The sequence below is a fragment of the Siphateles boraxobius genome, unplaced genomic scaffold, assembly GCF_051911475.1.
Source record: "Siphateles boraxobius isolate OS27281-9 unplaced genomic scaffold, OSU_SipBor_1 17, whole genome shotgun sequence".
Lineage (NCBI taxonomy): Eukaryota > Metazoa > Chordata > Actinopteri > Cypriniformes > Leuciscidae > Siphateles > Siphateles boraxobius.
This window is the reverse complement of record NW_027508777.1, coordinates 1,862,221-1,934,309: the sequence shown is the minus strand read 5'-3', so window position 1 is coordinate 1,934,309 and position 72,089 is coordinate 1,862,221. Positions and strand designations below refer to the sequence as shown.

The window sequence follows — 72,089 nt, the reverse complement described above, 5'->3', positions numbered from 1 at the left end:
AGTCGCTGTGCATCGATACGGGGAAAATATCTTCAGCTAAACAGCATGGATTCTTCAACAACTTTCTTTTTTTCATTGGAGAGGAATATTAGAGAAAAGAAATATATAAATTATCTTAAATTGCCAAATGGAAAAGAAATAATGGAAAAGAAAGAAATAATTTCACAAACTTTACTTTTTTATGAAGATTTATATACAGCACAACCTTGTGACCTTGAAGCAACAAATCAGCTTTTAGATGGACTTCCACATCTTACAAAAGAAGATAAAGCTGAATTAGACAAAGCCTTGTCATTTCACGAGCTAACTGAGGCTGTTCAGCAGCAATCCTCAGGGAAATCTCCAGGGTTAGATGGTTTGACTTCTGATTTCTACAAAGCCTTCTGGTCCCTCATCGGACAGGATCTGTATGCGGTATTTTGTGAAAGTTTTGAATCAAAAATCTTACCCCTGAGTTGCAGAAGAGCTGTAATCACTCTTTTACCCAAGAAAGGAGATCTTGGCCTATTAAAGAACTGGCGACCAGTTTCTCTTTTGGGAACTGATTATAAAATATTATCTAAAGCTCTGACAAATCGTCTCAAGGAATTTTTAGCATCCATTATTCACGAAGATCAGTCCTATTGTGTACCAAAGCGGTCTATATTTGACAATCTTTTTCTTGTGCGGGACATGTTGTATTTAACCGAACTGCATAAGTTTGATCTTGGTCTTGTTTGTTTGGACCAGGAGAAAGCCTTCGATAATGTCGATCATGAATATCTGTTCAAAATACTTGAAGGCTTTGGCTTTGGAAAGCAGTTTACTTCATGGATTAGACTTCTGTATGAAGATGTTTATAGCATGTTGAAAATTAATGGAATTCTGATAAGACCTTTTTCTGTCCATAGAGGAGTGAGACAAGGTTGTAGTTTATCTGGCCTCTTGTACACAATTTCCATTGAACCAATGTTGAGAATGTTGAGGGAGAAGCTGCAAGGATTGACGGTTCCATCATCTTACCTCTCGAATACTCCATCAGTTAAACTAACAGCTTATGCCGACGACATCACAGTGATCATTAGATCTGAAGATGATGTTAAACATCTAATCTCATGCCTCAACACCTATGAGAGTGCTTCTTCGGCACGTGTCAATTGGGAAAAAACAGACACTTTATTATTAGGTCATTGGTTGAATCAGAATCTACCGCAACTTCCACATCAGTGCCTTTGGAATAAAGAAGGAGTAAAGATACTTGGACTGTTCTTTGGGACTGAACAGTTTATGGAAAAGAATTGGGAAGGACTTCTAGAAAAAGTGACAGGCAAGCTCCAGAGATGGAAATGGATTCAAGCCCAGCTTTCTTACAGAGGCAGAGTGTTAGTAGTGAACAATCTAGCCGCCTCTATGCTGTGGCATCGTCTAACAGTGTTGGACCCTCCGAAAGAGCTTTTATTGCAACTTCAAAAAGCCTTTGTTGACTTTTTTTGGGGAGGCCATTATTGGCTCCCTCCAGGAGTTCTGTGTCTTCCAGTTATTGAGGGCGGTCAAGGACTAATTCATCTAGCCTCTAAGGTGAAAGCCATGAGGTTACAGACTGCCCAAAAACTGCTTTATTCTTCTGACTCTATACCATGGATCAGTTTTGGTCTTGCCATTCTACGAGAGAAAAACAACATCGGTTTTGATAAACAAATATTTCTGAGCTCAGTAAATATTGTAAAGGACATGTTTAAGATCAAGTTTTATGGATCTGTGTTTGAAGTTTGGAGTTATTTTAAGTTGGAGCGAAAAGGACATTTCGGCTTTAATGAACCACTTTTTCACAATCCCTGGTTTTCCCATACTTTTATGCCTAACATTGATTTTCTAGCTTTGGTTTAGCTGGTGTAACTAAAGTTGGAGATTTGATTGATTTGACTGATAGAGAGTGGGTTTCAGTACAACATTTAACTACAAAGATTGGAGGTAGATCAGAGAGAATTGTTGGGAATATATTGAAGAATTTGAAAACATCTTTTCCTACGTCTTTGTGGGAATATATAACCAATTTTATGTCTGGTAATAATTATTCAGAAGTTCTTTTTCCTGAAGTGTATATAACACCACAGGTAGACCAACATGAGAATGATAATGACGATAATGTGAACTTGTTGCTCTCTTTTAAAGGTTTACAAAGCCTTCCTTTTTTTGTTGTGAACAAGCAACATTTATATAATGTTTGTGTAAAGTCTTTCTTTGCTGGACAATTAAGAGAGAGGAGAGATACAAAATGGAGATCTCATCTCTCATTGACAGAGAATAAATCACCTTCATGGCGGTTACTGTATAAAAACCCCCTACCAAAAAGGTCTGGTGATTTACAGTGGCGGATTTTGCATTGTGCATTACCAACAAAAGTTTTTTTGTTTAAATGTGAATATTCAGATTCTTCTTTCTGTACTTTGTGTAATGAACTTGACACAGTTTTTCATGTTTTCTGTGACTGTTGTAAATTATCTCCACTTTTTAATGTTTTGGATAGAATTCTGAGCAGTTTAGGGATAATTTTTTCAAAAACCGTGTTTATATTTGGTTGTAAGTATTCTCGCGATAAGTGGGAAATCTGTACTTTTTCTAATTTTTTGGTTGGTCAAGCAAAATTAGCCATTTGGAAAGCGTATAGAATTGAAATGGAAGGACAAAAAGTTAATATGGTTAATTTATTCAAGGCCTTGGTTGAATCCAGGATAAGATTAGAATATGAATTTAATAAAATGAATTGTAATCTCCTAATGTTTGAGAAGAAATGGTGTGTAAACAAAAGTTTAATTTTTATAGTAGGTCAAGATCTTTTTTTTAAATGGTAATGTTTTGATAAAAAAATTATGTTTTTTAGATTTTAAAGTTTTTTAATGATGGAATAAATTGCTTTAAAAGTCTCTTTTTTTGGTCTCCATGAGGAAAACTGCTTGTAAATCATTCTTTGTGTTGTTTTTTTGAAAATGCAGACAATTTAGGCTTAGATATAGAATATACAGTTTGTACAGTATAAAAATCATTATTTATATGGAGTATCCCCATGAAACATGGAAACCTGTGTGTGTGTCTGTGTGTGTGTGTGTGTGTGTGTGTGTGTGTGTGTGTGTGTGTGTGTGTGTGTGTGTGTGTGTGTGTGTGTTTCCCACGGGAGGTGCCAGACGGCCAGTAATTTGGTTGTCTTGGCTCGTCTGGGGTAACACCTGCCCCCTCTCTGGGGAAACGGCCTTTCAGCCAAGAGGGAGAACAAGGAGCAAACACACGTAATGCAAAACCCACACTCCAATGCTTAACGTGACTGACCACTCTTCATCCATTTTCCACTGAATTTACATATCTTGGCAAATTAATCACATATTAAATTATTAAATTTAACAAATATACACTATTTTATATAGATATTTGTCATTTGTGATTAAAAAATCAACATGTTTTGATTGTTATTTTATTTAAAAAAGATAAACATGATAAAACAGGCTGCCTTAAAAAAACACTGTCACAGCAAATTTACAACAAAATATGTGCATAAAGCAATAAAGGGCACGGCCCTAAAAAGTCAAGAAAGATCTTTGGATAGCAGATATGTTTTCACAAAAAAAGAACTTACTATAACGTGATGTAACTTATTGTATATATTTTAGTGTGGTTATGAATATAAACATCTCAGACATCAGCACGTGAACACACGTGAAAGAAAATGTATGACTTATTATGTATTTTTTGGTCATACAACGAATTGCCAGTCTATTGTCTCATAAACCATAGGCCTACAATTCAATCGAGATTAGTGGACCATTGATTTAAATACTTGTTATACAGAAAAGATTTTGTTGTAATAAATCCGTTGTTCTAATTCATGACAAACTCATGAGGAAAAACAGCAGATGTATCTAACTAATTGCATCACAAAATATATAGATTTCTCAAAATAAATAAACAAAGGTACAAGATGGAAATTTAAATTTTTCTCATCATTACTGAATGACAGTCTAACACACAGTAACTTTTCTTTTAGCTACATTGCCTACAACCAATGTACATTATTCTAAACAACAATCTTTCAAAAGAAAATTTAAATGACATGAATCATATCAAAACATATTCAAAAAGTATAATAAATAACAAATAAATATTTAAATACGAGTGGTTATACTCTCGATGTCATAATTCAAGTGGCACTTATAAGTAATTTCCTCTGGATTGAACAACTACTAACAAGATCTACAGAGCAGCTAGAGGAGAGGGGCTGTTTTTCTCTCACTGTTATACAAAGTGATGCAACGGGTTATCTCAGTACTTTTTTCGTTTGAAAAAAAAATCCATATACACATATAATAATATAAGTTATTCAATTTGTTTTAAGTCCCTCTCGACCAAATTGCATAATTTATTCTGTGTAGCTTAAAGCAGGGACCACAGTCTTAAATGGTTCACAACTCCTTGAACAATCACCATTTTGGTAAAAGGGGGTATTATTTCCGCTCTAAGCTATAATAAGCTAATTCATTAATACCTGTCTAATGAACACTTGGGTGGTAGTCATCTTATGTGGTTTCAATCCATTCCAATTGCACTGACAATGTAGGTAGCGCAAAAAGCCAAAATGTCAGACCACAAACTGCAAAATTAGAATACTGTGTTGTTTACCGAAAATAGGCCCTCGCGTGTCCTTGACGTTTGTTCATAAATAGGGAAGCTTATGCTAAATATCCAACACATGATTTAGATATGAAATATAACAAATAGCTAGTCTCAGAATTTCAATCTTGGACAGCTTTTTGTCAGGGGGCAGGGTAGGTAGCAGCTTCCTCAGTTCGGCAAAGGCAACATTGAAGGCTTCAACCCGGATTCTCTCACGGGTGGCATGGGCTGAACGGTATTTGGCTGTGGCGCGTCTGCGCCTCCTCTTTTCTTCCCTGCTGAGGGTTTGCGGGGCCAGAGACTTCATCTTGCCCTCTCCCTCCATGGGCTCATCCGTGATGCAACCAACCTTGATATCGTTCAGCATAGTTTCAGCATCTGACTGGCTCCAAGGCAGATCTGAATCAGTCTGTTCTGGACTCGGCATCATTTTCAGTTTCAACCAGTTTCTTCTTATTTATCAGTTTCCTGAAGTCCTAAAACACAAACACATACTTAATTACAATTAGGTCAATAAAACAACAAACAAATTTTATTTTTAGAGTTTTGTGTTTTCAAGATTCTTTATTGTCCTTCCCCAATGTTTTTCTCTTCTTTGCACACTCAATGGTAGCTTCTTTAATAAGATATTTGCTGGAAAAACAATAATATTTCCAAAAAGGCTCTCACAAAAATTCAATGCCCGTGACACTGTAGCCTATTTGCAGAAGGTAAATAGAAAATATGCTATGCATTTTAATGCAAAAAAAAAAGTGGTACATTTTAAAACATTCTGTACCACTACTATAGCTATTGGAAGAAATGCACATTTCAATTTTAAGCATCTGAAATTTGATTAGTTTTTTTTAAAAGAGGCCAACATAATTATTTCATTGTTTAAATATAACAGTTTTTGCATTTCTAATAACACACACATCTGTTTAAAATAGACCTCGCAAATGCACAACCTCTTTTGTTGTCAATTTAAATATGTTTTCAGAACCTTCCAAAATGGGCTCCAACATTAAGTACAAATATGATAATTCTGGAGTCATGTTCTAGCCTACAATTAACGTCATCCATCTGTCACACTATAACGCTTGCCGCGTGCTGCCTGACAGGACAAAACGGAACCAGACTAATAAATGGTTCAAAAGGTTAACATCTGTTGTGGGAACTCTGCTTTTAGATCAACATAAATTCTCACTCACACAATTGATAATGGACTGCCACGATAGTTGTAATCCTACATCCTAAGTTATATCCTAAATATTTACAACAATACATGTTTCATTTAGTGAAATAAGTTGTTTTAGGTGTTTGCTAGTTTTAAAAAAATATGCCCAATGTGAAAAGGCAATGGAAAACTTTAATTACTGGTGTGTACGTGACCAATGTTTATACAGTGCAGGCTAACTCTAAAACGTATCATTTAAATATAAGAAAAAGTGTAAAGCAACAGTTGTAACAATTGATAGTGCTTTTGCGCGGAACAGTTTTCACAATAATTGTAGCTTATTCAAAATAATTGTTGTTCTGAACATTTCACTAACAAATAAAAATATTGAAATTACTGATTAACATCTTTATAAGCTATAATAAATGTTACCTATAGCTTTGAGATAATAAAAATATAAATATAACACGTCAGTTAATTATAATTTACACGAAGAAATGAACAAACCGTGTTATGCACTTGACAGCTCCAGAAAGAAGAACCTTGTCCTTTACAAGCTGTCCAACTCTTTACTCTATCCTCGCGTCTTTATGTAATTTCGTTCACTTAGCATCTTCCAGCTGAGTTATATTATATTTCTTCATTTACTCTGAGATCCTCAAATAACAAAGTGATATCTGTTCCAGTTAAAATTGTGATGCTGAGCAATTCTGCCTCTCACTGTGTTTCGTTTGTAAAAAAATGGATGATGCCTTCGATCTTGAGATAAAAATCTGGGAGTGATGCATCGTGACCATAGACTCTAGACAATAGAGATTGCTCTGTCGATAAAATTTTAGAAAAAGTAGTGAAATGTTGTCAGTCCTCTTGTGCGAGACTGCGATTACTTGAAAATGAACAGGCGATAAAACAGCCCTTTAATCGAAAACCATCTCCTTTAAATCCTTTCTTCTCTTCTATTTCGCTAGAGCTCCGTCGCCTGATCAGGCTATATATCAGGGGATGAGAGAATAGTTCTAAGTAAAAGCTGTTCAGAATGACAGAGGGTTGGGATATATTGGTCGGGTGGTATTGTCTAACACCGCCCATTCGCATCACACCCATCTCCTCCAGGTAAAACACAAACACACAGAGATTAAAAAATAAAAGAAAATAAAAAAAACACGTTTATCCTACATATATTTACCACACACACACACACACACACACACACACACACACACACTGCAACACATTGACATGACACATTACAATATGACAAACGACTTTTTGACGCAAATGACTTTGTACACTTACGCATGTATCATTCCTATTTTGCACCCGCGCAAAACTGACTTTTCCCTCCACAGACACACGGTGGTTAACTAGGAAATACGCTTGCGCTCCCCGGGGCGGTTCAGCGCAAAGAGGAGGCGTGTTCCGGCGCAAACTTTCCCTCATGCTATTTTGCTGTTCTATAAAACAATTGCGCCACTGACCAGAAAAAAAGTAGTCTAAAGTGACTACTTGTGCGTTGCGCGTACATTCAGATGCTATTTTAAGCGCGCATGCTTGGCCATAATACAGAGTGTGAACAACACGCATACACTGTAGATGATTCTCTCATCTACACAGATGCATTTAACTTTTTGCAAATTATACATTATTATAAGGAAAAATATTAAAACACGAGGGAAATCATTGTTGTGTCCATGATGATGGGGAAAATAGGCATAAAGCCTACACATTTACCCAAATTATTATATGCATGTTTAACCGAAGCTAATTTGGGTGGGTTTGTCCCATCCCCAATGTCACTTCTCTCTCTTTTACAGCCCTGACGAGAACATCGATCTCCTCGGCTGAGAACCGATTCTGAAGCGCGCCTGGTAAATGCGCCGTTATAATAGTATTGCGCCGTTATAATAGTATTGCGCCATGGAACAAGGCACCTAGTTCATCATGCTCTTAAAGGGAATGTGATATAAAGCTCTTATTGGTTTGTTTCCCGTTACGCCCAAACCACACCTATGAATAATGAAGCTACTTCAGACCAACCCCTTTTAGATTTGCGACAGGCGCAAGAGGCATTTATGCCGCCGGGAAAATAGCAACAGCGCCGGGATCCGCCCACAAAGTTACTTGCGCTTTGCGCTTTGACACTTGCGTTTCAGATCGTTAAAATCAACCCAGGCTCATTGGAAATGCGTTACTCTGCCTACGTTTTTGAAAAACCTGAAATACGTACCTCCAGGTACGTTTCCCTGCACTTTTCGAGTGAAAAGTCCACTAGAGGCGCTAAGTGGTATCATTTTTTCTCCGTTCCAGATGGTTAAATAAAGGTTATAAAAATGACAATACCAGTAATGTTCAGACTTCTCAGTAGCCCTATACACTCATTTTAATATAAATTAGCAATTTTTTCCACGCTTTTGAGGTGCCACACAGCCAAGTCTCATGGCAGTTCGTGATATGGTCACGTCATTTAATCTACTGGTTCGTGATACTGACACGTTTATTTCGTTATTTTCGTGATATCAGCATTTTTATTTATTAATTTTTTTACTAATGTAATGCACGATTCTTTCTGCAAGTCGGGCTGGAGCAGAGAAAGCTGTTTAATCGACATTTATTCACGATATCTTATCATGTTTATATATGTATTTCTTTTAATGTTATTATTTCTGTCTTATTGCCAGGGAATAAGCTGGACTGAGCTGGACTGATTTGCTGTTTATTGATTTAAAAAAAAAAAGTATAAACGACTACGCGAATTTTATCAGTAGGAAATCGCGTTGAAGAAGTCTCCTTCCGAACACATCGCGATATTTGGCATCAGTGCATGTGTGCCAAATGCACGCGACACTGCGGTCTTCCAGCCAGTGGGCTGTGGCGACCCCTCTTCCCAGCACTCTCATGGCTCGGACTTTGATTTCCCGGTTGAGCTCCAGGACCACCACGCCAGTGATCATCTCTCCACTGCTGTACACGGTATTATCCGGACCGTCCAGCTCAAGAGCAAATAGTTTGAAGCTTTGGAAAGCCATTCCTATCATGAACAAAATATATAGGCTAGTTTAAGCAAAAATAATAATCGAAGTGTGCATCTCTTGTGATTAGAGACGTTTTTAAATCATCCCTAATTTGTAGATCCCAAGATGCAAGTAGCCTACTTAATTCAAACGCCTTGGCCAAATGTTGGTAAGTAGCAAAATACACTGTCCTAATAATGTTTGATATAATGTCTTTTCTGATGGTCGAAATGAATCAGATTAACTCATGTTCAGTCTCTGCATTATCTGTCATCTCCACGGAGGCTTTGCGTTTCATTGCTTTTTAATTCAAAACAAGGTGATTAAACACTATCTGTCACGTGACGTGCTACAGGCCTAGAACTTCTATTAGTTAATAATATTCAAATTAGGTTTAAAGTAAGTTAGTACAATTAGTTCCAAAGTGGTATTTGTAGTAGAAACACAGTAAAAACAACACTTACCTTGCTTTTACCACAGTAACCATAGTTTTACTGTGATAGGCGTGGTACAAGGACAGTAACCACAGAACTTACCATGCTTTTACCACATTATTTGTAGTTTTAATGTGATATTTGTTGTAAATGCATATTAACCACAACACTTACCATACTTTTACCACATTATTTGTGGTTTTAATGTGATTTTTGTTGTAAATGCATATTAACCACAACACTTACCATGCTTTTACCACATTATTTGTAGTTTTAATGTGATATTTGTTGTAAATGCATATTAACCACAACACTTACCATGCTTTTACCACATTATTTGTAGTTTTAATGTGATATTTGTTGTAAATGCATATTAACCACAACACTTACCATGCTTTTACCACATTATTTGTAGTTTTAATGTGATATTTGTTGTAAATGCATATTAACCACAACACTTACCATGCTTTTACCACATTATTTGTAGTTTTGATGTGATATTTGTTGTAAATGCACAGTAACCACAACACTTACCATGCGTTTACCACCGTAACTTTAGTTTTACTGTGATAGGTGTGGTAAAAGGACAGTAACCACAAAACTGTCCGTGCTTTTACCACAGTATTGGTAGTTTTAAAGTGATATTTGTTGTAAATGCATATTAATCACAACACTTATCATGCTTTTAATGGCAAATAATGTAACAAGAAATATTTGTAAGTTAAATAAGTAATTTTTCCATTAAATAATCCGATATATTTTACATAAAGATATTTTCTTTTCTCTTTTTTTCAGCTGAAAAGACCAAAAGGGCCTTTCGGACTCAGTCAGCTCATTATTGTTTGAGGAGAAGTAAACGGGAGACGAAAAGCTACAAAGGCAATTATTCGCAATGGAATGTATGTGTTGTTATTAACCCTAAATCAAACATTTTATCAAGCATTTGTTGTTTCTTAAACCTTTTCTTACAAAACCAAAGCCCAATCAGTACAAACATAGTCTCAAAGTCTTAATAATTCACAGGATTTAACAAGTTGTCAAATTCGTACAATACTTGTACATAATCATGCAGCTTTTACTCCTAGTGCTGTCAATGGCTAGTGCCTCAATTCCTGTACATATTTATCTCCATATTTGTAAATCAGTTCCGCGCCTTCTTGGAAAGTAGTCGGACGTCCCATACACTATCAAAAAAGTTTATATTAATTGCATTGTATTCATTAAAATTATTACAATTTGGATCCTGTCTGTTGATATTCCAATGATACATGATGTCTCTCCACAACTCATAACCTTCCTCTGTTTGCAAGAGTGGAAAAGCTAATCTGACTTGTCACATGACATCAGATACTCGATTATTTTGTTGTAATCAGATCAGTTATACTGCTGATAACTGTCCCGTTTGCATGTAAATCTTTTTTTTTTTTTTACATGTTATCATGTAACATATTATATCATGTCATCATAATCACGTTTTTAAGTTTATATGATTATTGCATGCTATTAAAGACATACTTTTATTCATAGAAATGCTCACATATCAGTGAACTTATTACATAAAAATGCTTTTAATATATAATTATGCAACACTCCTTACATAAATTAAATCCTACTGTTATATATAAACTGACTACTTGCAAGTAATGTATTAAAATGACCTTCCTTTCTGTTTTGCAGGATTGTCTTTTTTAAAGCTCTACAATATCAAACTCAACAGCTCTTTTAGGAACCAACCCTCACAAGATCTACTAGTGAGTCGCAGCAAATCTTGCCGTGATCAGCCCTTCCCAGGTAAAGTTTCTACAATATTTCAATCAGTATTTACTCATCAAATGTTCTCCCCTGAATCGTATGGTAAAATAACTTAATTATAACTGTGTTAATTGGTATGTTTCAAGAACTATAGTAATTGCACATAGAGTAAGTGGAGACTTTCTTGTTTTACAGCAGAGAAGGAAGACCAGTCCTTATATCAACGCAAGCTAATCTAATAAGTCCTTTGTTTCGGGTGAGGAAGAAACATCTGGTGCCCAAAGAAGAAAGAAAGGTACGTAAGTCCATTGGTATGTCTTGTATTTAAACAATGCTGTGTATTATATAATTTGATCTTGACAATTTTACATTTTACAGATTATCACTCGATTGTTATATGGGTTTTTCTTCAGTACTTAGCTTATATTATGTGCTGCAATATTATATATATATATATATATATATATATATATATATATATATATATAATACTTCAATGTGTATATTATATAATGTACTGACTGCTGCTTTGTAAATTTAAATAAGGAACAGGCAACTCTGGCCCTTTTGCGTTCTCCTTTTTGAGGTGGAGAGTTTACCTCCAACCCTAATTGAGCACATCTGAAAATTTTAACCAAAGTCTTCAGGTTTACTTGTAGACAATAGGCGGAGGGTTTGAGGTTGGAGCTAAATCTGCAGGACAGTGGACGCTGAGGGCCAGAGTAGCCCATCACTGCTTTAAATAAAGCTACACTGTGTCATTTTTTATGTTGATTCTTTGCAAAAAAAAACACTTTGTTCTTTCAAAATTATATGTGCTCATTCATGTGTAATTACTTCCACCAACTAATCAAGTACTCTCGTAAGTGTAGAATCTGCCATTCAGAATACATATGAGCGAGTCGCTCGAATGGTGGCAGCCATGTTGCGCCTCCATCTTGAAAATACATTAGCCAAAGAGGGACATACCTGGAAATTCAAACTTCGTCTTTCGCGCCTTTGCTTGGTGGCACCGTGACGAATGCGAGGGGGAGATTACTCATAATAATACGGCCACAGTAGGAGTTAAAACGCCCTCGGAATGGGAGGGGCTAGAAAGTAATATTCAGTTGGTAGTCTTATACAATTTCACCGCTATATGGGAGAAAATCTTACACAATGTAGCTTTAAATAACGCAGAGCATAAGCTGACCTGACTGTCCATTAAACAGTTTAATTTGAATTGTTTGTGTTTTTTGTTTTACTTTCAGACCAGGACTGGAGAACACCTGACGATGAGATGTTGAGACTTCGTCCTCTGAGAAAGATCTACACCACATCAGTGATCACATCTTCTGCTCATCAGTTGTACTGTAGTGCACAACTGAACAAACTGTTTAGATGAGGAAGAAGAACACGAACACGATAGAGACGTACAGGGAAGAACAAGAAACCAGTTTAGCTGTGATAATGATTTATTTTGTTCCAACACAATATAAAATCTGTTTTCTGTATCATAGGTGACTGAATATGATTCTCTGGCACTCATTTGTGTGGCTTCAGCAGTTGTGAATGGATTAATTTGATATTAATGTATTTTTGAAGGCTCATTGTTATTTATCTTGAATCTCATTTGTCTTTATGCTACTTTATCAACTTTATGTTTTGTCCTCAAATAAAGTGTTGTGTAATAAAGTATGGTGAAGATTGTGTATTGAAAGTGATGTTTGGGACAGAATTTATTTGAGAAATTTGAATTTCTCATTTATTTAGTTTAGTTCATAATTTAAAAACAACTAAATATAATTAATTACCATAATTAGTTTACTTAGGACATAAACATTTTGTTGTGGTTAATGATATTTGGGACAACAATGCAGCAAAAGTTGCACATACTTGCATTTATGCCAGTTTTCAGTGAAATAAAGAGAAGGTGTGTGAATAACAAGAGGCTGCAGTGGGCTACAAACATTCTTGCTACAAACACTTAAAAGTATAATAGAAGATGATCCATGTTGATCATTCTAGTACATCTACTACTGCATTTAAAATGAAAGCATAGACATTACTGATGTCAGGCAAATAATCAGCAGTCAGATGGGGTGAAAAGGATATTTTGGCACTGTTTTGTTGTTTTACTGAATGGTGCATTATCCTTGTGATATAGTAATAGTTCAATATCTAAAATCTGTGTAGACTGTACTGCCCGTCCACCCTCATAGGTCCAGCAACGGCCCCCAGAAGAGCAAAGAAAGCACATTTCAAATGGCTGTAACTCAAAGTCCGGTTAGTGTATCAAAGATACAATATGAAGGACAACTGCTTATGCTATGTTTACTAAATAATGTTGGGCACAGTTTTCAGACATATATGGCAAGCTGGCATAAAGGGATATTTTAAAAGTGCTCAAAGTAAAATATCAAATTGCAACCTATCCCTCATGTATATCATAAAGGTTTGCACAATTAACAAATTAAGATATCCAGTTGCCCATTAAAGATATTATTTATTTAACATTTACTGTTTCATTACTAAACGTTTTAAACTACATTACCCACATATCTCTGTCATTATACCAATGGAACAGGAAACATTGTGCTGTAGTTCATTGAAATGTGCAGACATGCTTAGGGTTAGGGTTGGGATCTCGGTAAAAGAGAAATTTCTCACAACATAGAGACACTTTCTAGTTACCTTAATGTATAACTAACGTGATAATAACACCAAAACATACTTTGTAACATGAAGCGCTGTTTTATATGGGTTAAAAGATAGTCCAATCACAGCGAGTTCTGCGATAAAGTCACAGCCAATAACAACCCAGTTGAACAGTTGCGTCACACTTACTTGCCCAATTATGGTAAATGATGACAGATCTCTCCTGGTTCCGGCTGCAGGGATAGATTCCTTAAATATATAATATTTGGGCTGTTAAATATGTATTGCTTCTAATTAAATTATAAAACTCACATTTAAAAACAAAAGACTCCTTTGTGTGGTTACCATCCAAAAACGTTGGATTCATATGATCATGACACAAATTTGCTTATTTGATTAGACTGATTCATACATTTCAAAGAGAAAGCAATGGCACAATGGCAGGGTAGTTTGCAGGGTTTTTTTTAAATTAAAAGATAATTGCATGTACTTAAGTGCTTCTAACATTTGCAGTGTATGTATAGCATATCAAGTATATTATATAACAAAATGTAACTAAAGCATAATGAATGCAAACAATTTTTAAAGCAAATTCCAATATTTAATGTCAAACTGTTTAAAGACAAATGTAGTGCCAAAACTACTGCACAACAGAATAAAAATCAGTTAATTGTAAACAAAACATAAAATCCAGATACAGGGGCAATCTATTATGGTGACACATACAGTTACTTTAAAAAAATCGCTGATGAAGTTATATTTTTACAAACCACGAGTTGAAATTCAACTTTGTTATGTGAAAATATATTTGTTTCTTCCCTTTAAAGAACAAATACGTGAAAACTTAAGCACAACATTTTACATTCTCAACTTTAATTCTATATCCTTGTGATTATTGGTCACTTTTATTGTAACTAAATGAAAGGAAATCTAAAATAGTTAATTATTATAAATGTCAGCAAGAAAAGGCTTCTATAAAATACATTCACAGGTAGGCCTGTATTACAATTACATTAACCAGGTAGTCATACAATGATAACATAGATGTAGTTATGGTGGATAAATAGTGACCACTGTAATTAAAGGTTTAATGAAGCTAAATGTAAGACATTAAGTCCATCTAAATGTAAAGGTAACAAACTCACAGAATAATGTCCAGTTGTCAAGTGTGTCATTTTTTGTAATACTCTTTCAGCACCAAACAGAACTCCATAAATATTGCTTGTTTCAAAAGGTTGTCCTGAACACTCTCACTATCTTCAATTGTTCAGACAAACACCGGCTATATACACTTGCAGAAATATACATTTGACTATTGCATCATGAAGTCGCTGCATGACTAGAACTAATGGATGTCAATGAATATGTCCTTTACCAAAACTCCTGAAGAGCACTGACGCTTATTTAAGGCATTAGGCAGACCTCAAGTACAGTTTATGAAGATGAAAAACAAAATTCTTTAACAATATGTAAAAAGATAAATGACTATTTTAAATAATGGTTCTGCATATATCAGAGATCATAAGAGTGGGACTCCACATGCAGACTTTCAGAAACTGTGACAGAGCAAAGGGAGCACCTCGCTGGACACATCCTACACATGCCCAAACTACACAACAGAAAAACAGTTATGAAGTGGACACCACTAGGAGGATGCAGGAGACAGGGCAGACCAAGGAAGACATGGAGACAGATGTTTCACGGACAACTGAAGAATGTCAGTGTCCCATGGGAAGATGAGGAGAACTGGTCCATGGATTGAATACGTTGGAGGACACTTGTTGCCCAATGTGCCCAGCACAGGACTTGATGATTATGTTGTGAGTTTATCCATAACTGTGGGATATTTTTCTGTAAGGAGTATTGCATAATCAAATGTTAAATGCATTTATGTAATAAGCTCACTGATATGTGGTCATTTCTATGAAAACAAGCATGTCTTTAATAGCAAGCAATAATCATATAAACTTGTTTAAAAATAACACGATTTACATGCAAACGGGACAGTTATCAGCAGTATAACTGATCTGATTACAACAAAATAATCGAGTATCTGATGTCATGTGACAAGTCAGATTAGCTTTTCCACTCTTGCAAACAGAGGAAGGTTATGAGTTGTGGAGAGACATCATGTATCATTGGAGTATCAACAGACAGGATCCAAATTGTAATAATTTTAATGAATACAATGCAATTAATATAAACTTTTTTGATAGTGTATGGGACATCCGACTACTTTCCAAGAAGGCGCGGAACTGATTTACAAATATGGAGATAAATATGTACAGGAATTGAGGCACTAGCCATTGACAGCACTAGGAGTAAAAGCTGCATGATTATGTACAAGTATTGTACGAATTTGACAACTTGTTAAATCTTGTGAATTATTAAGACTTTGAGACTATGTTTGTACTGATTGGGCTTTGGTTTTGTAAGAAAAGGTTTAAGAAACAACAAATGCTTGATAAAATGTTTGATTTAGGGTTAATACCAACACATACATACCATGGCGAATATTTGCCTTTGTAGCTTTTCGTCTCCCGTTTACTTCTCCTCAAACAATAATGAGCTGACTGAGTCCGAAAGGCCCTTTTGGTCTTTTCAGCTGAAAAAAAGAGAAAAGAAAATATCTTTATGTAAAATATATCGGATTATTTAATGGAAAAATTACTGATCTAACTTACAAATATTTCTTGTTACATTATTTGCCATTAAAAGCATGATAAGTGTTGTGATTAATATGCATTTACAACAAATATCACTTTAAAACTACCAATACTGAGGTAAAAGCACGGACAGTTTTGTTACTGTCTTTTTACCACACCTATCACAGTAAAACTAAGGTTACTGTGGTAAAAGCATGGTAAGTGTTGTGGTTACTGTGCATTTACAACAAATATCACATTAAAACTACAAATAATGTGGTAAAAGCATGGTAAGTGTTGTGGTTAATATGCATTTAGAACAAATATCACATTAAAACTACAAATAATGTGGTGAAAGCATGGTAAATGTTGTGGTTAATATGCATTTAGAACAAATATCACATTAAAACTACAAATAATGTGGTGAAAGCATGGTAAGTGTTGTGGTTAATATGCATTTAGAACAAATATCACATTATAACTACAAATAATGTGGTGAAAGCATGGTAAATGTTGTGGTTAATATGCATTTACAACAAATATCACATTAAAACTACAAATAATGTGGTAAAAGCATGGTAAGTGTTGTGGTTAATATGCATTTACAACAAATATCACATTAAAACTACAAATAATGTGGTAAAAGCATGGTAAATGTTGTGGTTAATATGCATTTACAACAAATATCACATTAAAACTACAAATAATGTGGTAAAAGCATGGTAAGTTCTGTGGTTACTGTCCTTGTACCACACCTATCACAGTAAAACTATGGTTACTGTGGTAAAAGCAAGGTAAGTGTTGTTTTTACTGTGATTCTACTACAAATACCACTTTGGAACTAATTGTACTAACTTACTTTAAACCTAATTTGAATATTATTAACTGATAGAAGGTCTAGGCCTATAGCACGTCACGTGACAGATAGTGTTTAATCACCTTGTTTTGAATTAAAAAGCAATGAAACGCAAAGCCTCCGTGGAGATAACAGATAATGCAGAGACTGAACATGAGATAATCTGATTTCATTTCGACCATCAGAAAAGACATTATATCAAACATTATTAGGACAGTGTATTTTGCTACTTACCAACATTTGGCACACATGAACTGATGCCAAATATCGCGATGTGTTCGGAAGGAGACTTCTTCAACGTGATTTCCTACTGATAAAATTCGTGTAGTCGTTTATACTTTTTTTTTTTTTAAATCAATAAACAGCAAAGCAGTCCAGCTTCCCTGGCAATAAGACCGAAATAATAACATTAAAATAAATACATATATAAGCCTAAACATGATAAGATATCGTGAATAAATGTCGATTAAACAGCTGCCCGACTGGCAGAAAGAATCGTGCATTACATTAGTAAAGAAATAAATAAAATAAATAAATAAATAAAAATGCTGATATCACGAAAATAACGAAATAAAAGTTAGATTAAATACGTTTACTCACGAACCAGTAGATTAAATGACGTGACCATATCACAAACTGCCATGAGGCTGTGTGGCACCTCAAAAGCGTGGAAAGAATTCCTAATTTATATTAAAATGAGTGTATAGGGCTACTGAGAAGTCTGTACAATACTCATGTTATTGTTTTTATAACCTTTATTTTACCATCTGGAACGGAGAAAAAATGATACCACTTAGCGCCTCTAGTGGACTTTTCACTCGAAAAGTGCAGGGAAACGTACCTGGAGGTACGTATTTCAGGTTTTGCAAAAATGTAGGCAGAGTAACGTATTTCCAATGAGCCTGGGTTGCTATTTTCAAAGGGTTTACAACCTATATATAACAATACTTACATCTAGAATCAGAAAACTAGTATAGTTAACCCAGACTCCCTATCAAATATGGACAAACCCAACCGTTGGTTTATATATTGTTTTAATTAAATATTTAGTCACACTTTAGATAGGGTGCAGTTCTTACTATTAACTATTAACTAAGATTTTTGCCCCAATAAACTCCTTATTACTTATTTATAGTTAGTAAGGTAGTTGTTATGTTTAGGTATTTGGTAGGATTAAATGATGTAGAAAATGGTCATGCAGAATAAGGCATTAATTCGTGCTTTATAATTAATAATAAACAGCCAATATTCTATTAATATGCATGCTCATAAGCAACTTAATAGTGAGAATTGGACCCTAAATTAAAATGCGCCCAAATATTTAAACCCAACAGTTGGGTTTTTCCATATTTGACCCAAACATGGGTTGAAACAACCCAGCATTTTTATGTATAGTACAGTAAAAGCAAACCAGGCAAACCACTATGAATATATGTTTGGATTATCCCTCATTCAAAACCTCAGTTCTCTCAGGCTCTGACCACCCTGTTTGTCACCCTTATATTTGTAGTACACTAAACAGTCAGTGGTTTTAAAAGCATCACTTTCCTTGATCAAATATATTGGTATAGTATCTGTTTGATTCACATTTTCTCTTAAATTGCTGAAGATAACAAAACATCTTACACAACAGCACTCACATTAATACACATGGTAGTGCTTAATGCAACTTTTTAATGTCTTGAGACCACCAGAAAGGATTTACAAGAGCATCTCTGTAATCCAAAGCTTAACATGCTTTTTCCAGACGATAATTAACTTTATGTTTATTGTTGGCTGATGTCCATAAAAATATTTGACAGTACAAGTAGTAGTGCATTGTAAAATAATTACAGCAATAATTATATTACATATAGCAAACTTAACACCAGTTTCAATATAATTATGGAAAAAGAACAGAGCAGCGTATTTCTTAAGAGGAAGCCGCAACAACCCTGCACCCATTATGCACAAGAGTTGTCAAATCAAGTCAGTGAGTATGATTTTTTGCTGGGGAAATTAAAAAAAAACACAATGAAAATATTTTATCCCCTGGCATTTTACTAATTGATATTCATAATTACCTGTTAATTTTTCAAGTAGTATCCTAGTGTTAATCTCAGCAAATAATGAAGAGAGTTGTCAAACTTACTGGTACATTATGCCAGATCAAGATCAAACTCTAGTGATTAGCTTTCTGTTTAACTTGTTGTTAATGCTATTCTGGGTGGATTGATTGGGTTTAATTTTGCCAATGATGTTTTAAATTTGACTAAAATTATTCAAATTAAATGAATGAAATGTGAAACACTCTCAATTAAAACCAAATATTGCATTGCATCACCCACTCATAATTTATTTAGATTTGTTTATGAGTTTTAACTTTTTAACTGTATTTGTGGTTATATGGCCTATCCATTCAGTTAATTTTTGCCCATGCTGCAACTCAAAACATACCCTAATCTAAAACTGCCAGCTGTAGTCCTGTTTTGAGAGAGTAACAGACTGTGAATGTAGCCGGCACATGTGTGTTTGTTTATGAAAAAAGGCCATATTGCCTCTCTATTCACCATGGATTATGTAATGGCAAAGACCTCCAAGTGACCATATGTCAGAAAGCGTACAGACGGCCAAGAATTCTATTCACTATTGTTCTGTTTGTGGGTTCTCACACCATCATAATTCAGGTACACTTTTCTAGAATTCAGAATGGGACAATATACATAGGACACACATTCACATTCCCATTTGTTCTAAGTGAAGCTTCTGACTAGAGGAACACAAGAAGAAGCAGCCATATGTCCACAGGTCTTAGCACTTAAAAAGCAGAAGGGAGTGTCTGCGTCTTTTATCCTCCTCCAATATAATTGTGTTCTATCTTCAATGCCTTAAGCCCATCTCCCATGACACCTTCAACCTTCCCCTTTTCACTCATTACATTGATATCCATCAGAGGTGTGTGTTGTAGAGTGGTGTGTTGCACTAGCAGTGAGGTACAAATGCAGATCCATGTGTTGAAATGTGGTCCCCAGAATGGCCACATTATGCTTGCCCACTTCACCAGCAGGCACCCAGGCAGGCTGGCGCTGGCTCATGGCCCTTTGTCTCAAAACAGATGGAAAACACTAGAGTAGAGAGAATGAGAGAAGAGAAGAAAGGGAATACAGAAAAAAGAAGTCAGTCTGTTCTCATTACCTTGCATATTGAGAGTGACACGCTCACAATACGTCAGTATCGGATAGGCTCTCTTTTATTCAAGTTCAGGCTCAGGCCATCTGTACACACAACATGCATGCATTAACACATAGAGCAGTAAACTCCATATATTTAAGTATAGTAACTCACAAGCTCTATATCACTAAATCAAGTGGACGTTTTAAAAGTATGCTTATATGTGTATTTCTTTTAGTATTATTTGTAGTTGTATTTATAGTAGAGGCCAACACACAGCAATATTGCGTGTGTTTGAGTATATAATGTGTGTGTGTGTGTGTGTGTGTGTGTGTGTGTGTGTGTGTGTGTGTGTGTGTGTGTGTGTGTGTGTGTGTGTGTGTGTGTGTGTGTGTGTGTGTGTGTGTGTGTGTGTGTGTGTGTGTGTGTGTGTGCGTGTGTGTGTGTTTGTGTGTGTGTGTGTGTGTGTCTGTGGCCCGTTCTTCGTACGTCGCTACCACCTTAGAGAAACATAAAGGCATGATGGGGTGAGAGGAAGGAGAAACCCAGAGAAACCATTTACAGCTAGCATGATGGGATGAGAAGATAGAGAAATGCGGAACAGAGAGATCTGGAATGAAGACCTCCTCTCATATAGCCTTATTCTAATACGCCTGTGTTTCTCTCTGTCTGACACATGATACATAATAAATTGAAATCTATTGGCAAAAGTAACTGGTGTAGTTTCCGTGATTCAACAATAATAGGGGGAAGCAGGATTTTCAAACCTACAATCACACAGCACAATGCCACAGATGTTGCAAGTTTTGAGGGAGCGTGCAATTGGCATGCTGACTGCAGGAATGTCCACCAGAGCTGTTGCCCGTGAATTGTATGTTCATTTCTCTACCATAAGCCGTCTCCAAAGACGTTTCAGAGAATTTGGCAGTATATCCAACCGGCCTCACAATCGCAGACCACGTGTAACCACACCAGCCCAGGACCTCCATCTTCACCTCCAAGATCGTCTGAGACCAGCCACCCGTACAGCTGCTGCAACAATCGGTTTGCATAACCAAAGAATTTCTGCACAAACTGTCAGAAACTGTCTCAGGGAAGCTCAGTGGGCAAATGCTCACATTCGATGGCATCTGGCACTTTGGAGAGGTGTTCTCTTCACGGAGTAATCCCGGTTTTCACTGTACAGGGCAGATGGCAGACAGCGTGTATGGCATCGTGTGGGTGAGCGGTTTGCTGATGTCAACGTTGTGGATCGAGTGGCCCATGGTGGCGGTGGGGTCATGGTATGGACATGCGTATGTTATGGACAATGAACACAGGTGCATTTTATTGATGGCATTTTGAATGCACAGAGATAACATGAAGAGATCCTGAGGCCCATTGTTGTGCCATTCATCCACGACCATCACCTCATGTTGCAGCATGATAATGCACGGCCCCATGTTGCTAGGATCTGTACAATTCAATTCAATTCAATTCAAACAACTTTATTTATCTCCGTAGGGCAATTCAGTTTTAGCCTACCAGTCATATCAACAAGACAAGAAGACAACACTTAATCAAGCATTCAGAAACACTGTCAATGACATCATATTGCATTTGGGCACCAGAACAAAGCAGCAAATACACAGGCCACAATACATGGACTAAGCAGGGACCAAATTCAAGTAGATAAGTAAATAAATAAATAGATAATAATACTAAGTAAATAATAAATACATTAATAATAAATACAGAGGTTAACGATGCCTGGCACATATCTAGTTGCCGCTGTCAACAGTATTTAAAAGCCTTATGGTAGAAGGAGTTTTCCTTAGAGGGGGCTAGTTAGCTGTATCCTGAGGACATTAGAGAGAATTCCATACTAAGAACGTGGTCAGGATGACTCATGAGCTTTCTAGCCTTCTGGAGCACCCGTTTTTCCCAGAGGGAGCTCAGGTCTGTCAGCTGAACTCCAATGATCTTGAAGCAGATTTTAACAATGCTGCTGAGGCTATTATTGTCCCTCACAGACAATCCATAAAACCAGCAGATAAAAGAAAATGTTAAAAGACTTTCAATAATAAAAGTTACATAAGATCCTCTGAGATACATTGAAAGAATTTAGCTCCCGCATCAAGTGGATTCTTTGTTGTCCCCGCTTAGTGATTGACTCGGTGTTTTTGTCAAACTTGAGGTTGGAGTCAAAAAATGGTTCCTAAGTACTTATACATCTCTACAATTTCAACATTTTCACCATGAATGATGCTGGCTCCTGGGTTAAAATGGTTCTTTCGAAAATCAATGATTAACTCCTTAGTTTTTGTCACATTAAGGTCCAGGAAGTTATCATCACACCACTTCACAAATTGTGATAAGGCACTTCCATGGCCCGATTGGGCCCCCTGAAGAAGTGACAGTAGGCCAGTGTCATCAGAAAATTTCACAAGGTAGCTACCCTGTTGGGAAGTCCTGCAGCTATCTGTGTAATAAATAATAAAGAGCAAAGGAGAAAGGACACACCCCTGCGGAGACCCTGTTTTTTAAGTGATGATACTGGACATGTGGCCATTCACAAATACCTGCTGGAGTCTGACTGTTAAAAAATTTAAGAGTAACAATATCTGAATAGGTAGATTAAAATAAGAGGCAATTCGCTCAATTAAAATATGAGGCTGCATCTTGTTAAAGGAACACTCCACCGTTTTTTGAAACAGGGCTTATTCACCGTCTCCCCTACATTAAGATAGGTGGGCAAAAGCATTTTTGTCTCAGTTCATGCATTTCCTTAGTTTGGCAGCGCCGACGCTAGCTTAGCTTAGCATAATGAATGGAATCCTATGTTGTCAGGTAGCATGTCGTGAGTAAAAGTGATTTAAAAAAATTACTTCTTGTGGCCTGTGTATTCACAACGAGTACAAATAGTAATTCAGATTAAGACTAGGTGATTTTCTAGGCAGATATTGACTTGGGACTATATTAGGGTGAATCACAGGCGAAGCACTGCTACTTGGGCGCAGTCATATCACGCAACACCTGAAATCCCCCAATTTCCGCCAACATACCGGCGTGAATATTAGCTGGCTATTTTTCCGACAGTAGACATAGTGAATGTCGATGGACATGGGGGATCTTGTGCGAAACGAAGAGGGTAACTTCTCAGAAAGACAAGATCCAGAACCATACCTCTACGAACCAGAGTTTTCAGAAGAGGAGCTATGGAAATAGTGCAATGGAAATAGACCGACAGAAGGAGGAGGTTGCGATCGCTCAACAGCCTGAGGACATGAGGACAAGAGCCAATTTTTTCACAGGTAACGATAATAGAGATTTTTTTTTTCAATCATGTTGTTCATGCTAAACAGGTTGAACTCAACATGAGGTTAAAATAGATGAGGCAATTTGAACCATACTCTATATACAGCTTCTCAGCATCTATCTTACAACTGAATAAAGACACAGAATCACGTAAGGAAGAATAATAAAAGACAACTTACATGTGCACTTTTTTATGCCTGTACTTTGAAAATGGATGGGACGGCCGTTTCCTTCAGACGTAGTACCGTCTTTCTGGTCCTATGTAGCATTTTTTTCAACATAGTCCTCCGGTGCAAAATGCTCTTCGCAAACACGATACTGGCTAATTTTGTACTGAGCTGTTGAAGTACAGATATCCAGAGCAGCTAGCCATCGATTTCTCAGTTCCACATTCGGTGGAATTCTGTGAAACATTACATTTGTGTATGTCCTTTGCTTGTTCTTCATGTTTGCTGTAACTTCTCAAACTAAACACAATCCAAAAGCGAAGATACTCTGTGCACGTCAGGTCACACCGGTATGTTGACGGAAGTTGGGGGATATCAGGTGTTGCGTGATATGACTGCGCCGAAACAGCAGTGCTTCGCCTGTGATTCACCCTAATATAGTCCCAAGTCAATATTCTGCATAGGAAATCGCCTAGTCTTAATCTGAATTACTATTTGCACTCGTTGTGAATACGCAGGCCACAAGAAGTAATTAGTTGTTTTTTTTATCACTTTTACTCATGACATGCTACCTGACAACATAGGATTCCATTCATTATGCTAAGCTAAGACAAACAAACAAAACGAGACAAAAATGCTTTTGCCCACGTATCTTAATGTAGGGGAGACTGTGAATAAGCCCTATTTCAAAAAACAGTGGAGTGTTCCTTTAAAAGCTGAAGAAAAATCAGCAAATAAAAGTCTTGCATGTGATTTGGGTCTTTCAAGGTGCTTGTATAATCTGTCTAAAATGAAAATCTTAGAGTCATCCACACCTTTCCCAGCTTGATAGGCAAATTGTAGTGGATCTAGTTTGCCATCGATTAGGGAGACAATTTCATCTTCACAAGTGATGTTAGTGCAATTGGTCTGAATTCTTTCAGTTCTCTTGGATTATTAGATTTAGGGACAGGTATTATAATTGATGTTTTCCAACTGGCAGGAATCTGACCACACTCAATACACATCTGAATAAGTGTTGTAAACACCTTACTGAGCTGGTCCCCACAGTGACATAAAACGCGTCCAGAGATGGAGTACGGGCCAGCAGCTTTACGTATGTTTACTTTCTTGAAAAGATTTGACATTACCTTGTGTTATCACTAGACCATTCTGTGGAATCAAAGATTCCCACATTTCAGAGATATCATTCACAAAGTCAGACCTTTCAAAACAAGAAAAGAAAGAATTAAAGCCATTTGCAAATTCAGCATTATCCACACCATTTACATGAATTACCTACTTGGTCTCACAGGAAGACTGATTAACTGATGCCATGGATTTTATACCTGTCCAGGCTGCTCTAAGGTCCCCTCTACAATACAGACTTTCGCAACTAAAGTGCAATTCCTCGACTGCCCTCTAGAGACAGGCTCCAAAAGAGATTCGATCCCCCATATTAAAATGCCCAACTTTACAGCAGAAAAACAACTTTACACCCCCCCCCCACAATGGTTTCATAGGGGCACTGGAACAATCATTCATAAAACGCATTCAACTTTAGTTTACAAAGACGTGAGTCTGGGGTGTTCACTGATATCCTCACACAAAAATCGCTGCAAAAGATGCTTTCCAACCTTATGAGCTATGTTCTCATATCCATATATTTTCTTCTAATGTCTCAAGTAATAGTCTTAAGGTTTACACACTTCTTTTGTAGTGTGGTTTTGGTGAAGTGTACTAAAACAAGCATCATCAGAACTTACTTCTCACCGCTGATTCCTGATGGTTCAGAGGACAATTACTCGTAGTCACTGTGGCGAGGGGGGCGTGGTTCAGCGGAGTCTGTAGCGGGAGAGCGAGGGCGGAGCCGAGCGGTGAGTAAGTGGGTCAAGTTCAAATGACGAACACCTGTTTGTGATTTCAGTAATTGGCGTGAGGAGACCGCATATAAGCGGGCTGTGCTGATAACGGTGGGGAGAGAGAGACTGGAAGCTCGTGCACGCTGACGATCGGGACGAAATGTTTATGAAGCTGTGAACAGTGGAAAGAGTGCTGCCTCGTTGGTGATCTGAGAAGCTGTAGTCAGCGGGAAGAGTATTGCCTTACATGTGAAAATTGAGTGTTTTGTTTTGAGTTAATTTTGAGAGCGCAAGAAAACGCTGTGCAAAGAGGATCTTTAATAAAGTGCACGAGCTCCACTACTTGCCGACCCCGAGTCTCCTTCCATCACCCACACACGAACCCTGAGCTACATCACACTGGTGCCGAAACCCGGGATGGAAGGAGAGGCCGCCGCCAGAACCGCTCTGTCATCGTCATTTGCGGACATCATCCACGCGCTCGCGGGACTCCACCAACAACACCAGGAGGCTCTGCTGAAGATGGAGGATCAGCAACAGCGCCGTTTCGAGGCACTCCTCCAGACCCAGCATGAGGACCGCGAGCAGTTCCGGAGCTGGCTAGACCGGGAGGCTCGGGCGTCTACTTCGTCGGCCCCGGCCACGGCCCTTCCCCTCCACAAGATGGGTCCCCAGGATGACCCGGAGGCGTTCCTGGACCTCTTTGAGAAGTCGGCCGAGGCCGGGTGCTGGCCGCCCGCGGACTGGCCCATGCGTCTGATCCCGCTGCTCTCGGGCGAAGCGCAGATCGCCGCCCAGCAGCTGCCAGTCCGCAACCTCCTGGTCTATGAAGACCTGAAACGCGCCATTCTTCAGCGGGTCGGCCGGTCCCCGGAGCAGAGTCGTCAGCAGTTCCGCTCCATGGAGTTCGGGGAATCCGGCCGGCCCTTTATCTTTGCGCAACAGCTCCGGGACGCGTGCCGCAGATGGCTGATGGCCGAGGCCCGCGACGTCGATGGAGTCATCGAGGTGGTGGTACTGGAACAGTTCATCGCCCGTCTGCCAAAGAAGACCGCACAGTGGGTCCAGTGCCACCGCCCGACGTCACTGGACCAGGCCATCCAATTGGCAGAGGACCAGCTGGTGGCGTGCCCAGGGGTCGGCGAACCCCTACCGACATCTCTCTCTCTCTCCCTTCTCCCTCTCTCTCTCGCCCTGTCCCTGCTCCCAGGTCCCGAGGTGGCTTTCCACCACGCCCGGCGCCCCGCTGGAGGACCAGCCCTGCAGCTGATCCGGCCCCTGCACCACGTGCGCCGCCCCGGGGAACCCCATCGATGGTTGGCGTTCCGCCAACCCCGGCCCCTGCGGTCTTCTCACGTCAATCACCTGACCCACTTCCCGCCACTGGGATGGCGGGGAGGCCTGGGCCGGCCTGCTGGCGTTGCGGGGACCCTGGGCACTTCGTGGATAGGTGCCCGGTGATGGAGGTCGGAACGCTGGTCAGGGTCCCCGACGCGCCACAGGTTGCCCCCGATCAAGCTGGGTTGTACCAGATACCAGTAAGTGTAAAGGGGGGTACCTATCAAGCTTTGGTGGATTCAGGTTGTAACCAGACCTCCATCCATCAAAGTTTGATTCATCCAGTGGCATTGGATAGGAGCCGCGTGGTTAAGGTGCGGTGTGTGCACGGTGAGGTGGTGGGTTACCCCTTAGTGCCAGTCACTATCCAATTTCGGGGGAAAAAGCATAGTGTAGAGGTGGCAGTTAACCAGCACCTCCAGCACCCGTTGATTTTGGGAACCAATTGGCCGGGGTTTAAACCATTATTGGCTTATTTATGTACGGGTGTTTCTGGGATTAAAAGAAGGCAGGAGAAGAGAGCGGTGATTCAGGTTGGAGAGGCTGTGCCGGGACCCTCGGGGTCTGTCTCAGAGGAACGGAGCGCTTCAGAAAGGGAAATCCTTTTTGAACGCGATGATTTTCCTCTGGAACAGTCCCGAGATGATACGCTTAAAAATGCGTTTGATCAGGTCCGCGTGATCGACGGACAGCCTGTCCACCCAGACCAACCGCTCTCGTATCCTTATTTTGCCGTGATAAAAGATAAGTTGTATCGGGTGACCCAGGATACCCAGACAAAACAAGATACAACTCAGTTGTTAGTTCCAAAGAGCCGCCGGGAAATGCTTTTTCAGACGGCTCACTGTAATCCGATGGCTGGGCATTTAGGGCAAGCAGCTACACTGAATCGTCTAATGACCCGATTTTTCTGGCCAGGCATTCACGAGAATGTGCGCAGGTGGTGCGCGTCTTGTCGTGAATGTCAGTTGGTGAATCCACCGGCCAACCGAAAAGCACCTTTGTGCCCCCTTCCATTAATAGAGGTCCCCTTTGAGAGAATTGCCATGGACCTCATCGGGCCGTTAGAACGATCCGCACGGGGGCATCGCTTTGCATTAGTTCTGGTGGATTATGCAACGCGATACCCCGAAGCAGTGCCGCTTCGCAACATTTCCGCTAAAAGTGTTGCGAGTGCACTGTTTCAATTAATCTCCCGGGTGGGAATCCCGAAAGAGATTCTCACCGATCAGGGCACGGCGTTTATGTCACGCACAATTCGCGAACTGTACGAATTATTGGGTATTAAATCGATTCGTACCAGCGTCTATCACCCACAAACGGACGGCTTGGTAGAACGATTTAATCGCACGTTGAAGTCCATGATTCGTAAGTTCGTACAGGAAGACGCCAAAAATTGGGATAAGTGGTTAGAACCCCTCTTGTTCGCTGTACGCGAGGTCCCCCAAGCCTCCACGGGGTTTTCCCCTTTCGAGCTGCTCTTTGGTCGCCAGCCCCGCGGGGTGCTGGATGTACTTAGGGAAGCTTGGGAGGACGGACCTTCGGATAGCAAAAACGAAATTCAATACATCCTGGACCTGAGAACAAAACTCCACACGTTGGGGCGGCTCTCTATGGAGAATTTGTTACAGGCCCAGGACAAACAAAGTCGGCTGTACAACAGGGGGGCTAAACTACGTAAATTTGCACCGGGAGATAAAGTGCTTGTATTGCTTCCCACATCCAGCTCTAAATTACTCGCCAAGTGGCAAGAACCGGGTGTGGTGGTACGCAGCCGGCCATATAGATTGCCTGAGCATAAAAAGAAAGTAGTTCAGGCTGAATTAGAGGCTATGCTGGATATGGGAGTAATAGAAGAATCCAACAGTGACTGGGCGAGCCCGATAGTTTTAGTGCCTAAAACTGACGGCTCAGTGCGGTTCTGTGTGGATTATCATAAGGTGAATGCTGTATCGAAGTTCGATGCATATCCAATGCCACGGGTGGACGAATTGCTTGATCGGCTCGGCACGGCTCGATTTTACTCGACACTGGATTTAACAAAGGGTTATTGGCAGATCCCCTTGACTCCAATGACTAAAGAAAAAACCGCTTTCACGACGCCGTTTGGATTACACCAATTTGTCACCCTTCCTTTCGGCTTGTTCGGGGCACCTGCCACCTTTCAGCGCCTGATGGATAGAATCCTCCAGCCGCATGCTGCATATGCCGCGGCGTACTTGGATGATATTATCATCTATAGTAATGACTGGCAGCGGCATATGCAGCACTTGCGAGCTATCCTCAGGACGCTGCGAGAAGCGGGGCTCACGGCCAACCCAAAGAAGTGTGCGATTGGGCGCGTGGAAGTCAGGTATCTGGGCTTTCACTTGGGTCATGGGCAGGTGCGTCCCCAAATTGATAAGACGGCAGCAGTTGCGACCTGTCCAAGACCTAAGACCAAAAAGGAGGTTAGACAGTTCCTGGGGCTAGCAGGATATTACAGAAGGTTTGTACCTAATTATTCGGACCTTGCTAGCCCGCTGACTGATCTAACTAAAAAGGAGGCACCAGATACCGTCCAGTGGACGGAGCAGTGTCAGCAGGCTTTCACCCAGATAAAGGCTGCCCTGTGTGGCGGGCCGCTATTACAGGCTCCTAACTTTTCTCTCCCTTTTTCCCTGCAGACTGACGCGTCGGACAGGGGAGTCTGTAGCGGGAGAGCGAGGGCGGAGCCGAGCGGTGAGTAAGTGGGTCAAGTTCAAATGACGAACACCTGTTTCTGATTTAAGTAATTGGCGTGAGGAGACCGCATATAAGCGGGCTGTGCTGATAACGGTGGGGAGAGAGAGACTGGAAGCTCGTGCACGCTGACGATCGGGATGAAATGTTTATGAAGCTGTGAACAGTGGAAAGAGTGCTGCCTCGTTGGTGATCTGAGAAGCTGTAGTCAGCGGGAAGAGTATTGCCTTACATGTGAAAATTGAGTGTTTTGTTTTGAGTTAATTTTGAGAGCGCAAGAAAACGCTGTGCAAAGAGGATCTTTAATAAAGTGCACGAGCTCCACTACTTGCCGACCCCGAGTCTCCTTCCATCACCCACACACGAACCCTGAGCTACATCACAGTCACCCTCTGTCGTTTCATAGAATAGTACAATGGCGAGCTTGTCAAGTATAAACACCTCGCCTGTTTTGGGAGGTGCGTGCGAGTATATTAAGGCTTACAGGCTTACGGCAAAGCTCTCCTCAGTGCCGCTGGCAATACTATAACGCCTCCGCTTTGTAGTGTGTCTGTAGCGAGTGTGCGTAATCAGTTTTTTGTTTTTTCAACATGCTGACAATATAATCATGTAAACTCGTGCTCGATCGGCCCAAAGTCCGGCATCCGACCAGCATGGAAGGTCTTTACGTGTTACTGTCTTTTCTCATGGCAAAGTATTTTTGATTAAATGCAATACATTTTCTCATACGTATTTTTGATATCTCGAACGGTTTGGCCGTGGCAAGGAAACGAATTTATGGTGAGAAAAGATAAACACAAAGTCTTATAACTTCTGCATACATTAACTGATCTTGATAAAACTTCAGCAGTGGTAAGATGCCGATCACATGGATGCGACTATTGTGAGTCAAAGTTATAGCGCCACCAACTGGCAGCAGGAAGTGTGTCACTTTCTAAATTCTTAAATTTAGTTTTATTTTTCTAACGACTATTCGGGCACTTTTGGGGCCCTTAACGGGCTCGAGAACTCTTGAAACTTTGCACACAGGTCAGAACCAGCGGCTATCAGGGCCGGGCTGAAGCTGGTACCCGGGGGTGGCAGGGGGGCTCAACAGCGCCCCCTGGAACGGGGTTCAAAAACTTTGTCCATAAATCAAACACGTTTGCATGTAATAATATGAAACCCGGTACACATATAGATCTCATCGGTTCATATATCCTTCATACTCTTACTTTTTACCCAGCCCAACAGGAAGTCGTCTATTTAGGGTTGTTTGGAAAACGCATGCAATGGAATTTAAAGTACTCGTCCTCCTAGAGAATTCAAACAAATGCCACGAGACTCGTTCAGCGTGAAGTCAAGACATTGAGGATGAAAAATTACCAACGGATTTTTGATATCTCGAACGGTTTGGCCATGGCGGGGAAACAAAATTATGGAGCGAAAAGAGAAACAGGAAGTGTGTTATAACTTCTGCATACATTAACTGATCTTGGTGAAACTTCAGCAGTGTGTTCGCTGTGAGAGGCCGATCACATGGATGTGACTATTGTGAGTCAAAGTTATAGCGCCACCATCTGGCAGCAGGAAGTGTGTCACTTTCAAAATGCTTTGAAATCACCCTCTTATTTTTACCCGATTTGCTTCAAACTTTATGTGTATAATGTAAACACACGGCAGATGTAGACCTGTGAAAGGATTATTGAAATCTTAGATACTTTTGCCGTGGCTTTTGCTTTTGAGACTCTTAGCATGCTTGAAATTGCATGAAACTCGACAGACACATTACATTTATTAGCCAGTAGACATGTGCAAAGTTTCAGAAACGGGCATGGTGAGGGCTCAGTAGTGCCACCTTTTGTCAAAAGTGGGGGGATTAGTTTTATCTACAGTAACAAAACTCAGTATGTGTATTGTACTCATCAAGCCGGACAACTTTCTAATTTACAGTCATTAGCTCCGACCAACAGAAAGTCCGATATTTTGGTTTGAATATGGTCATTTCTCTCTGAGCCTACGTCTCTGTGTCTGTGAGTGTGGGGAGGGGGAGGGGGGCTAGATTAACCATTTCCCTGCTGTGTGGTGTGGCCTGCATTAAAAAAGAAAATAAATGTCTTAAGCCTTGTATTTTTTAAATAAGTTTTTTTTTTAATAAAGTAAAGGCATATAACCAGTTTAATTGTAGTGCATTGACAATAGTTTTATATAATTAGTTTATTAATTAAATTAACTTGGTCCATAAACTTGGTCTGAAAATTTGGTCCATAAATCAAAACACACTTGCATGTAATAATATGAAACTCGGTACACATATAGATCTCATCGGGCCAAACAATATACTACGTGTTAGTTTGTTTGCTATACGAAACTAGCAGTAAGCTAGATCAACATTAGAATAACATACTGACCATATTCTAACATTTCATCATGTTGAGCTAACGTTATATATCATTGATTTGTTTCATGTACATTTGCTCACCTGTCTAATAAAGCAAATGTCAAGTCGTGACTCGTGAAGCTCTGTCAAGTCCAAGTTAGTCACGGACGTGGAGCTCTCGGCATCTCAAAAACACAACGCTGATATTGATCCTCATTTTAGTTCTCCTTGTTTGTCCCAAAGTCTGCTTGCCATGGATGATCTATGTTTGAACGAAACAAAAACTGCGTGCCGCCAGAGAATGACGGGCTCTGGTGCCGCTAAATGTTACGCACTACGCAGTTGTCCATGTCTGTCGCCATGGTTACATCGTGGCTATGGCAGTATGAACAGAAACCGAGGATAGCGCGGATATTGCGTTAGCACCAAACTTTTTCAACATGATAAAAATACATTAAAAATGCTAAATTGTTAACGGATATTGAATATCTCAAACGGTTTTGCTATGGCGAGGGATTATGTCAAAAAAATAATCAGGAAACGTCTCATATCTTCTAAAAATGTAATTATACAGCATTTATTTTCATATAAAATTAAACAAATATTAGAACTAAACTCATTTTATTTTTTTCAATTCAAGAAGTATGAAAAAGTTTAAAAAAGGCTATTTAGTGCTATTTGGTTAAACAAAAAAATCATACATGGGGCTATACTGCCCTCTTGTCTCCAAAATGCTGCTGGAAAAACCAGCATAAACCAGCATATAGCTGGTCACCAGCATAATGGATGCTGGTTATACCAGCAAGACCAGCATATGTTGTGGTTTGGTGCTGGTATGCTGGTGACCAGCATGGGATGCTGGTATGCTGGAGACCAGCATGGGATGCTGGAAACTGCTTGTGACCAGCATACCAGCACCAGCATGCTGGTCATAAGCAGTTTCCAGCATCCAATCATTAGCATCCCATGCTGATGACCAGCAAACAGGCAGCACCAGCATTGGATGCTGGTTACAAACATTGGAAACTACGCTGGTCAACAGTAATAGGTGTTAAGGATGGTAGCCTGTTCACCAGGGTGGAATGCTGGACAACTACAATAAATTTTTGTATGATGAAAATCATGAAAATACAAGCTTACATTAATATACGTTTATTTAATAATAACATGTAAACATTAACACAGTAATAATTATTTAACAAAAAACAACACTCTTCTGGCTCAACAAGCAAATTACAATAAAACACATTAACAACATTTTATCTTAAGTGCTCCAATATTTTTTTTTTTTTTTTGTCTGTTAATGTCCACTATTTTTCTGTGATGGACCGTCCAGCCTTTACCCATCTGGCCTACAACTCTGTCTTCTCCACATTCTTTCTGTCAAGCCACTCCTTGAAGCAGACTGAAAAGAAATGTACAGATGTATTAAAATGTATTACTCCATAACCCAGTAATTGGCATCCCACAAAGACTTTGTGGCTACTGCTACCTTTTAATGTCTGAAGTTTCTGGGGGGTTAAGGGCTGCCTGGTGGTTTTGGTTGTGGGGCATTCCTTCCCTGCAAGACTTCTTTCCCCCAGAGTCTTATGGCTCGTTTCCACTGAGCAGTACGGTACGGTACAGTACGGTTCGGGTCGGGTCGGGTCAGTAAACCATGATCCAGCTAGCGTTTCCACCGCCAACAGTACCCTACTTGATAGGCGTGGTGTTTGCCGGAAAGAAGCGATCCCGAGGACGCGAGTCCGGTAATTCTCCAAATGGAACAGCGCGTTCTTTAAAGCGTCACTCAGCTCGCTCTGCATGTACATTTTAGGTAACAATAAAACGAAATATGTTATAAAACACCACTCTGCCTCTTTTCGTTTTCATTTAAATACATTTTAAACATTATAGGCACACAAATGTGGTTCAGGCAATGTATACACCTGATTATATACATGTTTAACGTTAGCCTATTTATAACAAAACGAAATATAAAACACAACCCTGCATCTTTTCGTTTAAATTTAAAAAAAATATTAAACATATTCCAGGCAATATGTGCATTTGTACAAATGTTGCAATAAACAACATTACAGTGATAATCTTGTAATAAAAAATGACAAAACTCAACCCTATCTCTTTTTGTTCAATTTCAGTTCTATCAATAATAGCCATTTTAAAGTATAAGTAAAAGGTAACGTTACAAGAAGCTATACAATAAGAAATAAAGCAAACAATTCAGTCAAATATACAAATTCAGCGCTAGTCTAACGTTAACTTTACAACGGAAAAGTTATAGCCTAAATATATGAAACTTCACTTAGCCCTCAGCCAAAACGATTGGCCAGGGAACGAATTATCGATTCACGAGTCCAAAGATCACCCGTTAGATATACACAAGACGAATTACCACTACAGAGTAAGCGGCAAACGTCAGAACGACTAGCCGAGGAAAGGCTGTTCCAGGTGGGGAACATGAGCGCCGAGCGCAGGGTGATCGCCTGGAATGGATCAAATTATCATAAATCATTATAAATAAACCGAAGATTTAAGCTTTAAACAACTACATTCTCGCCTCAAAAACTCTTAAAACTACATTTCGTGAAAGAATAACCGTAGTATTATATTCCAACTGTATACTAAAAAATGGCGCTTCTTATGTTGCCGTTCCCCTTGTAGCTCGCGCAAGTGACGATACTCTGTCAACCAATCAGCGTTCTGCAGTGAGTCTAGCTCCTCCCTTTAGTACCGTACTGTGCTAGGTACCCCAACGGAAGGGTACCCAAAAATGGCTCGTTTCCACTGAGCGGTACGGTACGGTACAGTTCGGTACGGTACGCAATTATTTGCGTTTCCACTGTCAAAAGTTGTGAATGGTACCAAAAAGCCGAACCGTACCGTACCACTTTTTGGGTACCCTTCCGTTGGGGTACCTAGCACAGTGGTACGGTACTAAAGGGAGGAGCTAGACTGCAGAACGCTGATTGGTTGACAGAGTATAATCACTTGCGCGAGCTACAAGGGGAATGGCAACATAAGAAGCGCCATTTTTTAATATACAGTTGGAATATAATACTACGGTTATTCTTTCACAAAATGTAGTTTTAAGAGTTTTTGAGGTGAGAATGTAGTTGTTTAAAGCTCAAATCTGCGGTTTATTTATAATGATTTATGATAATTTGATCCATTCCAGGCGATCACCGGGCGCTCGGCGCTCATGTTCCCCACCTGGAACAGCCTTTCCTCGGCTAGTCGTTCTGACGTTTGCCGCTGACTCTGTAGTGGTAATTCGTCTTGTGTATATCTAATGGGTGATCTTTGGTCTCGTGAATCGATAATTCGTTCCCTGGCCAATCGTTTTGGCTGAGGGCTAAGCGAAGTTTCATATATTTAGGCTATAACTTTTCCGTTGTAAAGTTAACGTTAGACTAGCGCTGATTTTGTATATTTGACTGAATTGTTTGCTTTATTTCTTATTGTATAGCTTCTTTTAACGTTACCTTTTTGTGGTGTTTTATAACATATTTCGTTTTATTGTTGCCTAAAATGTACATGCAGAGCGAGCTGAGTGACGCTTTCAAGAACGCGCTGTTCCATTTGGAGAATTACCGGACTCGCGTCCTCGGGAGTCCTTCTGCTGAGAACTTTACATACGTGGTATTGAGAAATGCCTAATGTCGGCGCTTGTCTTCTTGTGACAAACATGCCGAGAAGCAAGGACAAGATCTGCTGTATCCCATCCATTGGTGTTTATTTTGTCGCTTTCTTCTTAAAATGACGTTGACCGCTTCTTTCCGGCAAACACCACGCCTATCAAGTAGGGTACTGTTGGCGGTGGAAACGCTAGCTGGATCATGGTTTACTGACCCGACCCGAACCGTACAGTACCGTACCGTACTGTTCAGTGGAAACGAGCCAAAAGTGGTACGGTACGGTTTGGCTTTTTGGTACCATTCACAACTTTTGACAGTGGAAACGCAAATAATTGCGTACCGTACCGAACTGTACCGTACCGTACCGCTCAGTGGAAACGAGCCATTAGTGCCCCAGATTGCCACTGCCAACTCCTTCACTATAAGGAATCCCGAGTGCTGTTTTGGATCCTTGACCAGGCCACTCTACGCACTCGAACGTCTCCCCCCAAGTGAATCTGACAAAATTAAAAACAAAAATAATCAAGGTACTAGATTGTACATATGCATACAAAATTCATTAAAAACTTTAAGTGTACTGGTTCTTATATTAATCTATGCACACAGATGACAAGGGTAATGCTGTACCTCATCTCCTTTTGAAGATAGAGAGGGGTCCACCTCATTCAAACAGCCAGACTCTGCAACTATATAGAAAATAATGTAAATATACTCAATATACATATTTACCCACTTGCATCAGGGCCTATACTTTGGTAAATATGGACCATGATAGATTTCAGATATCTGTGAGTAATATATTTTTTGCACTTACTTTGTAAGGTCTCCTTTAGGCTAGGTGGTCTAGGATCTTTGACAATTAGAAAGAGAACAAACATATCACAAATATGATAGATGATGGAAAACATGACAACAAAGAATATACTTTGTAAACCCTCAAAGATCACAGCTGAAGCACTCCAATAAGACTCATAGTCATCCCCAATCCCAAAGCAGTGTGCTGAAATTTGAATTTGCTACACGCACCACCCCCTCCCAAGAGGAGAAATCTTGGAGATCTCCTTAATAAACGGAGGTCTGAAATCTCTGCCCCTTTACCGATCAGAGGGTGTGCTGACACGGAGTAAAGCCTTGTTTATACTCGACGCGTCCGCATGAACGCGAAGGTGCGTGCGCTAAAAATTATGGCATTGCGGTGTGGGCGGTCGTGCGCGTTGGGTGCGTAAGACCCCATTTCGCTTGCCGGTGTGCACGGCTTTTTTTGTAAAAGCGCGCGATGCGCATTCCGAGGATGAACGACTTCAAGCCGAATCTGCCGAGCATGTACATCTCACCACACCAGTTTCCGCGTCTAGATTGCAAAGTTCATTGCAAAGTTGTTTTCGTTAAGGTTTAGTTTACTGTGTGTGATTTATTTAAAACAAAGCACGTTCATTGCAAAGTTTTTATTTTTGGTTTAGGATTTGTTTACTGTGTGTGGCCCAGGAGGACCTATAATGGTCTTCCCTAAGGGCCCCGGTCCTTGAACGAAGGGGTTTCTTGGTCAGTACAGTAACAACAAATAGCGCTGTTTTCATTTGTTTCAAACCATTTCTATTATTATGATTTTTATTAGACTATTATTTCTAGACTTATTTTACATTTGATAATTCAATTTATGTATCTAAGTTAGATTTTCCTAAAAAACATAATGCACTGCTTATTTCAATTGTATTTTTCTTCTGTTGTATTTATCTATGCTTGTAATTTGTTAATAATTTTCTATGCAGATTCACTTTTGAATAGATTTCACTCCCAAATTAGTCTATGATTATTTTCAAATAGACCTAAATAAATAATCTGATGAAATTGTTTTTATATTGCAATATATATAGCAGAAAAACAAAATATGTATTTAAGTTTTTCAATATCATGCAGCCCTAATATTGAGCATATCTTAAATTGAACCTGGATTGATAATTTGTGATACCAGATGAGATGTATGTATATATAATAGATTTTGAACTGTACTATTTTTGTATTGCAGGTTATAATAAAGACATTTAATTATACATTTTTTTTAAATATCTTGTAAATAACTTTGCTTAATATTAACATTCTTATTAGTAGTATATAAATGCTACAAAATTTTCATCATGAGCTATTGGCATGTGAATGAACATAATGAGAATAGAGAGTGAAAAAAAAAACAGCTCTATCTAAAACTTTTTAATCAAGTCAAAGGAGTACCAGCTCCTGTTGTAAAGTTATAGTGCATAGTACACACACATGCAGGGCCGGCACTCCGCACACACACATCACGCACTGCGCGTAGGGCACCAAGTGCTTGGGGGGGCACCAAAAAATCTGGGTCGTGAAAAATCATCACAATAGGCTACTAGTATAAATAACAAATAAAATATGTCTAAAGCATGTTAATATACAAAAGCAATACACAAGTAATATAGGCCTAGACCAAATTAGTCGAGAAAAAGGTGAATCTCCTGTGCCAGTCTCCCTCTGGTGCCCCCCTTCCCCACCTCCCAGTGATCTGTTCGATTATGCCTTAATCAATGTCAAATTTGGCAGACACCGACCTCAGGCATGGCCTCGAAAAGGTACCAAGAGTCGTGGGCGGAAAAAAGGAAAAAGAAGCGACAGCGGGATGATAGGTCCGTGTACTTGTCGGCCAACGGATTTTCGTTTTGAAAGGAAAAAAAAAAATAGATGGAAATCAAAATACGTCGTAATCCTTAATTCTGCATTGGTATTGTTCGTGACCCGGAAGCGATCGTAAGTAGTAAGCGGTTGTCATAGATATAGGCCGTTTCTCAATACCAACAAGTATACGCAAACTTCGGACTTGCCAAGTTCGACTCAGGAGAACAAACTCCCGAGGACGAGAGGACGCAAGTCCGGTTATTCTGCAAATGGAACAGCGCGTTCTTGATCGCGTCACTCAGCACGCCCTGGCTAGTCCAGTTATATCTTTATGTATATTTTAGGCAACAATAAAACGAAATATGGTATAAAATACAACTCTGCCTCTTTTCATCAACAATAAAACGAAATATGTAATAAATCACTCTGCCTCTTTTCATTTAAAAAAAATCTTCAACATATTAATGGCCACACAAATGTGTTTCAGGCAATGCACATTGATTATCTTCACTGCATATATTTATACAACACGAAATATAAAACACAACCCTGCTTCTTTTTGTTTTCATTTTAAAAATATGTAACATTAGTGATCATTAAAACTGACATTTAACAAACAGAGACAGGGTGTCATTTTATTTTATTATACATGTACATACATTTAAGAGAATGCATAAAATATATAAAATATTCGATATATTTTAGAATATAAAATTACACAACCCTGTCTTTTTTGTTAAATGTCAGTTTTAATGATCAATAATATCCAATATAAAAGTATAAGTAGCCTAATAGGTATAAGAAGCTATACAATGCATAACAATAAAGCAAACAACGGAAGTCAAACAAAAGTCAGCTCTCTAATCCACCTTATTCTGCTCTAAACAATGGGCGCCGCCATGACGACGACTCCGGTTGCCTACTTCCGGTTCGTACTGTATTAGCAGTGAGAGAATGAGTTCAGGCTCTACATGTAGACTACATGTGCTGTTGTTGGTTGTTTTAACAATTCATAGAAGATAAAAAAACTTTTTAGAAACTGGGTGCTTTGAGCATAAGATAAAAAGGAGAGAATGCCTATGTCTGGTTCGTATCAGCTACATTCAATACCAGAGAGCAGTGCTCGAAGTGGGGCGGTACTCACCGGTACGCAGTACCGGCACTTCTACATTTTACTCTTAAGCGTACCTGCACTTTTTCTTGCGTACCGCTACTTCTCGCATGTAGCCGGTACTCGATCACTGACAGAAAAGGCGCCAGTGTCACGCCCGTTGATATACTTCATTTTCAGTGCGTATGCAGTGCGTATTTTTTCCGCACCCATGTTAACAGGTTCGAGCTTTCACACAGCATGCGCATGCGGTCCGTCAATGCACTCCTGGTGCTGTGCGTATATAGCAGTGCAGAGATCGTTCCGAGTCTATTTTTGCTGTGCTGCACGCGGGGAATTAAAGTGACAGCTCATGGTTCGTGGTCAAAACACAGATTGACATGAAAATATAATAATATCACCATAAATGCATTTAATTAAATAAAATGTAGTAATCTAAATGTATTTTTGGACTTGCAGGCTTGGAGGAGTTCCGTTTTCCGCATGACTTGTTTAATACATTTATGTTGTTAATAAATAACAATAAGTTTTGTTATAAGTTTTGTTTTTCACTGTAGAAATCTCAAATGCCATGATTTGCCAATGCAAGAGAGTACCGGCACCTTTCTTTTCCCACTTCAAGCACTGCCAGAGAGTAGACGTTTTTGGTTAGCTGCGCTAAAACTGAAGCATCCAACGAAAAAGGCGTAATACGTTACCAGTAGGGATGGGCATTTCAAGCAAAAATAATATTCGAAGATAGCTGGGTATTATGCAATTAATATTCGAGAATCGCACCCCTCCATCACATCACGCACACATGCATGTAAAGGCTATAGGCTACACACCAGAGCATGTGAGCAAGGTGGAGCTGTGTGACGCTTAAATATAAGTTAAACAAAAAAAACTAAACTTACGTTTTATATTTAAGTTTCACAATATAATGTTTTTATTTTATTTTATTATTTCATCTATGTTGATTATATGAAAAGGGAACCGAGTCAGATATGATCATAAGATGCCCAATATATCGGAAAACATTTGGAATGGCTCAGACATGATTTTGAACACTTATCAAGTTTTGTTTTGTAGAAAGCCTTTCTTTAAAGTGAATTTCGTTTAGTATAAATTGTATCTTCATTTTGATCAATGTTTTATCAACAAATTGCCTGGAATAATAAATAGAAGCACAAATAGGCCTAGTAGATATACAGGACACGGAGGCGCGGGCGCGTGAACTGGAGCGCGTCTTATTAATCAACGCAAATTCAGCGTATAAGTTACTTGCCTCACATACATGATAAGTATATCTATAGAAAGCTTGAAATGTGTACTTTTAAACAAAATGATTAAAAACGAGCAGAAATGGGCTGCTCTCTGCTTATGTAGGCTATAGGTTAATTCGTATGAAGTGTGCATTTCTCTCTATAGGCGCGTTCACTACTGAGAAGATGGCGAGTCAGCATCATCAAATTTATCTTTGCAGTCGACACTTACAGAAAACACTAGTTATTAATAAACAATTCAAATGTTTAATGCATTATCATTACTTTTGCTGGTGTCACGGATCACAGAGGAATCAGACAAGATGGTAAGTTATCAGTGTTTATTTTGCAGAAGGATTGCGGTCGGAGATAACAGGTGAGAAGAAGTAACATAGAAAGTTCAATGAAGCTTAGCTGTGGTTTTAAGTCTCTCTCTTTCTTTCCCTCTCTTGCAGGTGGCGTGGCGATGGCTGGTACGGATGGGTTGATCCAAGATGAGTGAAGCGACGGTAAGTAGAAGGTAAGTGATCGGGAAGTCTGTGAGCCATGGAATGACGAGACCAGACAAGTGACTGCAGTGAAGGTGAGTGTTTTATAGTCCATATGGTTGATGGGACACAGGTGACGGTGATAGTACTCAGGGGATAATGAACGGGGAAAAGTCTGGTTGGGTGAAAGGGAACGAGTGGGCGGAGATGGTGATCTGGATGATGTAACCCTGACAGTACCCCCCCCTCCCGAGGCGGCTCTTGACGCCTGAGACGGGCGCTGCCGGCGGCGAGGTCGACCACGACCCCTGAGAGCCGGACGATCCGGATGATCACTGTGGAACTGGGTGAGTAGCGTTGGATCCAAGATGTCATCTCGCAGGACCCAGGAACATTCCTCTGGTCCGTAGTCCTCCCAGTCCACCAGGTACTCCAGCCGAGGACCTCGCCGCCGAGAATCCATGATAGAGCGGACTCGATAAATGGGCTCCTCTTCAACGGGAACGGGAGGAGGTACGTCAGTGGGAAGGTTATCTGAGGGAACAGGGGGGACAGGGTCAGTGAAGGGTTTAAGTAAGGAAACATGGAATGAAGGAGCAATCCTGAAATGAGGGGGAAGATTGAGCCTGTAGGTCACTTCGTTCAACTGCCTCTGGATGGTGAATGGTCCGATGAATCGAGGACTCAGCTTACGGCAAGGTAGACGGAGACGGATGTCTCGAGTCGACAACCACACCTTTTGACCTGGCTGATACTGAGGGGTGTCGAGTCGGTGACGGTCCGCTTGTTCCTTGTGTCTCCGTACTGCCTGCTGTAGATGCACATGAGCTGAGTCCCATACCCCCTCGCTCTGATGGAACCAGAAGTCGACAGCTGGAACCTCCGAGGGCTCACCCGACCAAGGAAAGAGTGGAGGCTGGTAACCAAGGATACACTGGAAGGGGGTGAGCCCGGTGGTGTTCTGCCGCAGAGAGTTTTGGGCATACTCAGCCCATGGGAGGTAACGGTTCCAGCTGTCCTGGTACTGATGGCAGTACGTCCGCAGGTAACGTCCAATCTCCTGAATCTTCCGCTCAGTCTGGCCGTTAGTCTGCGGATGGTAGCCTGAGGAAAGGCTGATGGTGACCCCGAGGAGTTTGAAGAAGGCTTGCCATACTCTTGAGATGAACTGAGGTCCCCGATCCGAGACGATATCCTCTGGGAGGCCGAAGTTCCTAAAGACGTTGTGGAATAGAGCTTCAGATGCTTGTAACGCAGTGGGAAGACCAGGTAAGGGAATCAGCTTACAACCTTTAGAGAACCTGTCCACAACAACGAATACGCAGGTAAAGCCTTCTGAATTGGGTAGATCAGTCATGAAATCGACACCAATGTGTGACCATGGTCGCCTGGGAAGAGGTAACGGCACGAGCTTGCCTTCTGGGACTCTCCTCGGGGTGTTGGTGATGGCACAGACTGAACAACCGCGGATGAACCTGGAGACATCTCTGGAGATGGACGGCCACCAGTACCGTTGACTGAGGAGCGAGAGGGTACGCTTGCTACCCGGATGTCCAGAGCCCGGAAGGGAGTGAGCGGAGTCCAGAAGGGGAGTACGTAGATGTGGAGGTACGAAAATACGCCCTTCTGGACCTCCCGGCGGAGCGGGTTGACGTGTCAGTTCCTGGGCGATCTGTTGGTCAACCTCCCAGACGATTGGACTGAGGATTATGGCTGGAGGGAGGATAGGTTCGGGATGAAGATCTTCAACAGAGGTGTGATGGAGTCGTGAAAGTGCATCAGCCTTGCAATTCTTACTCCCGGGACGATATGACACCACAAAGTTGAAGCGTGTGAAGAATAGAGCCCAGCGGGCTTGTCTAGGGTTCAGTCTTTTAGCCTCCCTTAAGTACTCCAAGTTGCGATGATCGGTGATTACTGTGAATTGATGGTTAGCTCCCTCCAGCCAGTGCCTCCACTCCTCAAGGGCCAGTTTGATGGCCAGCAGCTCTCGGTTACCGACGTCATAGTTCCGCTCCGCCGGGGCTAATTTCTTGGAGAAGAAGGCGCATGGAAGGAGTTTGGGTGGCTCACCCTGCCGCTGAGAGAGAACTGCTCCTACTCCAGTAGATGAGGCATCTACCTCTACCACAAACGGAAGGTCCGGGTTTGGATGAATGAGGATGGGAGCAGTGATGAAAGTTTCCTTTAAACGCTGGAAGGCCTGTACTGCGGAGGGAGATAGGGACAGAGACTTGGGCCGTCCCTTGAGGGAAGAAGTGAGGGGAGCACTGATATGACTGTAGTTCCGGATGAATCGTCTATAGAAGTTCGCGAACCCCAGGAATCGTTGCAGTTCCTTTACGGAGGAGGGTTGTGGCCAGTTCTGGATAGTTTCCACCTTCCTCTGGTCCATTTGGATGCCCTGTTGGTTGATGACATAACCCAGGAAGTGAACGGTAGAGGTGTGAAATTCGCACTTCTCCAGCTTCAGATATAACCTGTGTGCTCTCAGCTTCTCGAGGACCTGGATGACATGTTGATGGTGCTCAGACATAGAAGAAGAGTATATGAGTATATCATCAATGTAGACGATTACAAAACGGTTGAGGAACTCTCGAAGGACTTCATTCATATGACCTTGGAAGACGGCAGGAGCGTTGGACAGTCCGAAAGGCATGACCTGATACTCGTAGTGGCCCGAGGGGGTCACAAAGGCAGTTTTCCACTCATCTCCATGCCGGATTCGGATCAGATTATACGCACTTCTAAGGTCCAGTTTGGAGAAAATGCGTGCACCACGCAGCTGTTCCAGGGCGGCAGGTACCAGAGGAAGGGGATAGCTGAATTTGACAGTCTGAGAGTTAAGATGACGGTAATCGATACAGGGCCGCAAGCCTCCGTCCTTTTTGGCCACAAAGAAGAAGCTCGAAGCGGCAGGGGAGGTAGATGGTCGAATAAACTGCTGATGTAAAGCTTCCTTCACATACTCCTCCATGGCCTTCTGTTCCGGGATGGACAGAGGATATATACGACCTTTGCGAAGGGTGGCTCCGGGTAGCAAGTCGATGGCGCAGTCCCATGGCCGGTGTGGAGGTAGTTTGGTTGCCAGTTCCTTACTGAATACGTCCTGGAATGCCTGGTACTCCACTGGGATTTCGCCTTGAACTTGGACTTCAGGGCTTTCCACCGAAGTAGAACAGACAGGAACTCTAGTTTCCCCCGCGGGTGACTTGGAACGGGACGAAGAATGAACCTTCTGGATGGAACTGAGGCAGGATCTATGGCAATCTTCACCCCAACGGAGTACCTCTCCAGTTCCCCAGTGGAGTACCGGCTGATGTTGTACTAACCAGGGACGTCCCAGGATGATATCCGCGGTGGACTCCTCCAGCACCATAAGAGAAATTTCCTCAGAGTGTAAACAGCCGATACGAAGAGTTAGAGTGGGTGTATAATGGCGAATTTGACCACGACCTAATGGCTTGCCTTGTATGGTTTGGACGGGAAGATCTCGGCACAGACGGCGTCGCCGAATATTCAACTTTTGGAGAAACTGGGTGGATATGAAGTTCCCCGCAGACCCGGAGTCAATGAGGGCTTGCGCTGGGAGACAAACACAGGAGGTTAATACATGTACTCTGGTACGTGTGAGAGGCTCAATCTTCGGGGAGAGTTGAATGGCACTTACCGCCTGTCGCGGAGGTCGTACAGGGCAAGAACTGAGGAGATGCTTGTCGGAAGCACAGTATAGACAGAGGGAATGTTGAAATCTGCGCTGGCGTTCAGCTGTAGAAAGGTGGGTGGAGTCTACTTCCATTGGAACTGGTGCTGGAGGAGTGACTGAAGGCGCCGGAGGCGGAGAACTTACAGTGGGTCCAAACCTATCACAAGCGGTGAGACGCTGGGCTGTACGGATTGTCTGCTGGATCAGATTCTCTAACCCCATGCTGTCCTTATACACCACCAACAGCTGGCGGACGTTGGAATTCAAACCATGACGAAAGGCGGTGATCAGGGCGGTTTCATTCCAGCCGCTAGCTGCGGCTAGTGTGCGGAACTGAAGCGTATACGAACTCACTGAAGAATTTCCTTGACGGAGGTTATAGAGTTGGTCGTGAATGGACAGTTCTGATATTGTTTGCCCAAAAACCTCTTTAAAGTGCTGTTTAAAACTTGAGAAGGATTTGACCACCGGGGCATCTGAATCCCACAATGACTGTGCCCACCGAAGTGCTTGACCAGATAACAGTGAGATAATGAAAGCCACCCGGGCGGTATCACTACGGAACTGATGCTCATTCATGGAGATATACAAGGATACCTGGAGAAGAAACCCACTGCAGTTCTCCGCCTCACCAGAGTAGGGCGCTGGCCGGGCCATGGGACTCGCAGAGGCAGTGAACGAAGCAGCGGGAGGTTGCGGAAGTGGAGGTGGTGGAAAGAGTGCCGCGGCGACCGGAGGATTAGCCGCTGAGGAATCCTCTTCTAAATCCGACTGATTCTGCATAATTACTCCTTTCTGTGGTCTGGTCTTCTGTCACGGATCACAGAGGAATCAGACAAGATGGTAAGTTATCAGTGTTTATTTTGCAGAAGGATTGCGGTCGGAGATAACAGGTGAGAAGAAGTAACATAGAAAGTTCAATGAAGCTTAGCTGTGGTTTTAAGTCTCTCTCTTTCTTTCCCTCTCTTGCAGGTGGCGTGGCGATGGCTGGTACGGATGGGTTGATCCAAGATGAGTGAAGCGACGGTAAGTAGAAGGTAAGTGATCGGGAAGTCTGTGAGCCATGGAATGACGAGACCAGACAAGTGACTGCAGTGAAGGTGAGTGTTTTATAGTCCATATGGTTGATGGGACACAGGTGACGGTGATTAGTACTCAGGGGATAATGAACGGGGAAAAGTCTGGTTGGGTGAAAGGGAACGAGTGGGCGCAGATGGTGATCTGGATGATGTAACCCTGACAGCTGGGTTTTTTTGTGGCAAGCTTATGCGTGCGTTGAGATGCAGAATAGGCAATATATTACGAAAACGCTCATTATGGTTTAGCATTCTCTCCCATATAGTATACATAACTTTCAACCCAACTTCAGTCGTGCACGGGCAGGGCCAGCCCTACTTATTTCACATATTTTCTAACCAGCACATCACTGCGGGCGTTCTGATCAAGCGGCGCTTAATCTTCATAAAGCTTCGAACCGGAAAAGGATAACCGGCTTCCGGTTCAAACCCGCTATGAATCACGGGTAAATTCGCTAACCAGGAAAAAGGTGGATAGGCCACAAAGTTAAAGTTAAATAGCCTAAATATATAAAGTTATGAAACTTTACTTTGCCCTCAGCCAAAACGATTTGCTATGGAACAAACTATAGATTAATGACACCAAAGATCGACTTATACACAAGACAAATTATATCTCATGTTTAACCATTAGACTAAAGACATCAGAGCCAGCGGCAAACATCAGAAGCACTAACCGAGGAAAAGCTGTTCCAATCGGGGTTAATGAGCACTGAACGCCCGGTGATCGCCTGGATCTCATAACTCCGAAAACATCAGATACATTTTTCAAATAGGGCGGGTCTTGGCGTGGCGGGAGAAACTTCCGGGTCACGAAAAAATACCAGTGCAGAATTAGTGTTTATATCTATGGAATTAAGGAATACGATTTATAGCCTACATACGTATTTTGATTTCCATCTGTTGTGAACTTTTTCTTCTCAAGTGTAGAAAAGATAGAGTTGCAGACCAGGAGATTGTTGAGGTATAAGTTCTTTATTTCGTCGCTGTAGTCATCTCAATCAAGTGTGACTTCTTGAGTCAAACATTGTAATATATATACATTATAAGAGGGAGGGATTACATTGTGATGGTGGAAACTCGTATACCAGTTTAGGAACCTGTATTAAAAGAGAGAGGGAAAAACTTATTCAAACCCTGAGACTCCAGAACAGGAGTGACAGGACTCTCTCTTGCTAAGACAAAAGCTCGCGAGAGTCTCCAAGAGTTTCATTAACATGTTTCATTTAACTTACAATAGAAAGAAAACCCGTCTGACAGCTGTATATAGAGACACAGAATAAGACAGGAGTTTCGTGCTCCACAGCTGAATGCTAAATTCAAGTTACAGGCCTTTCTCAGTTTATATATGAAATTAAATTAAACATTTGACAAAGTTGTATTCCTTCAATTCCCCCTTTGGGAGTTCTAAATAACTCCCACACTATATACAAATTTAAACAATTAAAAATTCATTCTTGTAACTTGTGATAGTTACAGGCACATAATGCACTCTGTGTTTGCTTTTCTGTAATTGCATGCTGACACAGAAAACAAACATGCAATCAGGGTTTGTGAAGTTCTTACGGATAATAGTCTTTTCTGGTTGGAACTGTGATTTTCTCGTGAGAGGCGTGATTAATTTGTTGAATGAAGCACTGGATACTGTGGACGCATAGATAGTACGCCAGTAGAACAAACAACAACATAATTGCTATTTCCTTTATCCACAGCCAGGGTTTACCAATCAAGTTTCCGAACCATGAAGACTTATCTTCAGTCATCTGATGTAATTTTGCTCAAAGATCAAGAATGTCTTGTTGGATTTTGTTCAAGTTCTCTGTTGGATCCATTAACCCGGTGCAGCACTCAGGTCCGATGATGGTGCAGGCTCCTCCTTGCGTCGCTAGAATGTAATCCAAGGCCACTCTGCTCTGTAAGATCATTATCTTGTGCGAAGCGAGAGTGTCCGTGATGTTACCAAGGGCCAAAGCCGTATCATTGGCCAATTTCTGTACAGAATTCGATAAGCTTCTGACTTGATCAAGGGCTTGCATGACACCATAAGATGGTATTAATGCTCCAAGAGTTCTTGACCACCATGTTTGTGCACAAGTGAGTCCTGGAATGAAGCCATCTGCTTCGTTAGTGGTAGGAGCTGAATTTTGTAGCTGTGGGGAGCTTGGGGTGGAGTGTGTATTTTCTCTGATAGCTGGTAGAACATAAACAAGGGTGCACCTTCCGTTGAATTGGCTGGGGAGGATGCTGTAGACAGAAGTTCCACATAACCAAAAAGTGTCAGCTGGTGGAGAGATCATACACAACTGATTTATTGCAAAAAAATTGGGTAGGGATGGGTTTCTGGAGAAACACTCTGTTAAGTCATTTTCCTCTTTCTTATCTGTGGTAGTAACGTACACATGGGATTATGTTCCTCATTTAATCACAAAGCTGTAACATTCACGGGGAATTTCACCCAGTGGAGTCGATGCTGGAGCATAATTTTCCACGCACCAATAGAACATCATTGGCTGGAGTAGATCTGTCATGATGGGAGTAGCTGAAGTTAGGTTGCAGGATGGTAATCCTGGAATGCAACACAGAGAAGCGGGAGGAATTGTTATGTTGTGACATGTATCCTTGTATAATCCACTGGTATGATGATTGAATAAGGTACACGTGTCACATTTGGAGATAGGGTGGGCCACCCATGGGATTCCTGCTCCTACTGAAGGTGCGTGTGGCATGCAAACGTTCTTCCCAGCCAACAAGGCATTTCTTGACATATTCATCAGCTCTAAGAATATGTTGTTTCTGGAGTCCACACTTTGTGCGATGTCTATGATGCTTAGTAGAACGACAATCTTGATCATGTTGATGGATGACTGAAGGTTTCGTATGTGAGTCTCTGCGTTGTGTATTTTTTTTTCTTTCGTGATAGTTGGTTCGGTAGTGGGTCTAGTTGTTCTAGTTGAAGGCCTATGAGGGATTCTTCACCGAAGGGTTGGCCCTCCGACGCCTGTTGCAATCGGTTCTTCCCTCGGCTCCCAACTGGTTCGTGTCCTATCCTATCCCTGTTGGAGCAGGAACAACCTTACAGTGTGACACATGAGTCCAGGTTTTCCTTCCCTGACACAATACTGCAGCTGCTGTAATCAACATCACTTGATGTGGCCCATGCCACTTAGGTTCTAACGGCTTGTTTCTGAATGACTTTATCATGACCCATTGACCTCGGATGATTGTGTGTCCACCTTCTGGTGGAGTCTGCCAACATGACTCAACTCTCCCTCTGGCACTCTGTACCGCCTTTGTTAGGTTTTCACAGTAAGCAATCAGGGCATCTGAGGCAATGTGTACATCAGCATTTCTAAGATCAATCACACCTGGCATCTGCATGGGGCGACCAGTAATAATCTCATGAGGGCTCAGTCCTACTGTTCTGTTAGGTGATGATCTCATACTACACAGTACTGCTGGCAGTGCTTCGACCCATGGTACCCCTTCCTGATGCATTTTGCTTAGTCTGGTTTTGATTGTTCTGTTTGATCGTTCAACCTGTCCTGATGCTTGTGGCCTGTATTGGCAGTGAAGGTTCCACTTAATCTGCAACATTCTAGACACTTCCTTGACTATCTGTCCTCTGAAGTGTGTACCTTGATCTGAGTCAATGCAATCTGGTAATCCCCATCTGGGAATGAAATCAGTGACAAGACATTTAGCAGTATGTGCAGCTGTAGCACGCCCTGTTGGATAAGCTTCTACCCATCTTGAGAACATGTCTATTACTACCAAAACATCAGTTTTTCCCTTACAACGAGGCAATGATATGTAATCAACTTGCAGGTGACGAAATGGTCCTGGTGGAGCTGGGGTATGTGCTGCTGGTGTAGTGGCTGCTGGTATATCATTATTTTTCTGACATGTAACACACCTCTTGGCTGTTTCTGTGGCTACATTTCTGAATTTTGGATTCCACCACTGATTTGAGAACCTGTGATTCATCGTTGCTGGACCACTGTGACCCAAATGGTGTATTTGTTGAGCCAAATATGGCAACAGTGATTCGGGAGCAACATACTTTCCCCCTTTGGTCCAGCAACCGGATGAATCCACGGTGGCTCCTTTGTCTAACCATGTCCATGCTTCATACAGAGGAACGTCTTTGTACAGATCAATTATTGATTCAGGAGGCATAATTGTCTTCTGTGCTGCACTACCTGAACACACTTGTACAGTTGCATAGAACAAGCCTGTTTAGCTGCCATATCAGCAAGAGCATTACCTTTAGCTTCCGTAGTATTAGTTGTGAGATGTGCTTTCACTTTGATCACTGCTAATTTCTTTGGAAGTTTCATGGAAAACATTAGATCTTTCACTAATTCAGCATTCTTAATGGGGGATCCAGCAGAAGTTAGAAACTGTCTGGTTTGCCAAATGACACCAAAATCATGAATTACCCCAAAAGCATATCTGGAATCTGTGTAGATATTAGCAACTGATCCTGAAGCTAGCGTGCATGCTCTTGTTAGGGCTACTAGTTCTGCAGCTTGAGCTGAAAAATGATCTGGAAGACGTCCTGAAGCTAACACTTCCCTGGTGGACGTTACTGCATAACCTGCTCGTCTGTTACCTTCAATTACTTGAGCTGAACCGTCAACAAACAACTCAAATTCTGAATTCTCTGTGGGAGTTTCTTTTACTTCACTCATAGGTGTATATGTAAGCGTAACAATCGTGTGTCATTTCTCCTTCATCCTCTAACAAAACTTCAGTCATAGCAGACATCATACATGAGGACGGATTCGTGACAGGTGCACGCTGTAAGACAATATTCGGGGCTGTGAGAGTTGCTAACCAATTTCCCCAGCGAGAGGAAGTGACAGAAGTGACTTTTGCTTGATTCATTAATGCGGACACTGCGTGCGGACATCTTACGTTTAAAGACTGTCCTAACACCATTCCTGATGAAGCCTGAAGCGCTAGATGCACTGCCTGTACTGCTCTGAGGCATGGGCCCATACCTTGAGCTACTATGTCAAGTTTACCAGAATAGTAATGAATTGGGCGTAAATTGCCCCCATGATCTTGCATTAGACAAGCAGTCATGAAGCTTAAATGTTCATGGACATAAAGCACAAATGGTCTATCAGTTTGGGCAATTCCTAATGCTGGTGCTTGACATAGTGCTCTCTTCAAATCATTGAACGCTTTGAGGTGACATTCTTCCATTCAAACAGTATCAGAATCTTTACCATGGCCTTTCAACAAGTCATAGAGCGGCTGTGCAATTGAGGCATAGTCTTCAATCCAAGGTCTACAGTAACCTGCTGTTCCTAAAAATGATCTGAGTGTTTTAATGGTAGTAGGCGGGGGTATGGCTTTGACTGAAGCCGCTCGATCCTGTGCAATGGATCTATTTCCTGCACCAATTGTTTGACCCAGAAATGTGACTTGCTTTTTAGCCATTTGAGCTTTGTGAAAGCTGTATTTGTGTCCTTTCTTATGTAAATAGTCCAACAATGATGCCAATTCAGTTTAATGTACCTCGTGATCTGTTGAGGCAATCAAAATATCATCGACATATTGGATCATAGTGGACTGTTTTACCGGACATTCTGGGTCACACAAATCACGTCTGACAGCCTGATGGTATATGGTTGGGGAGTTTTGAAATCCCTGTTTGCAAACGTGTCCACTGTTATTGCTCATAGTCAACTGTGAAAGCTAACCATGGCTGGCTGTCAGACTGCAACGGTACAGAAAAGAATCCATTAGACATATCAATTACTGAAAAAATCTTACTCTCTAATGGTATGCCATTACAAATTGTGGAAGGATCTGCCACTAGAGGGGTGATTTATCAATATTTTTATTGGCTACTCTGTAGTCTATTGTAAGTCTCCATGTCCCATTGGATTTCTTGATGGGCCATATGGGCGAGTTACAGGGACTATTGGTTTTAACTAGCACTCCCTGCATCAGCAACTTTTCTACAATAGGTTTGATCCCCTGTATAGCTTCCTTATTGATCGGATATTGTTTGGTGACCGGGGGTGAAGTCCCCGTCAATTTTATTGGTTCTACACCTGTCAACAAACCACAATCATCCTTGTCTTTAGCCCAAATTGGATGATTCTGTAAGAAAGCATACTCTGGAGGGATTACATTATTGGTAGAAACTTGTGCTGAGGAAATTTGAATGCTAGCAGATTCTGAGGACATGTCTAAAATTAGATGTACCTGTCTCAGGAGATCCATGCCTAAAATTGCACCTGTGTTTAATGGAGCACATAGCAGTTTTGTAGTCAGAGTTTTAGGGCCAAATTGTACCTCTATGGGCGGGGTTTCATACAAAACAGATTCTTCACCTACTACGCCAGTTAAAGAAAGTTTGGTTTTCTTGTACGGTATGTCTAAACCTTTAGCCAATTTTGTAGGAATTATTGTAATCTCTGCACCTGTATCACGCAAAAAATCAATTTCTTTCTCTCGTATGCTACCTTTCACAAAAATTATTTTGTCATTATGATGGATTACAGGTGAAAGGTAGCTACTCACAGCCCCAACAATTAGTTTTTTTCCTGGTCTTTTTGTGCTCTTAGAAGAGCCTGAACTAGCTGTCCTAAAGTTTCAGTGGACACTTGCGGAACTATTTCAGGGTTGTATGCAGGCTGAGAAGGAGCAGAATTATGCATAGCATTTCTTTTTGTATCTTGCAACTTCTTCCTACACTCTTTCTCCCAATGTCCTAATTTTCCACAGTAGTGGCATTTGCCTTCTTTTTTAGACCACCTGTTTACTGGTGGCGTTGTGCTAAATGTAGCTGCTGCTGCTACTCTCACTTTGGCTTTAACATCAGCATCTCTTTCCATTGCTGCCAAACGGTCTAAGTTACTTCTGAGAGTTCTGTTAGACCAAGCTATATCTAGGAATGGCAAAGCTCTTCTGTATTCAGCAACAAGACCATCTGACCAGATACGAATCAGTGGTCCTTTGTCATCAAGCACACTTTCAGAGTCATCCACTATTCCACTGTACGTTACGGCTGACTGACAAAACCTCTCAGTATATTCGCACACATTTTCATCTTTCTTTTGTACACAGCTAGTAATTCTAGACCAATCTATTTTGGGCCCTATGATATTTTTTAGGATTTTCAAAACACCTTCTCTCATATCGCTTCTACTGGCATGTTGTAGTTCAGAAGTCACGGCAGATTCAAAACTGTGGAATTCAGTTTCAGTTAAAATTTGTAACATTAACTGTGTGACCCCTGTTAACGATATGTCATATAGACGCATTTTGCTGATTAATGTTCTTCTAAATTCAGAAAACTGTTTACGTGCTGAAGGTAGGCTCTGGGACAGTCGCTCTATGTCTTTAGGTCCAAGTGCTTTTGCAACAGTTTGGATTTAGACAACAGAAGAGTTGGGAGGAACACTTTCAGTTCCCTCAATTCCCTGCGATCTCTTTCTAGCACCACAAACATTTACTGAATTTACAGGCACATCAATTACTGGGCGGAGAGCCGCATCTGTTTCAAAGAGCGCTCGTAAATCAGGGTAAATGTTATCCGGTTGATTAACTTCTTCTACATCATTTTTTTCTATAGGTTTGTTGCGGTTCAATTTCTTAGTCAAAGAAGAAATTCTAGCACGTAGCTCTTTGTTCTCTTTTTCTAGTTCTGAGTTATGCTGAGACTGTTGTGTAGCTACTGCTAAACCAAATTCTCTATGGTAGCATAATATCCCTTTCACATTTTTTTTGCGGATACTTGCTCCAAGCACCTTTTTACACTTATCTACCGACCAAATCTTGTCTGGATGAATCTCATATTTCTGTGTTAGTTCTTGTCTAACTTTTTCTGTGACTATTAGGTTCATTTGTTCTCCTAACAGTGTTTTAAATTCACTATCTGACCACAAAGGGGTCGCAAGACCACCTTTTTCCATTGTTGGAACCAGCCGAGCATTTCTTCTAACCATTTTGTGATGTTTCTTTATCACACAATCAAAAACACTAAAACTTCTCTGATCAACAGAGGATACACTTGTTAACACAGATCAACTATTGTTAACCTTCTTTGACAGAGCAAAGGGTAACACAAATTACTAGCACTTTACGCTAATCTTCCCTGATTGAATCAGAGGATACAAACAACTTCCCTGAATATTCAGAGGATAAAACCAAAATATTATTAGCACGTAATGCTAACCTTCTCTGTGACCAGAGGGTAACCAAACCAATATATTAACACGTAGGCTAATGTTAAAACTCCCCTGCCTGACAAAAACAGAGGATATCTTTCATTTCTAAAAGCAAACTTTTAAAGGGTAACTTTAGTTAGCAAACTCTACAGCTGTCTGTTAACTCTTTTCTCTGGCGGCGCAGAGGAAAACACATTTTTACCGGTCTGCAGTTGTTCTTTGAATAGAGTGAAACTCACCAAATCTTTAGTTGTACGGAAAGATTCCGGCTGGAACTCAGTCAGAAAGATAATTCTTTGTTGAAATCTTTGTTGAGCTTGAAGTTTCAAGATTCAGTCTGGAATTCAGTCTTTGTTGAAATCTTTTGTTGAGATTCAGTTCTGGATTCAGGTGTTTCAGCTCCATCCGGCTCACGGCACCATCTGTTGTGAACTTTTTCTTCTCAAGTGTAGAAAAGATAGAGTTGCAGACCAGTAGATTGTTGAGGTATAAGTTCTTTATTTCGTCGCTGTAGTCATCTCAATCAAGTCTGACTTCTTGAGTCAAACATTGTAATATATATACATTATAAGAGGGAGGGATTACATTGTGATGGTGGAAACTCATATACCAGTTTAGGAACCTGTATTAAAAGAGAGAGGGAAAAACTTATTCAAACCCTGAGACTCCAGAACAGGAGTGACAGGACTCTCTCTTGCTAAGACAAATGCTCGCGAGAGTCTCCAAAGAGTTTCATTAACATGTTTCATTTAACTTACAATAGAAAGAAAACATGTCTGACAGCTGTATATAGAGACACAGAATAAGACAGGAGTTTCGTGCTCCACAGCTGAATGCTAAATTCAAGTTACAGAACTTTCTCAGTTTATATATGAAACTAAATTAAACATTTGACAACAAACAAAGTTGTATTCCTTCACCATCTATAAACAAATGAAGGACAATTGGATAACGAGATTGCTTTTCGTTTTCCGTTTTTTGATATCAAAACAGTTTATCGATACTGCGGTCTTCCTTAATTTGGCCCCAGGGCCCGTTTAATACTGGGTTTCGGTACCCATCCCTACATATGGGTGAGTTCAAACGGATGAAAGCCTGTTGTGTTCTGTCTCTTGGTTTGTGATAATGGCAGCTACATTCATGGTCAAAATGAATGGCACCCCTGGTAAATATGATCAAAACTGGCTGTAAAAAATAAATCTGCATTGTTTATCCTTTTGATCTTTCATTCAAAAAATTTGCAAAATTCTAAACTTTCACTGAAGTAAAAGAATTGAAAGTGTGTGTGTGTGTGGGGGGGGGGGGGGGGGTCACGTTATTAAATAAATGTTTTTCTCTAAAACACGTTGGCTACAATTATTGGCAACCCTATATTTTTTTTTTACAAATAAAATATGTCTGAAGTATATTCCCATTCATATTTACTTTTTTTTTTTAGCACACCAGGGTGACTAGGAACATGACATTGTCCAGCCATGACTTCTTGTTTCACAGGAGTTTAAATATGAGGAAACACAAAACCAAATCCCCTTAATCATTCATCACAATGAGTAAAACCAAAGAATATAGTTCTGATGTGCATTAAAAGATTGTTGACCATCACAAAATAGAACGTGGCTGTAAGAAAATAGCTAAAGAATTGAAAATCCCCATTTTGACCGTCAGGGCAATAATTAAGAAGTTCCAATCAACTAAAGATGTTATGAATCTGCCAGGAAGAGGACGTGTGTCTATATTGCCTTAATGCACAGTGAGGAGGAGAGTTTGAGTGGCCAACAACTCTTCAAGGATTAAAGATGGAGAATTGCAGAGATTAGTTGAGTCTTGGGAGTCATAAAGCCTAAAATTTTTTTTAAAGAAAACCCTACATCACCACATGTTGTTCGGGAGGGTTTCAAGAAAAATCCTCCTCCTCGTCCAAAAACAAACTCCAGCATATTCAGTTTTCAGATGCGACTGGATCTTTAAAAGGGACTGGATTCTATGGTCAGATGAAACAAAAAAAGGACTTTTTGGCAGCAAACCCACCAGATGTGTTTGGTACAAACAGGGATAAAAAGTACCCCATGCCTACGGTTAAATATACTGCTGGATCTTATATGTTGTGGGCCTATTTTTTTGATGGAGGTGCTGGACTTCTTGTTCAGATACATGGTATTATGGATTCTAGCAAATACCAACAGATAACAAATCAAAACCTGACTGCATCTGCTAGAAATATTATAATGCTCGGATCTTCCATCATAGGAAAAGTTGTCTTCAATCAGCTGAACAAATTCTTAAGCTCAAATGGACACTTTGAGAATTTTCAATCTGGTTTCCGACCGCACCACAGCACAGAGACAGCGCTCATAAAGATAATAAAAGATATTCGCTTAAATACTGATACAAGCAAATTATCAGTGCTGGTACTATTCGACCTCAGTGCTGCATTTGACACTGTCGATCACAGCATACTTCTTGACAGGCTGGAAAACTGGGTCGGGTTTTCTGGTATAGTCCTAAAATGGTTCAGGTCATACTTGGTAGGGGGAGGTTATTGTGTGAGTATAGGAGACCATAAGTCTGAGTGGACATCCATGACATGCGGAGTCCCTCAAGGCTCAATTCTTGCGCCACTCCTATTCTACCTGTACATGCTCCCAATGAGCCAAATAAAGAGAAATAACCAAATCGCTTACCACAGCTATGCAGAAGATACACAGCTCTACTTAGCCCTATCGCCTAACGATTACAGCCCCAACTCTCTGTTCCAATGCATTGATGAAGTAAACAATTGGATGTGCCAAAACTTTCTTCAGTTAAACAAAGACAAAATTCAATTCAATTCAATTCAATTCAAATTTATTTGTATAGCGCTTTTCACAATACACATTGTCTCAAAGCAGCTTAACAGAAAGTGCATTTCGGAAATTTTCATAGAAAAATACAGTTAGTTAATCATGTATTAATTTATGGCATAACATATCGCCGGCTTTGAGTCGTCTCTTCACAGGCGTCGAGTCGTCTCTTCACAGGCGTTGGGGCATCTGAAGTCTCCGTGAGAGGCTGGATACAAACTGGCGCTGACGAACACTATTTACCTTGGGACTAGCGTCCCGAGATAACAGCAGAAAGGCAGATGGGAAATAATTAGCATAGCTGATGTTCATAATGTTAATGGATTCGAACTGATTCAGCAGTAGTATTAAAGGTTAAGCATTAAGTGAATGCTTGGTTAAAGAGATGCGTCTTTAATTTAGTTTTAAACTGGGACAGCGAGTCTGAGTCTCGAAAAATATCAGGAAGGCTATTCCAGAGTTTAGGAGCTAAATGTGAGAACGCCCTCCCTCCTTTAGTGGACTTAGATATCCTAGGAATGACCAGAAGCCTCAAATTTAGTGATCTTAAAGAGCGTGATGGATTGTATGGCGATAGAAGGTCTGTTAAATACACAGGAGCTAAACCATTTAGGGCTTTATAGGTCAGTAGGAATACTTTGTAATTGATACGTAACTTAATAGGTAACCAGTGTAGAGATGATAAAACTGAAGTCATTGCGTTTGGAAACAAAGATGAAGTTCTCAAGGTGGATGCATACCTTCAGTCTAGGGGTCAAACAACTAAAAATCAAGTCAGGAATCTTGGTGTGTCTCTGGAGTCAGACCTTAGTTTCAGTAGTCATGTCAAAGCAATAACTAAATCAGCATACTATCACCTGAAAAATATTGCAAGAATTAGATGTTTTGTTTCCAGTCAAGACTTAGAGAAACTTGTGCATGCTTTCATCACCAGCAGGGTGGATTATTGTAATGGACTCCTCACTGGCCTTCCCAAAAAGAACATAAGACAGGTGCAGCTTATACAGAACGCTGCCGCCAGGATTCTGAGCAGAACCAGAAAATATGAACACATCACACCACTCCTCAGGGCTTTACACTGGCTGCCAGTTACATATAGGATTGATTTTAAAGTATTATTACTGGTATATAAATCATTCAATGGCCTAGGACCTCAATACATTGCAGATATGCTCACTGAATATAAACCCAACAGATCACTCAGATCATTAAGATCACATCAGCTAGAAATACCAAGGGTTCACTCTAAGCATGGCGAGTCCGCTTTTAGCTACTATAACAGCCGCAGCTGGAACCAGCTTCCAGAATGTGCTCCTACAGTAGTCACATTCAAATCCAGACTCAAAACACATCTGTTTAACTGTGCATTTAATTAATGAGCACTGTGCCACTGTTCGTCCGACTGTTTGTACTGTATTCTATTTTATGTTTTTAATTATTCTGATTTCTTTTGATTATTTCTGTATTTTATCTTTTACTCTAAACTGTTTTAATTATTCTGATTTCTTTTGATTATTTTAATTTCTTCTATGTAAAGCACTTTGAGTGTACCATTGTGTATGAAATGTGCTATATAAATAAACTTGCCTTGCCTTCCCTTGCCTTCCCTTGCCTTCCATCAGGACAACGGTCCAAAACAAACATCAAAATCAATACAAAAATGGGTAACTGAGCACAAAATGAAGCTTCTGCCCAGTCCCCTAAACTGAACCCTATAGAAAATGAGTGGGCTGAACTGAAGAAGAGAAGCATTTACCTGACACTTTTATCCAAAGCAACTTACAATTGCTATATTTCAGAGGTCGCATGCCTCTGGAGCACCTAGGGGTTAAGTGTCTTGTTCAGGGACACATTGGTGTCTCACAGTGGATTCGAACCCAGGTTTCTCACACCAGAGGCATGTGTCTTATCCACTGCACCATCACCACCCCACGAAGCACCAACATGAACTTGTGAATCTGCAGATCTGGAGAGATTCTGTAATGGTCTCTGATCTCAGGTCAGTTGTTCTCCAAACTCATCAGGCATTATAGGAGAAAACTCAGAGCTGTTCTCTTGGCAAAAGGAGGTTGCAAAAAGTATTTAATAACAGGGAGCCAATAATTATGACCAGCGTGTTTTGGAGAAAAGCATTTATTTCATAATCTAATTTCTCCTCCACTTTCAATTATTTTACTTCAATGAAAGGTTAGATTTTTGCGAATTTTTTGAATGAAAGATCATAAGGATAAACTTTTTAAAGAGGATATATTTTTTAGAGTAAATTTTTATCATATTTACCAGGGGTGCCATTAATTCTGACCATGACTGTATTGTGAAACTCACCTTCTTCATCTACTGCGTGTGGATGACATCAAGATCTTGTCCTGAAGAATCACAGGGCCAAACGCTAGGGATTATATCTCATCTGGCGACAAGAGCATAGCCATAACTTTAAGAACTCTAATGATATCTTTACCCCCTGATATTGCATTGGGAATATACATTCAAATATTTTAAAGGCTAAGAGTATGAGCCACGAGTAAGCTGGCCAGATATCTGTGAAAAATAACCTAATGTGCCTAAAGTTGTCGACCCCCTGACCAACATTCAGCATTTATAAGTAAAAAGAATTTCAGTATTTATCAGTAAAAAATACATACAAATAAATAAATACCTTTGAGTTGGACAGTATGGTGTCTGTCTCATTGGCCAACATAATTCAAAACAGACCTAGAGAAATAAAATATACCAATGACCATGATATCCTGTTAACATAATAGCTACATGAATTATTAGAACTACGACCATTATATGTGTCGCTTATTATTTAGCTGATTATTTAGCCTACAGGCTTCTCAAGGATAATCTCATTGAAAAAACCTGGAGTTAATGATTTTAAAAAGTGAGATTTCTTTCAAAAGCATGAATCTTACCGACCCCAAACTTTTGAAAAAAGTAGTGCACTGTATGTTTAAGGTTTTGCTCATGGATAGCTGTGGAGATTGTCTTGGACAGGGGGTGCAGAAGGCCATCAGCATGATGATCTAGGAACATAACATGAAATTTGTCACAGAGCCAACAATGTTACATAGGATTTACAATAGTCAAGTCAAGTCATCCTCATTTATATAGCGCTTTTAACAATGTAGATTGTTTCAAAGCAACTTTACAGAGATAAACATATAATTTAAGGTAACAGAGATTGGTTTGGTTTTATAGTAGTTCTTGAAAAATGTTTTTTTCCAGCTAAAGTTAATTTTGATTGATTCACTTCCGTCTAAATGATCATTTGTTATTAAATTAGTGGCAGCTAAGACGACACCGTTCTCTCTAAACAGACTTTAAACGTGAACCTGTGATAGACGCTGATGGCGTTCACATGCGCATTAAGAATTGATTCTATAATTATGTGTGTTTGAATATATGTGCGCAGGTTTGTAATTCCTTACAAACCATGCCTAAACAAACTACTTGTCTTGACTATAAATTTTGTTGCAGAATTTTATTTCATCTTATCACTTTGGGTAGGTACGCAAACCGAAAAATTCCACAACGCTTTATCTGTAGAGTGGTATAGGGATCCTCCATAGGGAGAGGCTGGTTGGCACTTCAGCACTTCACAATAGAATATAGGGTTTATTACACGGAACCAAGGCTAGAGCAGAGGTGAAATGCAGAAAAGATATAAATATATATATAAAATCTTAAGATAATAGATATTGTGAAATAAATGCATATGACATTATTATGATGATTATTAAACAATAATGCACCCTTATTGTAGAGGTTTCACTTTCTTTTGATCAATATTTGTAAGTGAAATTACCAGCAAAACAAAACTATCAAAAACTGTTATCTAACGTTACACAAATGTGGTTAAAACCCCAAACTTTCATAAACAAGAGCTCCAGTCTAACGTTATTAGAGTTAACCTTAACTTACCTCTTCTGGAAACGGTTGAGATGCAAATGGACTTTTTCGAAGACACAACACCATTTCTATAAAGTAAATATTCAACAAAAGCGTATTAATTACATGTAAGGAAGGTGTCAGGACCGTTTGTATGTATTATTTGTGTGATTTTATTGATTAAACTTACCTGAAAGCAGTGAAAACGTCTCGGGTTACGACTGTAACCCTTGTTCCCCGAGAAGGGAACGAGACACTGCGTCGTCGTTGTGACGACACTACGGAGAACGCCTTTAGCGTAACGCATCTAAAGTATGAATGAAATCTGTCCAATCCTGATTGGTGCTGTGCCATGACGTAGTAGATGACGGCACAACCGGAAGATACAAAGGGACGCCGGCACACACACACATTAGCTCCTTTGTGATGAAGCAAGAGCTCTGCCCGTGATAGGTGTGGCGACGAGACGCAGTGTCTCGTTCCCTTCTCGGGAACAAGGTTTACAGTCGTAACCCGAGACGTTCCCCTTCGAGGGAACGAGACACTGCGTCGTCGTCGTGACGACACTATGGGGAACGTAATACCCACTATGCCACACCGTAATCACGCCCGCCCTGGTGTGAAGCTGGGAGACCAGGCACACTTAGGACGCGAGCACTCTGGTGCCAGGCGTCAAGGGGAGTTGTAGACTGTAAAAACGTATGAAGGTGTGCGGGGTGGCCTATCCGGCCGCCTCGCAGATCTCCTGAAGCGAGACACCAGAAAGGAGGGCCACAGAGGAGCCCATGCTCCTGGTGGAATGCGCCCTCACGGCCATAGGTGAAGGCAAATTGCGCACCTGATAAGCCGTGGCTATAGCCTGGACAATCCAATTACTTATTGTCTGTTTAGATGCAGGCAGCCCTTTCTTGGGTGAACCAAAGCACACCAACAACTGGTCTGACTTCCTCCACTGAGAAGACTTCTCCAAATAAACTCTTAGGGCTCTGATTGGGCAGAGCAGGTGAAGTCTCCCCTCTTCCGCCGTCCCATGAGGTGGAGGATGGAAGGCCTGAAGAACCACTGACCGTGCCGCACTAGATGGCACCTTGGGCACATAGCCCGGCCTAGGATGTAAGATGGCCTTAACACCGCCAGGGGCAAACTCCAGGCAAGTTGGCGTTATAGCCAAGGCCTGGAGATCCCCCACTCTCCTCAGAGAGGTGATGGCAAGGAGAAAGGCCACCTTGAAGGTCAGGTTCTTTGCCTCAGCCGACTCCAGTGGTTCAAAGGGGGCCTCAGCCAACCCTTCAAGAACCACCGCCAGGTCCCAAGTTGGGACTCTGGAGTGAGCCGCAGGCCTCATCCTCCGAGCCCCAAGGAGGAAACGTACAACCATATGGTGCTTTCCCAAAGGCCCAGCACCTATAAGCGAGTGGAAAGCCGCAATGGCAGCCACATAAACCTTAAGTGGACGGGGTAAGACGGGCGGAGAAACGATCTTGGAGGAACTCCACACTGAAGCTACTGGGCAGTTAACTGGGTCCACCTCACGCTCTCTACACCAAGTGGAAAACACACTTCACTTTAGGCTGTACAGCCTCCTGGTGGAAGGAGCCCTGGAGCTGAGTAGGGTCTCGACAACATCTGCTGACAGGCCAGCCTCTAGGTACCGAGCCTCCTCAGGGGCCAGACCCAGAGGATCCACAGCTCTGGCCAGGGTTGAAATATTGTGCCCCCTGCCTGAGACAGCAGATCCCTCCTCAGAGGGACCTGCCATGGGAGGCCGTCTAGCAGTGCTACAATGACCGAGAACCATATCCGGGTCGGCCAGCGGGGTGCTACTAAAAGTAGGCTGATCCCTTCCCGGCGGACCCATTCCAAGACTCCCGGGAGCAGAGCGATCGGGGGAAATGCGTACAGACGCAGCCTCGGCCACGTTAGTGTCATAGCGTCCAGCCCCAGCGGAGCTGGATACCTGAGAGAGAACCACAGTGGACAGTGGGACGTCTCTTGAGACGCGAACAGATCCACTTCCACTGGGCCGAATCTCACGCACATGGCCTCCACCACCTAGTTTTCGCCACTCCCCAGGCCTCAGCCCCTGCCTCGACAGGACGTCTGCTCCCTGATTTTGGATCCCGGGGACATACATCGCTCTGAGAGACGACAGATTCTCCTGGGACCACAGAAGGATCTGGTGTGCCAGTCTGCATAGAGGGCGCGACCTCAGACCCCCCTGATGATTCAGATACGCGACTACAGAAGTGTTGTCCGAGCGTATCAGGACATGGTGGCCGCGGAGGTCCGGGAAAAAACTCCTCAGAGCTTTGTAGACCGCCAGAATTTCCAGGCAATTGATGTGCCAGGAAAAATGCCGGGTCTCCCACAGACCTCTCGCAAAGCGGCCGTCCATGACCGCGCCCCAACCAGTGAGAGAGGCATCTGTTGAAACGATTTTCCGGCAACATGATGCTCCCAGCACCGGTCCCTTGGACGGGAACCAAGGTTTCCTCCATATGACAAGGGAACGAAAACATCTTCGCGTTACCCTGATCATACGGAACGGATTTCCCCTTGGGGAAAAACCCCTTGGCTCTCAACCACCACTGTAGGGGTCTCATGTGTAGCAGGCCAAAAGGTATGGTGTTGGACGCTGCTGCCATGAGCCCCAGCAGTCTCTCAAACTGCTTCACAGTGAGGCTGTGGCCTAGCTTCACTCTGGAGACCATCGCCAGTATGGACTCCACGCGCGCAGGAGACATCTGTGCCCGCATCGTCGTGGAATCCCATACAACTCCCAGGAACGTAGTCCTCTGGGAGGGCATCAACACACTCTTTTTTGTGTTGAGTCTCAACCCCAGACTCTGGATGTGGGTGAGGAGGACATCTCGATGCCGAATCGCCAGCTCTCGCGACTGGGCCAGAATCAGCCAGTCGTCGATGTAATTGAGCACCCTGCCGCCCTCGAGCCTCAGGGGTGCTAGAGCTGCATCCATGCACTTGGTGAAGGTGCGAGGGGAGAGAGCTAGGCCGAAGTGAAGAACCCGATATTGGTACGCTTCGCCCCCGAAAGCGAACCTCAGGAACTTCCTGTGACATGGAAGGATGGATATATGGAAGTATGCGTCCTTCAGATCTAACGTGACGAACCATTCCTCGAACTGGATCTGACTCACGATGCTGGAATTGTGAGCATGTTGAACCTGAACCTCCTCAGAGAAACATTCAAGTGCCTAAGGTCTAATATTGGACGCAACCCTTCATCCTTCTTGGGAACTATGAAGTATCGGCTGTAGAACCCGGACTCCCTGTCTGGCAGAGGAACACATTCTATGGCCTCCTTAACCAACAGGGATTGAACTTCCTGTTCCATAACCCGAACCTGCTCTGGGCCGACCACAGTCCAGACCACCCCGTTAACCTTTGGGGAGCTGAACTGCAGCCTGTAACCCAGCTCTACAGTACGCAGGGCCAACGCAGATATATTCGGAAGGCATGACCATGCGCCGAGATAATCTACTAAGGGAACCAGCCTCTCGAGGCTGGCCTCGGGTGTTACCCAAGACTTGTTCCCGACCACCTGAAGCGGCTGGCCGGCAGGGAGCGGTCGACAACGATTTTGGGTGGGCGGACGCGTTCGCTGCCCAGCCGCAGGTTTTACTAGAGGCGGCTGGAGCGGCGTGCATACGCGGGAAATCAGCGTGGCCCGAAGCATACTGGCCGGCGGGAACACAGCACTGATTTCCCGAGAGCTCCGGGGGGGGGAAGCGACCTCGATCACTCCGCCCCGGGGGGGACAGCTCTCAGCGGAGACAGAGCTGCAGCGGTACGGCCGGCAGGGTTCGACCGAAAACGATTCTCGATGGGTGGACGCGATTGCTGCCTGGCCGCAAGCCTGTGGGGCAGACAGAGCAGCGTGTGTTCGCTGGAAACCGATGTGTCCCGAAGCGCACTTAAAGGCGGGATACAGACATCGACTTCCTGAGGGCTTTCCTGAGGGGAGGCTCTTTCGGTTTCGCTCTCGACACCCTGAAGCGGAGGACCGGTAGGGAATAATCGAAAACCGTTCCCGATGGGCAAACACGAGCACTGCCTGGCTGCAAGCCCTTGGGGCGACAGACAGAGCAGCGTGCGTTCGCTGCTCATCATTTTAATTCCTCAGAATTAAATGCAGCCATAATACCAGACAATACTGTTTTGTGTTATACGGTCTCTAATCTACACGCTGCATCGGCAGACGCGAGATTCGAGTCGTTACAATATATTTGGCTTTCATCCCTCAAGAAGAAAGTCAACAGCTGCGAGGCTGAAATATCCGACAGCGCACGGATATACGCATCGAGATATTTCTCAATGAACAGCTGCCAGCACCCTCAGGGGCTGACTGTGAATGCCTCGCACCCAAACAGTATTATTTCACAGATCGCGTGTGTCCCTTTCATTGCAGACCCGTACTCTACGCGTTGCCTCGGCAAACGCAAGATTCGAGTCGTTCACAATATATTTGGTTTTCATCTCTCGAGAAGAAAATCAACGAGCGCGAGGCTGAAACACCCGAAAACGCACGGCTGTGCGCGTCGAGATGTTTCTCAATGAACACAGCCAGCACCCTCAGGAGCTGACTGTTCGTGCCTCGCACACACACAGAATCTTTATTGCAAAACAGAGTAGACCCGTAATCAACGTGCTGCCTTGGCAAACGCGAGATCTGAGCCACTATAGATTATATATTGCAATGCAGCTTATTTAGGACAATTCTTATGGGACAAACAACACCAAATAGGACAGACAGTTTGACACAGAGCGCTTGCTGAAGAGCAAAAAGCTAATGTGTGTGTGTGCCGGCGTCCCTTTGTATCTTCCGGTTGTGCCGTCATCTACTACGTCATGACGCAGCAGCGATCAGGATTTGAGAGATATCATTCATACTTAAGATGCGTTACGCTAAGGGCGTTCCCCATAGTGTCGTCACGATGACGACGCAGTGCGAGTTCCCTCGAAGGGGAACAAAAGCGAGAGACGCTAGTTTTGCTGTTTGTCAGTTGATGACGTTTCCTCGTTGCCATGCCATCTGCTCTCGCGCGCGCACTCCAGTCTTACAGTGCGACTCGAATGTTTACGCGCACGCGCATTAAAACACATGGCACGCAGCATATAATAAACATCTAGAATTTAAACATATAAAATAATTTAAAATATCATTAATATTAAACCATGAATTTAGTTTAAGAATTGAACACCTCTTTATTTTATTTGAAAACGTGCTTGCAATATTTTCATATCTTTTATATATAAAATAAAGGTGTCCTGAAAGTGCTTTAGTTGTAAATATGAAAGTAGTATTGATTATATAATAAAACATATAAAGTAGCTTTAGAAATGGTAAACAGTGTAAAAATAAAAGTATAGCCTACATTGCAAAAAACTCACTTGATTAAAACCTTTACATTATCATTAATATATTTGCATTAATATATTTTCACATAGGTTTAAAAAACTGGGCTGAGAACTAACTGGTGCTTATTTTTTTTATTTTTTTGTGTGTGACCCTTTAAGAATTTTCTGTTCCTGTTCAGAAGAGCAGGAAAAAAGTGAAGCATGGAGTGCTATTTGAATGTATTTATTTGTTGCTGCTGAAAAAATAAATAAATACACACTCATTATGCAACATTCTGTCTAGCACATGTTATGTGTTGCTTCTCAATGTTGTTTTTTTCTCTTTTACTTATATATATATATATATTTTTTTTTAATTACTTAATAATAGGTTCCCTTAAGGTTATCACAAAATAATCTGTTTGACCACCATCACCAGCAAGACCATGCTGGTAGACCAGCATCATTAATGAGACCTTGCTGGTTGGCCAGCATCACCATGCTGTTTGACCAGCATCACCACCTAAACCAGCACCAAGCCAGCATAGACCCAGCATAAACCAGCATGGAAATTATGCTGGTCTATGCTGTTTTTTTCAGCAAGTTTATCAGGTATGCCTATTGTATTTATATATAAATATATTAGGTATGTGGCTGTGAGGATATTTTCCCACCGGTTAATCGACGTGTAACATCAGCGAGGGCTTTTAAATCGCTAATATAAAAGTGAAAGTAAAGTACAGATGTCTGGACGGACATTGATAATGGTGGCGCTCGCAGTGCGCTTGAATGAATTCCTATGGAAGTAGAAATGTAAAAACGTTCGCTTTGTTCTTCTCGCTCCTCGCCATGGACGTCGTTATGAATGCCAGTGCAGCCGCATACTTTTTAGGTTCACTTTAAAATTAGCGCAATATCGGGGGGATTGCTTTAACTGTGAGTTCAATAGCCTATTATTTTTCACGGAAAACACAACAACAAAAGACTACAATGACAGATTCGCTTAAATAGGCGCTTTTACACAAAATATTCCGTCATCAACCTTTCAGTAAGCTCTTCACTCTTGTGATTAATGAAATTTGACTCCGGATGCTGATCTTTGCTGCCTGCAACTTTCGTTCAGCTCACAATTTAGTAAGCAAACACGTTCAGGTTTTAATTGTAGAGACTAAATGATTTTATTAAACACACACACAAACACACACACACACATACACACACTCACACACCCACACACACACACACACACATCAAATTGACGGTGCGGGACAATATTTAAATCTGCATATTGTAATATCTGCAGGGCACCCCTAGTCTAGTCTTATTAAATGTATGCTTCATCTTTCATTTTTAATTTGTAAATTTGATCAATAAATTAAATTATTTAGAATAATAAGGCACTATATGGCTGTTACCCTATGTAGGGCTGATCAAATTAAATCGTTTACACTGAAAAATAACAATGCATTAAATAATGTTATGAGATTGTTTTAAATATGAGTTAATTAACAATCGTTGGAAAGAATGATACTTTTAAACATAACACTAAACCGTCATTAGGTGTCGCCAGGCGACCGTCTTATTGAGCGAGTCATTGATTAATTCGTTCAAACAATTCGTTCGAACGACTGAATCATTCATGAATGAGACAGATGTTTATGGATTGGTCATTTAATCTTTGAGTCAACCGCTTCTTCAAAATGCTGAATCATTCAGTAATGAGAAAACACGTTGCTGTGAGATCCTCGATGGTTCTGCTGTGATCTTTGTTTAACTATTTTCGCTGCTGAAACAGAAAAAAAGTCAATATTGCATCTAAAATGTAAGTGTCTTGACTTAATGTAAATGTGTGTGTGTGTGTGTGTGTGTGTGTGTGTGTGTGTGTGTGTGTGTGTGTGTGTGTGTGTGTGTGTGTGTGTGTGTGTGTGTGTGTGTGTGAGGGGGCGGGGAAGGGGTTTAAATAAACCATTTGTATATTTGTGTATATATATATATATATATATATATATATATATATATATACTATATATTCGGAATATGTGTGCTACCCAAATAATGACTAAAAGTAAGTCTTTGAGAACAAGTGGCGCATTAGACCAGGGACTCATCTCCTGTTTTCAAAATGCATCACAAACTGCTTGAGAAAGCTGTTCTACTATGATAATTGGTGATGAAAATAAATCATGTTCAATCAGATGTAATTGTGTTTACTAACTGATAGAGCTGTGCTGACGGGCTTGCCTCGGTTGCACTCAAACATAGTAGTTTGACGACGAATCTTCCCCTGCACTACATCAGTGCTTGGTGTCTACAGCATTAGCTAAGGGATGCTTTGTGTTTAGGTGGTACTTGAGACTGTCAGCTGAATGTGTGGAACGCTTTTCAGAGAAGATAAACTAACTTATTTTAGCACCATTCACACCCAGCGGTAATTCTGGAAAACAAAATCTCCGAATGTTCCACATGAAACTTTGGTCTTCCGACCTTTTAACATCGTGTCGATTTATTTTGGTTAATATGTGTGAGGGAGAGAGAGCAAGATAGCGCTTGGTGTAGAGATGAAGTCGCCTTGCTCCGAAGTGAGAGAGTGCGCGCGCGCGCGACCGGGTCTCTCTCTCTCTCTCTCTCTCTCTCTCTCTCTCTCTCTCTCTCTCTCTCTCTCTCTCTCTCTCTCTCTCTCTCTCACTCTCTCTCTCGTGCGCATGTGCAGTGTGACTGTGGAGAGCGTGTGTCTGGAGTGAGCGTACTGAGTGAAGATACGAGTGTTTTCCCTTCCTTTTTCTATCTTTGTTTATTGTGGTTAGTGGACGTTGTGTTTTTTTTCCTCTTTTCTTTTTCTTTTTAGTTTCGGTAAGTTAAGAGTGGTTGTTCTAGGGAGGGTTGTTGTAACTCCCAGTCTGTGTACTGGGAGGATGGCTGCTCCAGGTGCGGAGAGTTTAGAGTTTTTGACAAGACGTCATGGGGTGAAAATTGACTCTGCCGGTGACTTGGCGGTGAGTGCTGTTGTTGGGCATGAGAATGTTCTGTCGGCGTCGCGGATGAACAGCACTAATATTTAGTTTGTTAAGACCATTGATTTAGCGAACTCGTTGGTCGAGAGTGGTGTCGAGATAGGGGGTATTTTTACATCTGTACTCCCTCTCTCCACTCCGTCCAAAAGAGTGACTCTGTCCAATGTGCCACCTTTTATTAAAAATTATGTTCTTGTTGGAATGCTTGCCAGATACGGCAAAATGGTCTCGCCAATAAAAATGATCTCAATAGGAAGTAAATCATCTTTACTAAAACATGTGGTGTCTGTTGGAGCTATATTTTTATTTTTGTTTATTTTGGGCTTAAGTTAATTTATAGCTTAATTTATTTATTTTATTTTCTTGTTAAAGTTAATTTGTTTTATTTTGTATTTATGCTTTACTTGTATTGTCGTTTATTGGTCACATGGTGTTATGTTCATTTGCATAAGTAGGTCAAGGTGGGAGGTACTTCAGGCACGAGGGCATATGGTTCCCTTACGAAGGGAACTCAACGATGCGTCCATCGACGCCATGGGAACGCCCCCAGCGTGACTGCGTCTGAAGCATCTATGTCAACTAGTCCAATGGAAAGAATGAGCGTCACGGGCGGGTGACGTCATGACCAGGAATTTATAAAAGCACATCCGGTGCAAACCGGCATTAGCTTCTGTTGCCTCAGCAAGCGATCTGTGTTATACTGTCTCTGTCTATTTATTGTTGTCTGTTGCAATTTATTCGGAAACGTTATGGCGAAACAAGTGTACAAGCAGTGTGTTCCTCCCTGCCCGCGTTATTTAACGGGTGGGGACACACACGAGCTTTGTGTCATTTGTTTGGGAGTGGAGCATGCGGTCTCAGCCTTCGAGGGGGCTGAGTGTCAACACTGTGAAATGCTACCGCTCCGCATGCTCCGCTCTCGCCTGTCACTCTTTGATGTAAAGAGTGGGCAGGCTCGCGATCCTCAGGGATCAGGACCCGCGTCTGCCGAGGCGGCGCGGAGAATGCATTCCTGGGGATCGCAAAAGGATCTTTCGGAGGGGTTGGAGACGGGTCCGCGGGCCTTTTCTCCTTCCTTACCCGGAAGATCCAGCGCTCTCCCCCCGGTGTCGGAAGCACGCACTACGGTTTCTTCCGCCCGGGGAGAGAGCCCTCCATTACTTCAATGCTCTTCCTCCGAGGAGGTCGATGTTATGAGTATGGAGAGTGAAAGCACACACATGGGGGAAAGAGATTCACAATTTATTTCCCCAGCATATGATGAGCTGGTGGATGTTATGTCACGGGCTGTAGAGAAATTAAATATTGAATGGCCATCTGAGAATAAAGGCGCTCGTCCTAAAAGTAAATTAGATGAGCGCTTTTTATCTTCCACGACATTATCTCCACCACGAGGGCTTCCCTTTTTTCCCGATCTTCATAATGAAATATCGAAATCGTGGAATAAACCTTACTCTTCACGACTTTTTAGCCCTCAAGTTAACACTTATTCGAGAATAAGAGGGCTAAAAGAGTATGGTTATGAGGCGATGCCCCAGGCGGAACAGAATTTAGCCAGCTATCTTTCGCCTGGTCCCGCATCGTCCCTGAAAGCCTCGGCTTTGCCCACTAGACCGCTTAAAGCCACCTCGGTTTTAGTGGGCAAAGCTTATACGGCAGCAGGTCAAGCTGGAGCATGTCTGCACACAATGGCAGTGCTTCAGGCTTATCAAGCTGACCTGCTGGGGGATCTGGATAGTAGTGAGGGAATTTCTCATGACGATATTCGAGAACTTCGTCGGGCTACCGATCTTTCTCTCAGGGCTACTAAGGAGACCGCCAGAGCAATTGGGCGGTCTATGGCAGCCTTGGTAGCTACTGAGAGACATTTATGGTTAAATCTGTCAGAGATTAAAGAAAAAGATCGGGCTTTTTTATTAGATGCTCCGCTTGAACCTTCTGGTCTCTTCGGCGACGCAGTCCACGCGGTCGTCGAGAGATTTCAGGAGTCTAAAAAACAAGCTGACGCTTTTAAAAAGTTTATCCCTCGCCGTGTCCAGCCCCCTGGGGCTGCTGGGCGTGAGCAGCCCCAGCCGTCGAGCTCATCATATCGTGTGCATCAGAAAGAGAGTGTTGCATCTCGTGCACCTCCACGTAGAGACTGGAGACAGACGCAACCCTCTCAACCGAAGTCTTCTAAGTCGAAGCCGGATCTGAGGACCGTTCTTCAGGCGAAGAAGACTTCGGTTAAAAAAAAAAGGTCCTGATGTTCACGCATCAGGCCTGTGAGGACAGCCCCGACCGAAGTGGAGCGGTGTACACCTCATTTTACGGTGCCCGTTCCATTTCGGGGTCCTCACGAGACCGTTCTGCCAACCCTGCCACCCTCGGTGCTTCAGGGCGCAGCGGTCTCCAGCGAGTCGCTGATGCTATGCTGCGGCACAGCATCGGTTTCGCGCCCTCTGAGGGGGGCCTTAGAGCGGCCAGTTCAGGTAGTTCCTGCCATTATGTTTCAGGCTCCGGAATTGGCTGTCTCGATAACACCAGAGACCAGCCTCGAGAGGCTGGTTCCCTTAGTAAATTTTCTGGCAGCGTGGAAGCTTCTGCCGAATATTTCTCATTGGGTCCTGCAGATTGTAGAGAAAGGATACAGAATCCAGTTTGGTTCTCGTCCTCCTCGTTACAACGGGGTGCTGCCCACAGTGGTGCATCCCGAGCAGGCTCTGGTAATGGAGCAAGAGGTAAAGGCCCTGTTAGCAAAGGAAGCTATAGAACAGGTGTACTCACCCGACAGAGAGTCGGGTTTTTACAGCCGTTATTTCATTGTTCCAAAAAAGGATGGGGGGTTGCGTCCCATTTTAGATCTTCGTCTGTTGAATCGTTCAGTACAGAAACTCAAGTTCAAGATGCTGA

At 41.6% G+C, this 72,089-nt stretch overlaps 1 protein-coding gene and 2 long non-coding RNA genes across 3 annotated transcripts; all 3 read right to left on the bottom strand.

Annotated features, from left to right (window-relative positions):
• Window positions 1-4,568: 4,568 nt before the first annotated feature.
• On the bottom strand, window positions 4,569-6,418 carry LOC143740220 (helix-loop-helix protein 2-like). The gene is made up of 2 exons (XM_077232284.1): window positions 6,305-6,418; window positions 4,569-5,117 (listed from the first exon to the last, which is right to left on the bottom strand). The coding sequence occupies exon 2, from the start codon at window positions 5,069-5,071 to the stop codon at window positions 4,703-4,705; it is 369 nt and encodes a 122-aa protein (XP_077088399.1). The 5' UTR covers window positions 5,072-5,117; window positions 6,305-6,418; the 3' UTR covers window positions 4,569-4,702.
• A 26,723-nt stretch (window positions 6,419-33,141) lies between these two features.
• LOC143740128 (uncharacterized) lies at window positions 33,142-33,606 on the bottom strand. Its single transcript, XR_013204755.1, has 2 exons — window positions 33,498-33,606; window positions 33,142-33,410 (listed from the first exon to the last, which is right to left on the bottom strand). It is a non-coding gene; the product is annotated as an uncharacterized LOC143740128 (long non-coding RNA).
• Window positions 33,607-36,043: 2,437 nt separating this feature from the next.
• Window positions 36,044-61,029, bottom strand: LOC143740127 (uncharacterized). The gene is made up of 6 exons (XR_013204754.1): window positions 60,862-61,029; window positions 59,594-59,963; window positions 59,263-59,344; window positions 36,458-36,493; window positions 36,271-36,329; window positions 36,044-36,140 (listed from the first exon to the last, which is right to left on the bottom strand). It is a non-coding gene; the product is annotated as an uncharacterized LOC143740127 (long non-coding RNA).
• Between the last annotated feature and the right edge of the window lie 11,060 nt (window positions 61,030-72,089).

What these genes read in the sequence shown, in the direction of transcription:
- LOC143740220 (XM_077232284.1), bottom strand. Translation starts at nt 5,071, where the DNA reads ATGATGCCGAGTCCAGAACAGACTGATTCAGATCTGCCTTGGAGCCAG.